This window comes from Rattus norvegicus, chromosome 1, assembly GCF_021556685.1.
Source record: "Rattus norvegicus strain SHRSP/BbbUtx chromosome 1, alternate assembly SHRSP_T2T, whole genome shotgun sequence".
Taxonomy (NCBI): domain Eukaryota; kingdom Metazoa; phylum Chordata; class Mammalia; order Rodentia; family Muridae; genus Rattus; species Rattus norvegicus.
In genome coordinates, this window is record NC_141534.1 from 55811470 (window position 1) to 55883558 (window position 72089).

The 72089-nt window shown below is 44.3% G+C and overlaps 1 long non-coding RNA gene across 4 annotated transcripts; it reads left to right on the plus strand.

The window, feature by feature from the left end:
• Positions 1 to 12965: 12965 nt before the first annotated feature.
• Positions 12966 to 41281, plus strand: LOC102551311 (afadin-like). Of its 4 annotated transcripts, none has more exons than XR_015645710.1 (6): positions 12966 to 13047; positions 16147 to 16251; positions 33548 to 33756; positions 37674 to 37774; positions 40474 to 40570; positions 41007 to 41281. It is a non-coding gene; the product is annotated as an afadin-like (long non-coding RNA). The 4 variants fall into 4 exon arrangements; XR_015645733.1 differs by having other exon boundaries at positions 12979 to 13047; positions 33709 to 33756; XR_015645721.1 differs by lacking the exon at positions 16147 to 16251 and having other exon boundaries at positions 12970 to 13047.
• Positions 41282 to 72089: the final 30808 nt, after the last annotated feature.

The following is a 72089-nucleotide window of genomic DNA, read 5'->3' on the forward strand; positions in this document are numbered from 1 at the left end:
CAAGGCTAGCTCAGGATGCAATCCCAATAGATAAGTGTCCCCCATTCATACAAAATGTGGTGAACTAGCCCTGACGAGAAGCATATTACCTTCCATTAGAAAACCTTTGGGAACAAAAACCCTAGTGTTAAGTGGAGTCTGTGCCAACTGTGGGTATCTGGCATCAGTCAGGACAGGTGTCAAGACAGGCCCACCCACACACATACATGGACACACATTGAGGTACACACATATGCACACACACACACACACAGACACACACACACACACACAGACACACACACACACACACACACACACACACACACACACACCACCTGCTACCATGGGGGTGTGTACAGCCTGCCTTGCCTTCCACCACATATGTCCCTGAAGTTTGTGAGTCAAAGGGTTCCCTATCCCTCAAGCTCAGTTTAGGTCACTCTGCTCCTTCTTGTCCTTGCCTGGCATCAAGCTTTTCACCTGACCCTGGGGGTTCACAAGTGCTCCCAAGGAAAAAAGTAGTCCATATCTCCACTTTTACATGATTGCCCATACTGCTGGCTTCTGGCAGGAGTCCAGTGTGGATAGGTACTTGGCAGGGTCTTGGTCCTTGGTTTGTCAGTCTCTCCATGACCACAGAGCTTCTGTGGAAACAAAGCACTGCAGACAGAACTTTTGAAATCCTGGGTGGCATGGTTGAGTATGCCGGTAAAGAGCAGACAGAACCAGCACGGCAACAGTACACACCTCTGGGCCTGGATGTGCCTGTCTGCCCTTTCAACCAGAGCATGGCCTGCTGTAACAGCTGCTTGTCATTATCTTGTGGAACACAGCAGTGAGAACCCTGCTGGGGCTTCTATCCTCAGGCAGGTGGCAGGAGCCTTGAGCTCACTTGTCCCCCATTATTCCCCTTGTCCAGGGATTATGTTTTTCAGTACTCCCAGAAGCAGCAGAGGCCAGCATAACTCATCCTTAGTGTGTGCAGCATGTGCATGGAGGTCAGGACCTGTGCCCTGTGTCTATAGAGAATAAAGGAGCCAAGACCTTTGACTGACCCTGAGAAGCCACGTGGGTCCCATAAAGATTCTATTTCTGCCTTTTCTCTGGGCCTATGGGGACACAAGGGGTGCAGAGCTAAATTCTTCAGAGGAACTTCCAAGTGCCAGCAGCCACTTAAAGAACTGTTCACCATCCTTGGTCTTCAGGTATATCCAAATCAAAAGCACCCTGAGATTCCAACTTATGTGCATCAGAATGGCTAAAATAAAAATCTCAAGTGACATCCAGCACATGCTGATGAGGATGTGGAAAAAAGGGAACACTCCTCCATTGCTGCTTGGATTGCAAACTTGTACATCCACTTTCTAAGTCATTTGGCAGTTCCTCAGAAAACTGGGAATCGTTTTACCTCAGGACTTAGCTAAATAATCCCTGGACATAAACCCAAAATGCCCCACCATCCCACAAAGACGCTTAATGAACTATGTTCATAGTGGTTTTATCTGCAATAGCCAAGAATTAAAAGCAACCTAGATGTCCCTCAACTGAAGATAAGATACAGAAAATATGTAATATCTGCACAAGGGAATACTCTTCAGCTATTAAAAATAAATACATTATGAATTTTGTAGGCAAATGGATGAAGTTGACAATGTCATCCTTAGGGAGGTAACCCAGAACCACAGAGAAATTTATGGTGTGTACTCACTTGTAAGTGCACATTAATCATAAAGTTCAAGATAACAGATTGATAGGAATGAAGGAAGAAGGAGGTCCTATCTGAGGAGTTGTGAATCTCACTCAGAAAGTGAAAAAAAATAGTCCCAGTCCTCAGAAGGATGAAGTGATGGAACAGGACAAGAGAAGAGACAGGAAAGGAGATGGAAACGGTGATTAGGTCTAGGGAGAAGGAGTTGGGAGAGGAAAGGGATTGATAATGCAAACTGTCTTGGCAGGAAGGGGCAGGGATCTATGGTGACTTGCCAGATGCCTGGTAAAGTAGAGGATAGGGGGAATCTTCGAGGGTGACTCTACCTTAGATTAAAACCAGAGCAAGAGAGTGAAATGGCCACCTCTTGTAGCAAGAAAGAATTTCTAGAAAAGGAAGGCAACATCAATACACTCACGAAATGTTCAACTCAAAATCTGTCTTGCCAATAAATGTGCAGGGATAAAGACAGAGCAGAAATTGAGGGAAGAACCAAAGAGTGACTGCCCCAAAATGAGATCCATCTCATGTGACAGACACAAACTCTGACAGTATTTATGTTACTCTGATTTACTTGCAGACAGAAAAGTAGCACACCTGTCTCTGGAGAGGCTTCACTCAGCGGCTGAAAGCCACAGCCAAATGTCAGGTGGAGCTCAGGAAGTCTTGAGGAAGAGTGGGGGAGAAGCAAATCAGAGGGGTCAAAGACCCTACAAGATGACCCCCAGAGTCAATTAGCCTTGGACCATGGAGAATGCTAGAGTCTGGGCAACCAACCCCAGAGCCTGATGTAGCTATCTGGAGCTGGTCTCCATGTGGGTCATTTGACAAGTAGATTTAGGGCTGTCTCATTCTCTGTTGCTGCCACTAGAACCCTATGCATTCTGGACTAACTGATTGTAAATCTGTGGGACAGGAGGTGCCTGATCCTGCTGGGACTAGATGCCCCAGGATGGGGTGGTACCCAAGGGAGTGCCAAAGAGAAGGGAGAGCATAATGGTGAAAAGGATTTGTAAGGTGGGACTGAGAAAGGAAGAGGGAGAGTGACTGGGATCAGGATGTAACCTGAATAAAGAAACCATTATTGGAATTAAAAAAAGTTAGCCTGGAAATTAGAAAGATTGCTCAGTGGTTAAGAGCACGGAATGTACTTCCAGAGGTACTGAGTTCCAATCCCAACAACCACATGGTGGCTCATAAAATCTCTAATGACATCTGATGCCCTCTCTGGTGTTTCTGAAGACAGCTACGGTGTATTTATATATAACAAACAAAAAACAAACAAATGAATTACCTGGTCTTAGTTTTATAGCAATGAATAAAATGTCCTGAGATTAAGTTCAAACCCATGTCATGGACTGCCTGGATCTTTTAGATCTGCAGGAAACTTATCAAGGAAGAACAAAAGAGGCTGGAGAAGGATGGGGAGGGGTCTGATCCCTGCAGCTCCTCAGTGTCCACTAGCACAGCACTTGCCCTTGGGAGATGACATCTTTCACTCTTCCAGACTGTTGCACCAATCAGAATTACGTGCTCTGTGGATGAACCTGTGAAAGAGGACAATTGCTCTTGGGCCAATATGGAGGTTCCTGGCCTCTCAGCAACTTACTGCTGACTTTTGTGGTCTCTAGAGGGTGAGCAAAATGAAGACACACAGAGTAGCCTCAGGTTGAGTCAGCCAGGCCCAGAGGGCTCAGTGGTGTCTCTCAGATTCCCAGGCCCTCCCTGAGATTGAACACTCTACACAGTGTAAGAGGATTAGGGGATAACCAGGAAATGAAGTTGCTGAGGTGACTGGCTCTGTAGGAGGGAAAAAAATAACATTGGGAAGCTTCAGGACAGTCAGGAGACTTGAGCCCACCACAGAGTCTACGTCCAGACTCACAGACATTCATTCTGTCCACAATTCTCCTAAACACAGTTCTTGTCTGACCGGCAGTCCAGACTATGGTATTATACAGTGTATCTTAGAGATAGGACAAACTTTCCAGGTAGGCCTCTTCTGGGTCACACTGTGACTGGGTCTGTGTTACAGCCAATACTGATAGGGACTGGCCAAAAATGGCATTCTATCCCACATCAAGCAATAAAGAAGTACAGAAAGAAAAACAAGAAGGAAAGAAGGAAGGAGAGAGAGAGAGAGAGAGAGAGAGAGAGAGAGAGAGAGAGAGAGAAACAAAGAAAGAAACAAAGATACAAAGATACAAAGGAAGAAATAACCCATCTCACGACATGCGATCTTCGTATTCACCACAAGGGGGCGCGGATGTGACCTTCTTCCTACAAATAAAAGCTGACTTCCCTCAGGGAGATTAGATAGATAGATAGATAGATAGATAGATAGATAGATAGATAGATAGATAGATAGATAGATAGATAGATAGGTGATTTGACTTAACTGATTTCTTCAGGGCCTATTATCTGAGCAAAAACACCTTGGACATGGCTGGCGCAATTGCTTCTTATTCATTTCTGCTTTCTTTGGCTGTTTATTCAAGGCAGCCCCCTTAGAATCTGCTCATCTCAATAAAGGCCCATCTGTGCAATGTATAGTTTCTCAGTTAGGAGCTATGGCGTTCTTGAAAGGAGCTCCCAAAATCCCCTCTGGGGCTGTTGCCAGTGTTCTCTACTTCAGACAGCAGCTGCATGAAGCAAACACACACCTGTATGAACATTCTAGCTCGGGAACATGTCACAGTGCACCTGCCCCAGGGTCCCTGCCAGTTACACATGCCACAGGATCACTAATACAAGGTCCCCTCCCCAGGACAACTTCCCCATTGCACCTCCCCCAGAGTCTTTGCTCCACTGAACCTCCACCAGGGTCCCTGCACTGTTGTACCTGTTCCAGTCTCCCTACCCAATTTTACCTGCCTCAGGGTTCCTGGCCCACTGCACCAGCCTCAGGGATCCTGTCCCATTGTACCCACCATTCTACACCTTCCTGAGAGTACCTACTAACTGTCCTGAGGTTGTGTTTTATAAAATCTAACTCAAAGATCTTGCCAATCAGACCCCATTGTATTTGGTGGCACCAAGTAGATATTAGCAGGGCTTCATCACCTTCCCTTTCTCAATCCCTTCTCACAGTTGGACATGTGGAAGCAAAGAAACTGGCAGCAGAACATTCAGTAGTCACCCAGAATATCACCACCCCTAGAATTCTCATGAGATGGGCTGCTGTGACTGTGATACAGGGGTGGCATGTAGGCTTTGATATTGAACAAGCCTAGGCTGGTGCCTCTGCTCACATGTGTGCCACCACCTTAGTTTAAGTCTACATGTTGTAAACTCTGAGAGGAGGAAGGAGATCTTTCTACATAGAGGCTGTTCTCTGAACCTGTGTTGGCCAAGGTCAAGCCAGAGTGTATGAACATGCCAGTTCCAGCCCCTGAGGGTTCTCTGCCCCCCTGGTGTTTATTGTGCTTAATGTCTGGTGAGGTGAAGATGTGGTCCATGCTAGGAATATCTTTGAAGACAACTGCCCTGACTTCCCATGCTAAAATTCAATTGAGGACTGACAGGGACCTAAATACCAACAAGACAGTGCCAGGACCATGAGTTTAAAAAACACAAGCCAACGGGACCTTGATTCCCTCCTGTGCTGATCTGACTAGACTCACCACACACAGTTCTCCTGCACATCCAATGCCCCTTAGTAAAATCCGCTGTCAAGGGCAGGTGATGCCTCATGAGAGTGAACTGTCAGACACTTGGGGCTACTGTCCTGAACTCACCAGTCTCAGATGAATGGGCTTTGAAAAGTTTTCAGAACACAGGATAGGGGTGTGCAGGATGTCCTTACACTCTCAGATCAAGCAGATAGCCTAGAGCCTAGGGCCATAGTCCCAAGAGAATTCTGCTCATGTGTGAAGCTTCTAAAGTCTGGAAGCTGAAGAAAGGAACGTAGACATTGTGTCAGTTAGGGGTTTACTGTTGACAAGAGACACACCAAAACCAATACAGTTCTTATAAGGATAACATTAATGAACACAGGATTGCAGGTTCAGAGACTCAGTCCAGTATCATCAAGCTGGGAGCATGGCAGCAACCAGGCAGGCATGGTGCCAGAGAGAGTGAGAGTTCCACATCTTCATCTGAAGGCTGCTTGGGGAAGATTGGCTTGCATGTGGATAGGAAAAGGGTCTTAAAGCCCATGCACAATGTGACACACCTACCTTAACAAGGCCATGCCTCCTAATAGTGCCACTCCCTGAGCTAAGTATATGCAAACCATCACAAACATCTTCCAGGAGGGTGGTACTGTTCTATCAGAGAGAAGCATCAGCTCCCATTAATATATTGAGATCAACCCTGGATAGGGCATAGAGCCCTCCACACATCCTGGGATTCAACGAGGCATCCTATGAAAAAGCTTTTTCCGAGGAGCACACATGTGTGTCAAGGCCTCCCTTCCGGCCAGGCCCTAGGGAATCTCCAGTGCTAAACTCTGTCTCTTCCTTTGCAGAAGTGAAACATAATAAAAATTCACCCTTCACAGTACAGTGAATAGCAGTAATGGCGAAAGGTGTAAATAGAACCGATTAGTTCCAGAGTATGTGGATTGATGTTATATGAAATGTGTTTGGGTGCCGTGCAGTATCCTCTTCCATGTACCTACATACTGAGCAACGACCCTGTACAATTTCTATCTAGACAGAACCATCTGGAATTCACTCACTGAGGGACTTATGCCCTGGAGTGGTAGCTACAGGTAGGACTTGTGCATCCATGTCACCTATCCCAGAGACAGAGATGCATGGATTAAATGGAGAGAAGCAGACTGGAATTGTGGAGAGGCTAACCTGCCAACAACCCCAAACCCCCAGCAGGATGACAAGGGAGAACAGCGAGCAGTTTCCCAGCCAGCCTCACTCTCCATAGACAGACTTCTTCCAGTCCTTCCTTTTTGCCAAGGGGAAAAAATCCAAAAAGCAGGGGCAGGGAAAGAAAAGCTGCTCTACTCCCAGGAGCTGAGGACAAGTCCCCTCCCACCCTCCTGTCTGAGCCCATAACCAGCCACAGCCCAGTCCTCCGCTCATCTCTAGAGGCACAGGGACCCAAGAAGATGACCCATTGTATCACAAATGGCTCCTCTACAACATTCTATGGGTGTCAGTCCTGAGTCCCTGAGCCAGAGGTGCTCTGCACAGCTATTCAGAGCACTCTCTTGATTTCTATACAAAGATCTCCGTGTTGCATTTCAGAGGAGAGTGTCCACCCAGCATCAGTCCTGGGGCTCTAGCCCTCTAATCTATTGGGTCATGTTAACTTCACCACAGAGCCACCATGTGTCTTGTACAACTCCTCCTTGAAAACCTTTTGTAGGAAGATATTTAGAGTCCTTTGCAGGTGGTAGGGAATATGACACACAACAGAAGGTGGTAGACAAACCTGGGGACACATCAAATACTGGGATGCTGTGAGGCTCCCTAAGCCAGGCTTGGGCAGGCTTGTGCCAGGGCTCCCATAGGACCCTTTGATTCGGGGGTTGGGGATTTAGCTCAGTGGTAGAGCGCTTGCCTTGCAAGCGCAAGGCCCTGGGTTCGGGCCCTAGCTCAAAAAAAAAAAAAAAGGACCCTTTGGTTCTGTCCCCTATACACAGCAAGAACCAATTACCAGGCCCACATTCTGCCCAGAGCAGCGGAAGAAGGGAACTTGGATTCCAGCTCTGTCCCAGTCCTGTAATACCTGACCTTGTAGCCCTTGCTTCCTTTGGTGCTCAGCAGTTCCCGTAAAATTCAAACAGCAAGGTGTACATGGTGTTCACAGCTCCCTTGGCCTGAAACATTGCTGTGTTTGATACTACAAATCAGGCGGCTGTGACTTGGACTTGAGATCATTGACACAGACTAGGGAGGACTCCAGGACACCTGAGCTCAGCTGTTATTTCTCCCATTAAGTGTACTCTTTTCCTTACATAAGCTCCTCAGTTTCATCAAATTTCATTTATTAATTGTGGATCTCAATGTCTGAGCACCATGGGTGTTCTATCCAGGAAGTTGTCTCCTGTACAATGGGCTCAAGCGTATTTCCCACATTCTCTTGTATCAGATTTGATGGATAAGGTTTTATGTTGCGGTTTTTGATGCAATTGGACTTGAGTTTTGCACAGGTTTATACATAAGGCTCATTGCATTCTTCCCTATGCCTATATCCAATTAGCACAGCACCATTTGTTGAAGATGCTTTCTTGTTTTTTGTCATATGATTTTGCCTACTTTGTTGACAATAAGCATCCATAGTTGTGTGGGTTTATTTCAGGGTCTTGGATTTCATTTTATCGATCAGCCTGCCTGTTCCTATACCAATACCATGTAGTTTTATTGCTATAGCTCTGTAGGACAGCGGTAAATCAGAGATGGAGATTCCTCCCGAAATTCTGTTATTGTTCAGGAATGTTTTAGCTATCCTGGGTTTGTTAAATGTTTCACTTGAAGTTTAGAATTGCTCTTTTAAGGTCTGTAAAGACTTGTTTTCAGCTCTGGCGGGTATTGCATTCACAATTTAGATTGGTTTTAGTAAGATGGTCATTTTTAAATTATTAATCCTACCTGTCCATGACCTTTCTTATGATATCTTCTTCAATTGCTTTAATCAGAGATTAAAATTTTTGTCATACAGATCTTTCATTTTCTTATAATTTCACTGAGACCTTTTTGTTATATTATTTGTCGCTATTGTAAAGAGTGGTGTTCCCCTAATTTATTTGTCAGCCCCTTTATAGTTTGTTTAAAAGAGTGATACTGAATTTTTTAATTAATGTTGTATCTATCCACTTTGTTGAAGGTATTTATCAAATGTAGGAGTTCTCTGATAGAATTTTTGTGTCTCTTCTATATTCTATGATATCATTACAAATACCAATATGATGTCTTCTTCCCTTCCAATGTATATCTCCTTGTTCACCTTTAGTTGTCTTATTGCTCTGCCTGAACTTCAAGAACCATATTGAAATGATAGGGAGAGGGCGGATAGCCTTGCCCTGCCCCTGAGCCTAGGACAATTGCTTTGTTTCTCTCTATTTAATGTGATGTTGGCTAGTGGATTGCTGTATGTTACCTTAATTGTGTTCATGTATTCTTCTGTAACCCTCTCTCTCCGTGACTTTTAACATGAGGGACTGTCACATTTGGTCAAAGGCCTTTTTCAGAATCTACTGAGATGATCATGAGATTTTTTTTAAATTAATCAATTTATTTATTTAATTTCAAATGATATCCCCCTTCTTTGTTGCCCCTCCACAACCACCAATTCCATCTTCCCCATGCCCCTCAGCTTGGCGTCTATGAGGGAGCTCCTCCACTCTCTCCCCTACTCCCGCCTGACTACTCTAACATCCCCCTAGGCTGGCACATCAAACCTCCACAGGACGAGGGTCCTCCACTCCCATTGATGTCAGTGAAGGCCATGTAACTGGAATCATGGTTTCTTCCATGTATACTCTTTAGTTTCTGTTTTGTCTATCAGAGCTCTGGGTGGTCTAGTTAGCTGATAATGTTCTTCCTATGGGGTTAAATTCCCTCAGCTACTTCAGTTTTTCACCTAGCTCTTCCTTTGTGGTCCCCAGGCTCAGGCTGATGGTTGGCTGTGAGTATCTGCAGCTGTATTGGTCAGATGCTGATATAACAGGGATCACCAATACCAAGCTACTGTCAGTAAACACATCTTGGCATTAGGAATAGTGTATAGAATTTGTATCTGCTGATGGGATGGAATCCTAGGTGGGGTAGTTTCTGTATTGCCTTTCCTTCAGTGTCTGTTCCAGTTTTTTATTTTTGTGTTTACTTTTGACAGGAATATAACTAAGCAAAAATTTTGAGATGGTCGTGTGTCCCAATCCTTCAACTTGGGGCCGTGTCTAGATTAGTGGAGATGTCTCTACAGGTTGTATGTCCCTTTGTTGCATACTTCAGATAAAGTCATCCTTTTGCGTCCTAGGAGACTCTCACTGCCCTAACACCTGGGACCTTATAGTGGCTACACCCAGTTCATCATCCCCCACTGCTACATATTTTTAATCAATTTTCTGAAACTCTAATTTGCCCATTTCCCTTCTAAAATCTGATCCTATCCTCCCCAACCCTTGCATATTTCTCTTCCCCTCCTCGCTTGCTCCCTGGTCCCTGCCTTGCTCCACCACCTGTTATTATTTTGTTCTCCCTACTATGTGGGACTGAAGCGTCCACACTTTGGTCTTCCTTCTTCTTAAGCTCCATGTGGTTTTTGAGGGTTATTGTGGGCATTTTGAGCTTTTGGGCTAATATCAACTTATCAGTGAGTACATAGCATGTGAGTCATTTTGCGTCTTGTTTACTCAGTCAGGTTAATATATTCTAGTTCTATCCATTTCCCTGCAAATTTCATGAAGTCATGAAGTCACTGTTTATAATAGTTTGGTAGTACTCCATTGTGAAAATGTATCACAATTTCTATATCCATTCTTCCATTTTCAGACATCTGGATTGGCTACAAGTTCTGGGTATTATAAATAAGACTTGTATAAACATTAGGGATCATGTGCATTCTTCTAAATGCTCACTGACATTCGAACCAGAACCTTTTGTTGAAACTGCTGTCTATTTTATACTGGATGGATTTGGTTACTTTGTCACACATTAGTGCCCATAGGTGTGTGGGGTTATTTTCTGGGTTGTACATTGTATTACCTTGATCTACCTGCCTGTCCCTGTATCAATAACTGTGTTTTTTTTAATTATTTCTCTGTAGTACAGGTTGAGGTCAGGAATGCTGATTCTCCCAGAATTTCTTTTATTGTTGAGAATATTTTTCTTTATCCTGTGTTTTTTGTCATTCTAGATGAATTTGAGAATTGCTCTAACTCTATGAAGAATTGAGTTGGAATTTTCATGGGGATTGCTTTGAATCTATAGATTGGTTTAGGTAAGATGGCCATTTTACTATGTGTATCCTGCTGATCCAAGAACATGGGACATCTTTCCATCTTCTGAGGTCTTCCACAATTTCTTTTATCAGAGTCTTGTTCTTATTGTTCAGATATTTCACTTGCTTTGTTAGAGTCACCCTGAGGTATTTTATATTATATGCGACTAATTTTAAGGGTGCTGTTTCCCTAATTTTTTTCAGCCCATTTTTCCTTTGAGTAGGGGAAGATTGCTGATTTGTTAGAGTGAATTTTTCTAACTAGCCACATTGCTTAAATTGTTTATCAGCTGAAGGAGTTCTATGGTAGAATATTTTGTGGTCACCGGTTGATACTATCATATCATCCACCAATAGTGATATCTTAACTTCCTCCTTCCCAATTTGCATTCCTTTGATCTATTTTTGTTATCTAATTGTTCTGGCTAGAACCTCCCATAATATACTGTATAGATATTGGGAGAATGAGAAGGCTTGCCTTGTCCCTGATTTTAGTAGGATTGCTTCAAATTTCTCTCCATTTTGTTTGATATTGTCTGTTTGTTGTATATGGTTATATATCTACATAAGTATATATGTAAATAGTTAAACATCCATTCTGGTTAGATGTCCTCTGCCTTTGTAAAACTGAATTACATTAATCAGGGCTGTTCTGACTCTCCGTATTAGATTGGGGAAAGTTTGTGGAAACGCTGTACTTTTAAACAACCCCCGTAGTTACGCTTGCTTAGGTGGCACAAATTGCCTGCTTACTGAAATTGAGAACACTGTCTTTGTTATTTTCTTTCTCCATTTTTAGTGTGGGTTTGTTGCATTACCATATATATCTGTGTACATAGGTGCACGTGGAGGCTTACCCTGAGGTTGACAGAAATTATCCTCAAATTACTGTCTGTTACTCATTGAAAGAGGGTCTCTCAATGGCTAAGCTGTTTGCCTTGTCTTTCTAGCATTTATGTAATCTTCGGTTGACCACTGGGCCATCTGTAATGTGCATATTTATTTTTGAAAGTTACTGTCATGAGAATATATTGTCCCTTTTCTACATGGAATTGTTTCTTGGTTTATTAGACTTTTGTTATATTTTAAGTTGTATTCATAACTTTTTGGGAGACTGGTTATAGGCCTATGTCACAAACCCTGCACTTTTCCTTGAACTTACATTTAGTTGATGAGCACAGATTGGGTTTTAAAGTTCTGCTCAGACCACAGCGTAGGTGTCGCTTGTCTCAGCCACAATACATAAAATTACTGAAATAATATGCAACAAAGAATAAGTTTCACTGAAACATGAAAATTCTGATGAAAATTTAGTTAGGCAAGTTAGTTGTATTTTTATGCATGATCTTTTGTGTTTTCTTCTTCTCCAGCCACGATGCAGACTTACCTGGCAGTTCTGCAGCCCCTGAAAACCTGACATTTAAAGAGCATCTGCCCCACTTTTCACAAGGTCCTGATGTGTCTGACAAAATGAAAGCCTCTCTTAAGTTAACAGAGCTTGAGAATGAACTGAACAGTAAGTGAGAAGAGAGAGGTCACCTGTACTCAAGCAGGTCTGACCTAGGCAGTGGATTTGTGGGAGTGGGCCTGAAGAAGAAGGAACAAATGTACTTCTAAGTGATGTTTAATTTCTTTTTCTGAAATGGTTGCAATTGAGAGATGTTCCAAATCCAAGAAACTTTGTTTTACTTTACCAAGAAAATCCCTGCCTAGTTCTTAGTGATCTGACTAAGGTGAAGTTACCCGTTCTTGTTAGCTGTGGGGAGTCTTTGCAGTAGGAGCAAAGGCGTCTGAGAGGAATGGGAGCTCGTGGGTGGCAGGCAAACACAGCTATCTCAGAACTTGGACATTTAGTAAGGAGATGTAGATACACTGTCAGGAAAGGAAGAACCGTGTTGCTGTGCCTCCTGTGACTTAAGTGCTGTAAGAACACTTTGTCGCAGTTGAGTCTGCATCTCTTTCTCAGCATAACAGAGTTATTTAATTTTAATTTAATTAACGGTGTGAGAAATGAACATAGAACCTGTGTGGTTGACTGAAGGACCCTACAAAACATTATCTGTAAGGTATGCTCGCAAGATGGTAGAGGGGAATGGGAAGGGCCTGTTCTCTGGGAAGTCTGAGGCAGGATCGCGAGTGGGCTGGGAAAGAGATGCCTCCAGGTGAGATGGGTATTCAATGCCACAGTAAATTGATTTGTATTTTACAAGCACTGTGGGGACCTTGTATTTCTTGAGAGGACAGGAGCAAAATGAACCTGTGGGTTCAATGAACCGGTTCAATGAACCGGTAAGCTAGACTGGAAAATTCCTGTGGGTAGGCATAGTGCGCATGCGCATGAGTGGCCAATGAACGATACTAGCCCCCCCTCTCTAGGATTTAGCCACGCCCTTCATTCGTTACTGTGGGGATTTTCAGAACAGAGGTTGTGGCAGTTTCAGCATCAAATACCTGTGAGTATGAAGGGAGCCCAGGGAATTTGAAACCGCCCCTATCTGCTCTCAGGAATGTGGGAAAAATAAGAGAATTGGGATTGGCTTGGTAGCGCTCTTTCGTGAGTCTTATCTTGAGTTCCCTTGGGATGGAGCCCAATTAGGTCTGCTTCTTTTCGGGAATCTTAGGGAAGTTGACCTGTTTACTCCTCACTGTCTTTATGGCTCCTTTCTCCAACTGCCACTTGGGTCCTCTCTGACCTCTCATTTGCTGCATCAGCACATCAAGGTCTCCTGACTTGGTACCTCCCTCAGCTATGCTGAACATCTACAGACTCCATACTGAGCAGGATTTGGGAGTACAGCTACTAACACCAAAAATTATGTAACCCTACGCGTTCCCTTCTTAGAGCACACAGTAGAAAAAATAGACCGATAAAGTGAACAAAAATATAAACACTATGCCAGATAATGGCTGCCAAGCAGAGAGTCTGAACATTACATGATCTAAACTCAGCCCCACCCTAAAGTTAGAGTCCTTGTCTGGGCTGCAGGGACAGAAAGCTCCTGTTCAACAGAGGAGACTGAGGGCTTAGAAGACAGAGGTCTCTGTGGAAAGTGATATGTGACCAGCCAGGGCTTGTGGTATACTGGAAACAAGGTAGAGGCTGAGGGAATGGGAGCTCAAGCCCCACCGTCCTAGCCAACATATAAAGACTATGCTGTGACCTTAACCAGAGAGAAGACGATCTGTTCTGCCTCTTAAAGGTGAGTTTGTAGCAGGTTTTCTTCCTGACCAGAGACGTGAGATGACTGCATGAGAGCTCCTTATAAGAGAAGGCTTGACTTCCCAGTAGAAGACCAGGAACTCTGTGGGCATGCTCCAAGGGAAAGTGGTGAGAGCCACAATCAGCATTTTTGATCTTTGCAAATTTGCCTAAGTGGACATTGAAAGAAGAAACCTTTGTTCCAGCAACAAGTGTTAAGTTCCCTGGGGACCGCACAGCTCTGTTTTGTTTCAAGGCCCAACTTAGCTATCCAGAAGCTTCACCCTGGGACTGTACCTTAGCACCCAACTCAGGACCACTTTATCTCACCTTGAGAAATAAATCTTAAGATCTAATGCTTAGTCCCATCTACCCCAAGATAGAACTGAGCTTACAGCAGTGAATTTCAGGCTCCAGGACACACCAAGAACGCACACTGTAATATTTTTGGGCTGCCTGCAGAACTGAGCAGAGGTTTCTGTGGGCTTGAGATTGGAAGTCTTGGGTCCAAGAATTGGCTCCAGTTCTCCTCAGTTTGTAGGTAGCTGATTCCTTTTGGTGTTCTGTGGTTTCTCCCTGCACCCTTTAAGTGTCTGTTGCTGTACGGTTCCCTTCATAAGACCCCAAAGACATTACAACAGATCCCACCTTTCAGGCTTCCTTGAATCGATGACCTTGAAGGCACTATCTTTAAGTGTCACCTGCTGAGTGTCAGGGACTTCATCCTTCACCATATGAATTGGGGTGTATCTTATCCAACCTAAGGCACTCAAGAGAGACTCATATGGTCAGGGCAAACCTGACAGAAATTTCTCACAGAGCCCCATTCTAATTGGAACAGACTTTGTAAATGTGTCCCAGGTCTTTTTGGCACTGCTATCCAGCATTGTTCTCATGGTATAACTTTGTCATTTATGGGGAGAAACTGCACAAAAGGCATCCCATGAGAAAGGAAGAACAAGGCAGTCAACTTGTAGATGGAATCCTATTATAAATGGCAGAGACCCTAAGGAATCTGCTAAAGTTTAGCATTGAACAATTAGTTATACCAGAACAATGAATATGAGCTCTGTCAACAGAAATAAAGCATTTCTATATCCTAGCAGTAAACAAAACAATAGTTGGGAAAATTTCTATGTCGTACACCATCTTTAATAAAAATCAAAAATATTTTCAAATTACTTTGAGCAAGCACATACTAAACTTTTAACTATAGCTTCTATTATTGTTTGAAATCTAGGAAGTAAGTAAATTTCATCAAAATATTACAGAAATTTTCATACTCAACAGAATACATTTAGAAATTAACAGTGTATAACTCAGAGGTTTTCAAACTCATATCGTGGGTTCTCTTTACCTATCAGAGTTTAGAAGTGCAGATAATGCTGTCTCCAGGTAGTCACACATACTCTGTGAGAAGATTTAGAGAGTTAATTCTCTAACAGGAGGGTCCGCATCCCAATCTGGAGACAGAATTCCCTTCAAGAGGGTCTAAATCACCTGCAGATATGAGTAGCCCCCTCAGAGGAAGGACTGAAGCTCCTGCAGGCGAGAATGACAAAAATGAGAGGGTCCATAGGAGGAGGGACTTAATTTCTTCTCTGATGAGACTGCAGCACCAGCAGGAATTTGACTCTGTAGTCTGAGAGATTATTTTCATCATGATGTTCTGAGTTCCCTGAATCCACAGCTGGAATACTGAGCCACCGTCGGGAACACTGAACCTGGACCAGTTGTCTTAAGGGCATTAAATACGAATTTCACTTCTTTGGCTTATAAAACCCCACCATGCTCTAGCTTCCTTCCAACATCCACCCTTCATTCCCCACCATCTCAGCTTCTCAATAAATCCTTCCTCTCCTTGATTTTCCAAACCACGTATGTCTTATGAGCCCCTACACACACACACAAACACACACACACACACACACACACACACACACACACACACACACACACACACACACCTGGCTTTGAAGGGATCAGATTATGTTTTTTAAGGCTGAACTGTTTCTATGGCTTTCTCTGGAAACTCTGCTTCCCAGCTACTTTCCATGGTACCTTCCTGACCAAAGGATAAAGAGTCCAGAGTGTAAAGCTTGCATCCCTAGTAGTCCTCAGGTCTGGAGCTGATGGGCTCAGAGCCATGAGGTGTGTGTGGGTAGCTGGCTGGGCCTTGCTGAGGCTGACTTGTCTTGTCTCTGCAGTATGTGAAGGAGTCTTCACAACCTGACAGTTGACTTTCTCCTTGCTGAGGCTGTTTCTACCATTTCTTGTTCTCTGTCCATTCATGGTGTTTCAGAGTGGGCAGGTAAGTGCTGTGTTGATGCATTTTTTGGATCCTTGGTTGCAGGTTAAAGAAGAAAAGATAGTTGAACTGGAAACAGAAAATGCTGTTCTGTCCCTGAGATTGGCAGAGATAATGAAGTAATGCTTTGCTCTGACCAATGAGCCACAGGTGAGTGTTTGCTTTGCGTAGGCTACTGTGGTTGCAAAAAGGTGGAAAGGACTGCGGCTTTCCTTAGATGGTTGGTTTCTTCCACTGAGGTGCACACTTAGTGTGTCATCCAGAAGTGGAACAGAGATTAATCCTAAATTTTTCATCCCATGCTCAGAAGTATTTAAGGAATAATTCATTAATGATACGTCCAACAGCTGGTGGTTCTTGAGAGTGGGGTTGTACAATTTGTGCATCATGAATTCATTCATATAAATTTTAATAAATCTATAGATATAGTAGTCACCTTCAACACCCAATGACTTGGTCTAAATAAGTGCAAACCCAGGTGTTCAGAAATGGTTTCTCAGACACCCCCACAGCATGCCGCACTCCAGGATAGGGATGCTGCACAGTTCAGATGCAGACATTTCCAGTGTGGCTGGTCGTTCAGTGTGCCTTTCGTCTTCTCACGGGCTCTTCTGAGGTGGCAGAACCTGCAGTGACACTCCTTTGAGTTATTTTCTTTCGATTTTTCTTTTGAAGTTTAGTGATCTTTTTCAGGTTCCTAATCTTGCATGAATTGGATCCCCTGCAGACACATAGTCTTGGCTTAAACTGCTGTGTGTGTGTGTGTGTGTGTGTGTGTGTGTGTGTGTCTTTGTGTCTGTGTGTGTTTTTCTGTGTGTGTTTCTCTGTGTGTGTGTGTGTGTGTGTGTGTGTGTGTGTCTGCCTCTGTCTCTGTCTCTGTGTGTCTGTGTGTGTCTGTGGGGGGGATGTGTCTGTGTGTCTGTATGTATGTGTGTGTTTTTCTGTGTGTGTTTTTTCTGTCAGTGTGTGTGTGTGTGTGTATTTAGAACCACAGATTTCATGATCCTACCCCATAGCTGACCCACTCAGAATACATGGAAGAGGTAAAAACATGAAATAAAAATAAAGAAAAACCAGGGTGCAAGGCAGGGCCTTGGGAGCAGAGCATCAGAGGAGGACGAATGCAGAGTGCACGGAAGCAGAGTGGGAAAGTACAGCAGCAGGCATGAAGGCCTTGCCAGTGCTTAGGGTGTGGGGTCAGGTGTGTTATGAGCTCAGGGAGAAGTTGAATGTGATGAGCTTTCAGGTTTAACTACTGTCTGATCTCTGCAGTGCCATCCCTAGAAAAGTAACCTTTACTGTTGATGATGTAAGCAATCCCTAGTGCCTTAGTCACATCACAGACACATTGATTGTCAGATCCCAGTGTGCTGGCCCCTACACTGGGAAGCCCTCAGGGGTGTAAGGAGCATGCACTGGTTTCCTTTGTGCCATACTCACCCTGAGTGAGGAAATGTTTCTGCACTTCTGCTGTTACCAGAGATAATAAACATGGGTGACATTCCTGATAGCCTGTCTGTATGATTATTTTGCTTCAGCAGTGTTAGCTCTCTGGCTTAAAAGATCCAATCTAATAAGTGCTAAGATTTCACCCACTAGGGAAATATGAAAGCAGTTAACTGAAATACATACTTGGCAATTCTGAATTTGAAACAGGCCTCAACCTGACTCTGTTCCTCCTTACCCTCCTCAGATACCGTAGTTTTGTCTACATGCATTCCTGGTGGCAGCTTTGAGGACCCAATTCTGACTTGTGACTGGGCATGGGTCATGTTCATGGGCTGGGGAAGTACCAGATGACCATTCTGTGGCCCCTGTATCCATGTAGTTAATGGAATTCCACAGACCATGACAATAACTCAGGATACAGAACCCATTGCAACAGATGCTCAGCTGAAAACATGGGACTCAGGAGGGACTAAAGACAGCTGACATGCAACATGATGCTAATCTTTCAAAGCTCCTCAACTTTTCACCAAATACCTATAAAGGTAGAGTACCCCAGCACAGCCTGAGAAGTGTGGGAGAATTTCATGTCTATGGTCCTCTGCTTATGAGAAATAGATTTCAGGACAGTAAATAGTTTTTGAGGGTAAGTTTCTCTTTTATAAACACCAGTCTCTCTCTCTTATATACTAGTTTAAAATTATTTATTTGTATTTCATTTGCATTGGTGTTTTACCTGCATGTGCATCTGTGAGTGGCTGTCAGATATCCTAGGAAGTGTGTTGTGTATGGGCAGTTCCATTTAAACAGTCAGAACAAAGAGGAAATGCAACATGAACAGTAGCAATCAGGTCCCTCTCCTTACGTCCCTGTGGATGTAGGTGCTCTTGGTGCCTACAGCGTCTTCTTTGTGAATGCATGCCATGCTCTGAACTATAGCCGTGATGGCTTGTGTCCTATGGCTACTAGAGTACCAGCATCTCGCCTTGTTTCCAAAATACCTGCATCCACCCCTGTCTCCAGGCAAGCATTCTGAGCAAGAAACAATGGCCACATGTAAAGAATGTGGGATTTGTCAGTACACAAAGAATATAATTTCCTTATCAAAGCTTCATTAGAAAGAGTGTAGTGTGAAGGAGAGAGATGCCATAGACTAGGACTCCAGTTACACAGTAGTCTCCATGTGGCTTTGTCAGACACAACTAGGAAGGGTGTTGGTGACCTGTGCAGACTTGGAAAAATATTTATCATGCTTCCCTATGATGAAAGCCAAGAAGAAAACTGGGACAGATGAGAGCTGCTTAGCTCAGGCTGACCTCTCTTCAGTGGGAAGACCAGAGTTATGTGTGGCTTCTATCTCTGTGTCTCAGGAGGAAAGTGAGGTCAGGTGTTCTTGTGCCTGCTGTTTTCACTGCTTTTAACAAGAAGGCTTCTTCCTTGAAAATGGTATGCTTGAGGGTAGCAAGGTCTGTCCCTGTCATCATTTGATTATGGATGTCCCCAAAAGGCCTTGTGCTGGAAGCTCATGTAAGAACCATTAGGACTAACCAGCTGTGACTGTGGACTATATATGCCCATAATCCTAGAACTGTGGGACAGTGTGATACCAGCCTATTCTTGTAGCTGACAGTCAGCCTGGCTGAGATGACAGACTTGTGTTTCAGTGAGTGGCTTGACTTGAACTTGTAAGGGAGAGAGTGATGAAAAAAGGACTTAATCTTTTCATTTTGTCTCTTCATGCTCACACAAGACACACACACACACAAACACACATACATGAACACACACTCATGACATATACATGCATACAGACACATATGTGCACACACAAATGCACACATGTGCACACACACATGCCCACACACATGAACATACTCACAAAACACACATGGAACACACACACACATACATACATGCATTCACACAACTCAGATGCCCACACACACGGGTGCACACACACATTCACATACACATATACCACACCATACACATCATGCCATACCACACAGAGGCACACACACAAATAAACACATGGAAATCACACACACACACAAGTGCACACGCACACAAAGACACACATATATAGATACGAACACACACAACCTACATTATACTACACATATCATAAACACACAAGCACACAGACACACACACAGGTGGTGCCTACTGCAAGATGGTTATGTCATGTCTAGAGGGAGCCTGTGTAGCAAAACCCGGTGGCTATGAAAAGATCCAAACTCTTCCCAAACCCCTCTCACTTCTCATCATGCCATGGGATCTTTCTCTCTAGCACACACTCCAACCATGATATCATATGGTACTATGACCAAAGCTGAGCCAGTGAGGTCACCCCAGCTTTCAATAACAAAACTGTCCCAAACAAACCTCTTCATGCATAAGCCAGCTTCAGTCATTTTGTTCTTGCAACAGAAAGTGGACTTGCTCAGGCACCCTTAAAACAACACTCATTTCACAGTGTGACTACTGTCATGGGGTTATGTTTTAAGAGTTCCTGTGAGAGGAGGACCAGGCTGCAGCTGTAGAGGAGGATTGAGATGGCTTTAGCTTTGAAAGACCCCCAAACTTGGGGAGACTCTCTCCAGTCACGGGTTGAGGTGCCCCCAAGAAACGCGAGTAGCCGGTCTTCATGTAACAGCAAGAGGTAGCGTTTATTAACGAGATCCCGGACTGACACGTATCTCACACAGGAGACAGAGGAATCGGCCCCGAGCCTCTTCAGGCAGGGGTTTATATAGGAGAAGCCAGGGGGTTTCGCGTGGTTATCAGCAAGGGAAATGGGCACAAGGTCTCATCTGCAAGCAGTACGTGCGGGCTGGGGTGTTCTCAATATAGGAGAATGTCTTGTCTTTATCTGTAGAGCAGGGAGTCATCCGTCCGGATGGCCCCTTCCTGGAACAATCCCTCAACCTTGTTTATAGGCTTGGCCGGGCACATCTCAGGCCAGCTCTGTCCTGTCCCCTTATCTGCTGTTCTTTTGCAGTTTTTATGAAGTTTTTATTTTAACTCTTCAGCTTCAGTTTAGTATATTCCAGAAGAGAGAAGTTGGTTTGTGCAGGAATATCTTCAGATTGGAGAGGCTCAGTGTTTGATGCTGGGAAATGGTAGTAATAACTCTATCACTTCTCAGTTGTTGTACATGTCAGAAAGTCTGCAGAAATAGTTATTTTGGGTCAGGTTTTGAATATATTTGGCTGTAATTTAATGTAGACATCACAAAATGAATTTAGAAAGCTGCTGACTGCTAATATTGGTAGTTATGGATTTAACTTCAAGTGTCAGGACACATGTTTTGGTATAGCCACTCTCCCATGTCATAAGATTTAGAATACCTGCTCTCTCTGGTCATGAAGGTTAGTTAATAGCCCCTCTTCAAGGTCATAAGAGCAAAGCTGGCCATTGTCTCATGTCACAAAAGTCAGTGTGTCCAACAGGGTATCATGAATCTGTTTGATGTCTCTGAAGGATTTATTTTCTTTTAGAGTTAGGTATTTTTATTTTGTGTATATGCATGGTCCAGATATATGTGGGTATGTGCACTGTATGTATTAGGCAGTGTCCCCAAAGTCATAAGAGGGTCAGATACCTGAGACCAGGAGTTGCAGATGGCTGTGAGCTGCCTATGGGTCCTGCAATACACGTGCAGGTCCTCTGCAAGGGCAGCCAGTGCTCTCAAACCCTGAACCATCTCTCTAGTTTCTGCTCTGTAGGTTTTCTCGTGTCCTGTTGATTACTGTCTGCTCCACTAGCCTGTTCCACAGGAATCAGTCTTATGATTGTGTAGCATCACAACATGAAAAACAGTTTAATCTCTGACTGGATGCCCTGACAGATTTTTAGAAAGAATACAAATTGACAGTACTTGTTTTTGAATATTAACAGTACCTCTGGAACTAAACTCAGATCGTCAGTAAGTTCCTTTCACCTCTGATCCATCTCACCAACGAACACAGTATATTCTATTCTGTTCTTAGTGCACCATGTATTGCCTCAAGAAGCAGCATTGTTAAGACAAGCAAAAGAAGACTTATAAAATCTTCAGAATTTGAGATTTAAAGTCACCCATAACTGGTGCTACACATCATTAATGGCACCACTTGGGAGAAAGAGGCTCTCTAAACTGTCTAAACTACTCTGGTCTACATGTTAAATATTAAGATAGCCACATTTTGTGGTGTGACCCTGCCTGAAAATAACCAACAAAAACCCAAACACACACACAGACCTCTACACAGGCACACACAGACACAAACACAGACACAGACAGACTGACAGACACACACACACACACACACACACACACACACACACACACACACACACACACAGAGCAATGTCCAGTTGCTACCTTTCTCATTCCTCAAGTGGGCTTTCAGTGTAACTATTTTAATCTCACCTACCTCAGTCCTTCCAGTCTGTAGGCTTCTGTTAAACCCTCAGGAATTGGCAACTGACATCAGACCGATTTCTGCTTGCTGGTGGGGAAATTGGGTTGTGTTGCTTTGTTATTCTGTACTCCCTTAGCCAACCACCCCAGGCCCTGAGAAGTTTCCATTTACCTCCTTCAGAGGACTCCTTCAGAGTTTTTAAGTCATACTCAACAAAGTAAGAAACCATTTGTTTTGATTGCAGCATTTAGGATCATGTTGAATAGGTACCAGCAGAATGTACGCTGTTTATAAGTAGGTCTGTGGGTTAGGACTAGGTGTAATTTTATCTGCTGAGTGAGTGAGTGTTTGCTCAATGTCCTTGCCCCTTTTGGCTTCTGTGGTATTTTTATTCCTGAAGACTAAAGGGTTTGAGTTTGCGTGGGATCCTTCTGTGATTTCCGTGTCCAGCACCTCTGGACTTATCCTATAAGTATTACCAGATTAACAGGGCTGTTGATTTTCCATGGAGATGCTTGTTTACATTTTTACTTAATCCACAACTTATGTGAAAGAGGAGGGAGAGCAGCTTGCTGGCTTTGCAGCAACACACATTGACCCAGAGTGAAGGTTCTCTCTGTTACTGATTCGAATTCCTGAATCACCATGACATTTTGAATGAGCTATCCTCCACTGTCTCGGGCATTTGAGTACTCCTTTCCCAGTTGGTGAATCTGTTTGGGAAGATTCAGGAGGTGTGCCCTTGCTGGAGAAAGAATGTCATCTGGGCTGGACTTTGAGGTTACTGTGATTTTCGTGACTCCCAGTGCACCTTCTGCTTTGTACTTGTGATTCTAGATGTGAGCCCTCACTTTTCTGCTCCTTCCACCATGCCTTGTTTTTTTGGTTTTTGTTTGTTTGTTTGTTTGTTTTTTATTAACTTGAGTATTTCTTATTTACATTTCGAGTGTTATTCCCTTTCCCTGTTTCCGGGCAAACATCCCCCTAATCCCCCCTTTTTTTATGGGTGTACCCCTCCCCCTCCCCCCCATTGCCGCCCTCCCCCCAACAATCACGTTCACTGGGGGTTCAGTTTTGGCAGGACCAAGGGCTTCCCCTACCACTGGTGCTCTTACTAGGATATTCATTGCTACCTATGAGGTCAGAGTCCAGGGTCAGTCCATGTATAGTCTTTAGGTAGTGGCTTAGTACCTGGAAGCTCTGGTTGGTTGGCATTGTTGTTCATATGGGTCTCGAACCCCTTCGAGCTCTTCCAGTTCTTTCTCTGATCCCTTCAACGGGGGTCCTATTCTCAGTTCAGTGGTTTGCTGCTGGCATTTGCCTCTGTATTTGCTGTATTCTGGCTGTGTCTCTCAGGAGCGATCTACATCCGGCTCCTGTCTGCCTGCACTTCTTTGCTTCATCCATCTTGTCTAATTGGGTGGCTGTATATGTATGGGCCACATGTGGGGCAGACTCTGAATGGGTGTTCCTTCAGTCTCTGTTTTAATCTTTGCCTCTCTCTTCCCTGCCAAGGGTATTCTTGTTCCCCTTTTAAAGAAGGAGTGAAGCATTCACATTTTCATCATCCATCTTGAGTTTCATTTGTTCTAGGTATCTGGGGTAATTCAAGCATTTGGGCTAATAGCCACTTATCAATGAGTGCATACCATGTATGTCTTTCTGTGATTGGGTTAGCTCACTCAGGATGATATTTTCCAGTTCCAACCTTTTGCCTACGAATTTCATAAAGTCATCTTTTTTGATTGCTGAGTAATATTCCATTGTGTAGATGTACCACATTTTCTGTATCCATTCCTCTGTTGAAGGGCATCTGGGTTCTTTCCACCTTCTGGCTATTATAAATAAGGCTGCGATGAACATAGTGGAGCAAGTGTCTTTTTTATATGTTGGGGCATCTTTTGGATATATGCCCAAGAGAGGTATAGCTAGATCATCAGGCAGTTCAATGTCCAATTTTCTGAGGAACCTCCACACTGATTTCCAGAATGGTTGTACCAGTCTGCAACCCCACCAACAATGGAGGAGTGTTCCTCTATCTCTGCATCCTTGCCAGCATTTGCTGTCACCTGAGCTTTTGATCTTAGCCATTCTCACTGGTGTGAGGTGAAATCTCAGGGTTGTTTTGATTTGCATTTCCCTTATGACTAAAGATGTTGAACATTTCTTATGTTTCTCAGCCATTCGGCATTCCTCAGCTGTGAATACTTTGTTTAGCTCTGAACCCCATTTTTAATAGGGTTATTTGTCTCCCTGCGGTCTAACTTCTTGAGTTCTTTGTATATTTTGGATACAAGGCCTCTATCTGTTGTAGGATTGGTAAAGATCTTTTCCCAATCTGTTGGTTGCCGTTTTGTCCTAACCACAGTGTCCTTTGCCTTACAGAAGCTTTGCAGTTTTATGAGATCCCATTTGTCGATTCTTGATCTTAGAGCATAAGCCATTGGTGTTTTGTTCAGTAAATTTTTTCCAGTGCCCATGTGTTCCAGATGCTTCCCTAGTTTTTCTTCTATTAGTTTGAGTGTGTTTGGTTTGATGTGGAGGTCCTTTATCCACTTGGACTTAAGCTTTGTACAGGGTGATAAGCATGGATCGATCTGCATTCTTCTACATGTTGACCTCCAATTGAACCACCACCATTTGCTGAAAATGCTATCTTTGTTCCATTGGATGGTTTTGGCTCCTTTGTGAAAAATCAAGTGACCATAGGTGTGTGGGTTCATTTCTGGGTCTTCAATTCTATTCCATTGGTCTATCTGTCTATCTCTGTACCAATACCATGCAGTTTTTTTCACTATTGCTCTGTAATACTGCTTGAGTTCAGGGATAGTGATTCCCCCTGAAGTCCTTTTATTGTTGAGGATACTTTAGCTATCCTGAGTTTTTTGTTATTCCAGATGAACTTGCAAATTGTTCTGTCTAATTCTTTGAAGAATTGGATTGCTATTTTGATGGGGATTGCATTGAATCTGTAGATGCTTTGGTAAAATGGCCATTTTTACTATATTAATCCTGCCAATCCATGAGCATGGGAGATCTTTCCATCTTCTGAGGTCTTCTTCAATTTCTTTCTTCAATGTCTTGAAGTTCTTATTGTACAAATCTTTTACTTGCTTGGTTAAAGTCACACCGAGGTACTTTATATTATTTGGGTCTATTATGAAGGGTGTCGTTTCCCTAATTTCTTTCTTGGCTTGTTTCTCTTTTGTGTAGAGGAAGGCTACTGATTTATTTGAGTTAATTTTATATCCAGCCACTTTCCTGAAGTTGTTTATCAGCTTTAGTAGTTCTCTGGTGGAACTATTGGGATCACTTAAATATACTATCATATCATCTGCAAATAGTGATATTTTGCCTTCTTCTTTTCCGATCTGTATCCCCTTGACCTCCTTTTGTTGTCTGATTGCTCTGGCCAGAACTTCAAGAACTATATTGAATAAGTAGGGAGACAGTGGGCAGCCTTGTCTAGTCACTGATTTTAGTGGAATTGCTTCAAGTTTCTCTTCATTTAGTATAATGTTAGCAACTGGTTTGCTGTATATGGCTTTTACTATGTTTAGGTATGGGCCTTGAATTCCTATTCTTTCCAGGACTTTTATCATGAAGGGGTGTTGAATTTTGTCAAATGCTTTCTCAGCATCTAATGAAATGATCATGTGGTTTTGTTCTTTCAGTTTGTTTATATAATGGATCACGTTGATGGTTCTCCGTATATTAAACCATCCCTGCATGCCTGGGATGAAGCCTACTTGATCATGATGGATGATTGTTTTGATGTGCTCTTGGATTCGGTTTGCCAGAATTTTATTGAGTATTTTTGCGTCGATATTCATAAGGGAAATTGGTCTGAAGTTCTCTTTCTTTGTTGGGTCTTTGTGTGGTTTAGGTATAAGAGTAATTGTGGCTTCGTAGAAGGAATTCGGTAGGGCTCCATCTGTTTCAATTTTGTGGAATAGTTTGGATAATATTGCTATGAGGTCTTCTATGAAGGTCTGATCGAATTCTGCACTAAACCCATCTGGACATGGGCTCTTTTTGGTTGGGAGACCTTTAATGACTGCTTCTATTTCCTTAGGAGTTATGGGATTGGTTAACTGGTTTATCTGTTCCTGATTTAACTTCGGTACCTGGTATCTGTCTAGGAAATTGTCCATTTCCTGCAGATTTTCAAGTTTGTTGAATATAGGCTTTTATAGTAAGATCTGATGAATTTTTGAATTTCCTCTGAACCTGTAGTTATGTCTCCCTTTTCATTTCTGATTTTGTTAATTTGGACACACTCTGTGTGTCCTCTCGTTAGTCTGGTTAAGGGTTTATCTATCTTGTTGATTTTCTCAAAGAACCAACTTTTGGTTCTGTTGTTTCTTTCTATGGTCCTTTTTGTTTCTACTTGGTTGATTTCAGCTCTGAGTTTGATTATTTCCTGCCTTCTACTCCTCCTGGGTGTATTTGTTTCTTTTGGCTGTAGAGCGTTTAGCTGTGCTGTCAAGCTGCTGACATATGCTCTTTACTGTTTCTTTCTGCAGGCACTCAGTGCTATGAGTTTTCCTCTTAGCACAGCTTACATTGTGTCCCATAAGTTTGGGTATGTTGTATCTTCATCTTCATTAAATTCTAAAAAGTTTTTAATTTCTTTCTTTATTTCTTCCTTGACCAGATTATCATTGAGTAGAGCATTGTTCAATTTCCACGTATATGTGGGCATTCTTCCCTTATTGTTATTGAAGACCAGTTTTAGGCCGTGGTGGTCTGATAGCACACATGGGATTATCTCTATCTTTCTGTACATGTTGAGGCGCGTGTTTTGACCAATTATATGGTCAATTTTGGAGAAAGTACCATGAGGAGCTGAGAAGAAGGTATATCCTTTTGCTTTAGGATAGAATGTTCTATAAATATCTGTTAAGTCCATTTGGCTCATGACTTCTCTTAGTCTGTCTACGTCTCTGTTTAATTTCTGTTTCCATGATCTGTCCATTGATGAGAGTGGGGTGTTGAAATCTCCTACTATTATTGTGTGAGGTGCAATGTGTGTTTTGAGCTTTAGTAAGGTTTCTTTTACGTATGTAGGTGCCCTTGTATTTGGGGCATAGATATTTGGGATTGAGACTTCATCTTGGTGGATTTTTCCTTTGATGAATATGAAGTTTCCTTCCTTATCTTTTTTGATGACTTTTAGTTGAAAATTGATTTTATTTGATATTAGAATGGCTACTCCAGCTTGCTTCTTCCGACCATTTGCTTGGAAATTTGTTTTCCAGCCTTTCACTCTGAGGTAGTGTCTGTCTTTGTCTCTGAGGTGTGTTTCCTGTAGGCAGCAGAATGCAGGGTCCTCATTGCGTATCCAGTTTGTTAATCTATGTCTTTTTATTGGGGAGTTGAGGCCATTGATGTTGCGAGATATTAAGGAATAGTGATTATTGCTTCCTGTAATATTCATATTTGGATATGAGGTTATGTTTGTGTGCTTTTCTTCTCTTTGTTTTGTTGCCAAGACGATTAGTTTCTTGCTTCTTCTAGGGTATAGCTTGCCTCCTTATGTTGGGCTTTACCATTTATTATCCTTTGTAGTGCTGGATTTGTAGAAATATATTGTGTAAATTTGGTTTTGTCATGGAATATCTTGGTTTCTCCATCTATGTTAATTGAGAGTTTTGCAGGATACAGTAACCTGGGCTGGCATTTGTGTTCTTTTAGGGTCTGTATGACATCTGTCCAGGATCTTCTGGCTTTCATAGTTTCTGGCGAAAAGTCTGGTGTGATTCTGATAGGTCTGCCTTTATATGTCCACCATGCCTTGTAGTCATGGAACTTAACCTCTGGTAACAAGTTGTCTCTGTAATAGGATCACTAACTCCCTACTTCTTTTATAGTTTGCTGTGCTCATGGCATTTCTGTCACAGAAATACAAATGTAACTAATGCAGATGGTGATGTAATGGAGTGGACTCTTGCTGTGTGACACCTGACCATGCCAGGTTGTGCTTGTTTGGTTCTTGTTTAGGGGAATATGGAAAACTTTGGAACTTTGAACTAGAAGTTGTTGAATGGTCTAAGAAGAGCTTAATGGTCTATACTGGCAGGAGCTTGGAATGCTCAGGAGTGCCAAGAACTATTCAGACTGGGGAAACCCAGAACAAGGGGATTGGGAAGGGAACAATGTTTATGACTGGCTAATGATATCTCCTGTGATGCTCTTACAGAAATATGGGTTCCTTCTTCCCACACCTTCCCTAACACCTTACCTGAGGCTAAATTTAAAAGTAATAAACAAAATTACTTGGTGCAGATTTGAAGAGAGCCTTGTATAACCACTGTCATGTTGTTCTTAGCAATTACTCTTAACAGGTCTATAATGAATCAAAGCAAAGGAGGCAAAAAAGAAATAAAAAATTATAGTTTGGAGTGAAAAGGACACTGGGAAGATTAATATTATAATGAATGCCCATGCCAGAAGAGAGCCTGAAATTTCTTAGAAGAATAGCACCTTAATAAGAGGCCATCTCTCCTCAAGGAACGACATCACTAAACTAAGCTTCTATTCTGTAATCAGGAGTAACTGATTTAGGGTTTTACTGCTGTGAACAGACACCATGAACAAAGGTACTCTTAACACATATTTGGGTCTGGCTTACAGATTCAGTGGTTTACTTTACTGTCATCAAGGTGGGAGCATGGCAGCATCTAGGCAGACATGGTGCAGGAGGACCTGAGAGTTCTACATCTTCATCTGAAGGCCTCTAGGAGAAAACTGATTTCCAGGCAGCTCAGACAAGAAACGTAAAGGTCACAGCCACAGTGACACATGTATTTCATCAAGGCCACACTTAGTCCACACCTCCAAATAGTCCCACTCCCTGGCCTTACTGTTTTCAAATCGCCACAGGAACATTAGACATTTTCAGTTCCTGGAATCACCTTTGATCAGAAGCTGTGGCTGCTGTGGTTCATGGGGCCCAGGTCTTTCCAGAATCAGGCATCTTCTCATGTATTCTCATTGGTCACTGGAAGTAAAGAAGCTCAGCAAAGGACTGCTGTGTGGGCTGAGACAGCTGAGAAAGTCTGCTTGGGAAGGTGTGTCAATTTTTGTCTCTATATAGAGACAGGATAGGGGTTACCTGACCTTCCCTGGCCAGTTTCCATTTGGGACCCCTGGACTGTAATCATTGTCTGGTAGGCAAGTGTCATTTGGCATTCAATGTCATGTTGTGCCTATTGTGTACCCAAATTTGATACAAGACTTGAGAATGTAGGCTTGAACGGTATCCAGTTCCTCATCTGGGGAGGAGAAGAGCAGGCCTGAGAGGAACAGGCTTCATGTGCAGAGGGAGGTCCATCTGTACATGGGTGAGAGAAATTCAGAGAATGTTAATCAAATCTGGCAATCTGGGGGAGGGTGCAAACAATCAATGACAGTAAAGTCAGCTTCAAACTTGGGAGAAGGTTTGTTGCCACTGTTTGCACACCATGCTTCAGAGATGGTGACTCACAGAGAAGCTCTGTCTTGAGTTCATGGCACTGAGCATGTGAGCTGAGCACTTGACATCTCAAGTTCTATATGTTGTCAGGGGCCTTACACAAAGGCCCTTATCTACCTGCCAGCATGTTGCTTTACTAGTAGTAGTCACATGAATTTAAATTTCCTACTTGTTTGTGTTCTTAAAAGCTCACCGATTAGTTTTAGCTGAGTCTCCGAGGAGACTTTGCTCTCACATGCTGTAAGTTTTAAAGATATGGTGATTAATATGAATAACTTTTCATAGGTCAATGCAGGGCCCACAGTGACCTCACCTTGCTATCTTGAGCTGTTAACTCCTGGGCAAAGTTTCTCAAGAGTCTCTGCCTCAGAAAGAAATGTGGTACTGTGATTTCATAATCTACCTACATTCCTTGTGTCACCCAATATATCAGCTAGAGTGAGGGGATCCTCCCCTGTTCAGGACAATTTAGATACTGCTTCCCCAGCAGGAATGGAAGGGCCACTTCCTGCCTCTGCAGGGGCAGTCCCTGGTGTTCACTGTAATGTTACTCATCACTTGCACCTTGAATCAGTTGTTCCACTGGAGCACGAAGCCTCCACTTTATTCTGGGAGATGACAAGGTGTCTCCAGCTAGGGACAGTGGTCCAAACATGAGTTTAAATGAGGGCAGTGAGGGTGGTGTACACACATTGTGGGTTTCATATTGAGTGCTACTGAAGTTCATGTACTTCCTACTAGATTCATCTGTGAGTGACATGTGATCTTTGTATTAAACTTTACCTTCAGGTTCAAGATTTCATGGTAGACCAAGGCCCTACTTTCTTTTTAAGATATCCTAGGAAGTGGATATAAAAGAGAAAATATAGTTCAGAAAACGGACCTAGGCGTACAGCACTTGCTTACATGTGCAAGTCCCTGTGCTCAACTCCAAGACCACACAATATGCCTTATAGATAGATGATGTAGGCCCTTAAGTTCTTCTGACAGCCCACATGTGGATGAGGTATACACAGGCCATAACCTGTCTTCTCAACTCTTGCATGATTATAGGGTCATATGAGACCTTTCTGACGACCGTGAAATATAAGGCTACTCCTATGTCCCATATGTCATTCTTTGGACTATTATGAAGTTTGCCTAGGCAGAGTTCAAAGGCAGCAAAGTGTAACCACCATAGTATTGGTTCAGCATTTGCCCTAGTTCAACTTGTGTACTGAAGCCAAAGTGCATAGCTGTGACTTTTCCATTCCTGTCCAACAAAACATCATCTGTTTTCAGGCACATTCACGCCCAGAGAAGGCTGTACTGTGGCTGTACTGGGCCTGTCTGCTATTCACAGGCATACTCAGCCATGCCACCCAGCACATCCCAAGCTCTATTTGGAGTGCTTTGGTACCACAGGAGACTTGTGTTGGTGGACACACTGACAAACGAAGTACCTAGACCCTACCAAGCTCCTGTCCACACTTGACTCATGACCAGAGCCAGCAGTATGAGCAGCTGGGTAAAAATGGAGACATTTGCACTTTCGTCCTTTTTTTTAATACAACAAAATGTTTAATGAGCAAATTCGTATTAGCAAATATGAAACTGCCACAAGGAGGAGCAGGACTGAGACCACTGGTTGAAGGTCAGGAAGACTAAAACGAACCAACTACTTAAGAAACCAGGGTGGAGAATGATGAGGACCAGAAGCCAGAGGACAGGAACTGTGGCCCTAAAAAAGGAGAGGGTAGGGTACTGAGGGCCAGACAACCAAATTCAAAGTAGTTTTGCCATAAAATACAAATATGCTATGTTCCTAGCATGCTGGCGGGGGGGTACTTTCTTCCTTGGTAGCACTTGTGAACCCCAGGACCAGGTGACAAGCTTGAGGCCAGGCAAGGAAAGAGGATCAGAGTGACCTTACCTGAGCTTGAGGGATAAAAACCTCAGAGAGGGGAGGGACTACCCTTGGCTCAGACTCTTCAGGGACATATGTGATGAGGGGAAGCTAAGGAAAGGCAAGGAGGACACACCCCCTTGGTACCAGGTGGTGTGTGTGTGTGTGTGTGTGTGTGTGTGTGTGTGTGTGTGTGTGTGTTTGCACATGCTCATGTGCATGTGTGCCTATATATGCACCTGCATGTGTGCCTGTGTGTGTGTCAGGGGGGCATGTCTTGACACCAGTCCTGCCCCATGCTGGTCATTCACAGTTGGCACAGTCCCCACTTAACACTAGGGTTTTTGTTCCCAAACTTTTTCTAATAGAAGCTAACATACCTCTTGGTCAGGGATAGTTAACGCACTTCATAAGAATGGGGAACACTGATCTTTTGGGATTGAAACCTGAGCTAGCTTGGGGGTCCTCCTCCTCCCATGGTTCCCAGTCTGTTTGTTATCACATTGTCCAGACAATAGAACGCTCAGCTCTGCCTGTGCCCCAGTGTGAGTCATTGCATCAACTGACATCCTGACTGGTTGTCCAAACTCCACGTTCTGGCTGAGCTCAGGACCCACAGGAGAAGGCCTAGATGAGGAGGTTCTGCCCTACCCAGCCAGGTAGACTTGAGCTCCACACTGACGAATGTTAGAAGGGATCCAGATGTGGCTCTCACACAATGCTGGCACAACTACCAAGAATCTGAGCTCAGTAGTGACATTCAAGTCTCCTCTTGCCCAAGTAAATGGACATCAAATACTTCTTTGGACCTTGGTCAGTAAAGGAATCATGAGGGCTCCATGGGTAGATAACGTACCATATACCTTCCCAGAGCCCATGAACTGCACCTGCTTACTGGCCCCTGAACCTGCTTGACTAAGGTGAGGAGAGGAGACCCCAAACAGCCCTATACCACTGCCCCAGGAACACTATCATGCCAGGTGGAGGCAGCCCCCACAGCCTGAGGAATGGGGTAAGGATTCTTTCCCATTGCATCCACTGGTGTTTTGTTTGCAAGGTTTGGGTGGAAGTGAGACATACTGCAAGGGAGGCCTTTGTGTTGCTTACTGTACTTAAAAGCAAGACATGGGAAAAGGACCTACAGAGTTTTGATCTAAGACATCCTGCAGTAGCCAGCTCTGGGTCCTTGGAGCTTAGGCAGGCTTTACAGTCATAGAGCTCCCTCTACTGCCCAAGTTTCACCATGACAACTCTTGCAGATAAGACAGGAGCCCAAGCTGCTTCAGGGCTAACATAGACACTTGTTTCTCTCAGACACGTTTGCACCTGAGAATCTTAGGAGCTTAGTTTCAGTGAAGGAAGAATAGGGCCCACCACATGCCCTAAGCTAATGACAGAACTGGCTGCCTATCTTCTAAAAGTGGGCAGGCAAAAAGACCTTTATAGTGTGCATCAGGGTTGAGGGCCAAAAACTGCCTTGCCCAGACATGGCCAAAGGCTGCTGGTTCTGGAATGTTACCAAACAACCTTAAAGGCTGGCTGGCACAGACAGGGCTGCTGTATGGCTCTTGCCTACACTACAATATCTGGCAGGGGTGGATCTTTGCCAGGCTAGCACAGAATGAACTTCATGCCATTGAGAGGAGCTAACCAGTGTGCAGTCTCAGGTTTCGCTGGGTGATCTAGTCATGAGCTGTCTGTATGACTGAGCAGACAGGCATTGTCCAGGCTGAGGACATACTGGTCACCTCTGTGGTTGTTCTCTTCCTCTTCAACCTGCAGAAAGATACAGCAACATGGTGGTAGTCCTCACCATGACTGTTGGTGCTTTCTATGCTCTTACAATCCCAGGGCTCCAGGTCTACCCAGACTGTTCTAATTCTGGCATAGACAATCTGTCCTGGGTGTGATAGGTCATCCTGTTGGTTCTCTGTCTTAGCTCTCATGGCACACTGCCCTCTATATTGCCCCATGCTGTTTCCTCCAACCTTTCCAGCATGCAACAGCTCCATGTCCTGCCCCACCTACTTTATGATCCCTGATAATTTCAGATATTTTAATGTTCTTCCAGGCTGGGCTGTGGCCTCGTGTGGGGCTCACATTCATCCTAGAGGTTCTTGGGAGCCTCCATGCCATGGCGTAGGACCTCTTTTTGTCCACACTGGGTCGAGTGATTCCATCCAGTGTAGTATTCTCTCCCTATTGTTGAATTTTAGCACTTATGTCTTTCAGGAATGGCTCTAGATGTGGTCATCGTATACTACCCTGAAAGAACCGCCAGAGTTCCAGGACGGCCACCTTTCACTTAAGCAAACTTGTCCACAGACTGTGTGGGTCCCATCAGCTGAGAGTAGCCTTCACATTGCAGTGATGTGCATATTTCTGCTTTTCAGCCACGATGGACTTTAGGATCTTCCCTGAGGACCCTACACGAACCACAGGTAGGAGATGTGTAAATGGGGCATGTTATTGGTTCAATTCTTCAGTGTGGTGCCTTAAGCTGACAGACTTTTGGGAGGGCATGTGCTTCTCTATTACATGAGTTAGTTCCATTGTTGGCCTGGATTCTGCTGTGACTGCCTCTTATGCTCTCTCCTCCCACTCTTTAACTGTTCCTAACTCTCAGTGAGTCCAGCATCGTGCTGGCTGGTCAATCAGCCTTCATGCCAGTCTAGATTCAGTCCAGAAACACAGAGCCCACACTGTCCTCTACCGGGGTTTCACAGGGCTGCTGGTTTAGTTTCTCCAGTGCCCTATGGTGGTACAAACTCAAGTTTCTTAGGTCCCTAGGGGTCTGGTAAAAACCCTTTAGTACAAGATAGAGGTAAAGAAGGGTAGAAATAAAGTCTTGCAGTTCTTCATGTACACCTCTCCAAGGCTCTACACTCTTCTGGTCCTGGTGTGCCACTCAGCAAGCCCTCCCACTAAGGCTCTGTGCCTGAAGCAGAGGACCACTGCTAAACCAGTGTTCCCAAGGAATTGGCTGTACCTGCAGCGTGACCTGTAGAGGATTCTCCACAACCCTGAGGACCCAATTTGAAAATCTTAGTTGGGCAGTGTGTGGGAGCCATCCAGGCTATATGGAGACCTTACCCAGAATTTGACCTCAAGCCCTGCACCCTGATTAGCTTGACCCACACTCCTGCAAAGGTCTCTGGGTGGCTGCTGAGATGAGTTGGAGGAGGATGAGGAAGAAAAGACAGGTAAATCAGGGCCAAGACAGGAGCACTGCCCGTACTCACTGTGGTGGCCCATCGTGTCCTGGGCTCATTCCTGCTGTAACTCTCAAGTAGGAACCACACATCCTTCCTCATGGGACTGTCCGTGATGAGGCCAGCTGAGGATCTGACCTGTCAGCAAGAAAGACAGGAGCTGTATGTGCCACAAACCAGAGCACAGTGTCCCATATAAGGCCATCTCACAAATGATGCCATGTCCTCCCCAGAGTGGCTCCAGTCAGGGTTAGGAGTGGCTCATGTATTCTGAGCTCTCTGCTACTCCTGCAGACACAGGAATGGTGCCTTCTCATGCTCATCTATCCTGAGCCCAGGGATCAGACAGAGGTCATACTCATGGGAATTCAGACTCAGTTCAATCTGCTATCCTGTAGCCCATGAGTCTGGACTCAACTTTAGTGGTCAAGGCCAGTGGTTTTTTCCTGGACAAGACTTTGAGAATGTAGCCACACACAGTGTTAGTGACACATTGCATGCCCTTGACTGGCCTTCAATGTAGTAGTCCTGAGTGACCATTCCAGCGTGCACCCAGGGATTCAGACTAGCAATGGCCAGATCAGGCTCTTTGCTACTTGGGCCTATAGCTCACCCCCAGTGTAGTTCCATGTGGCCTGGCTGCTGCAGCTCCTCCAGAAGCTACCAGATGTTTTCCCACAGAATCCTGCAGTCCCTGTGGGCTCTTCCACAGACATCTCACACTCTCTCTGAGGGGATTTAGCCTGGATGCCTGCTGTGTGGGAGCTGCCTTGGCTCGTGGAGCAGAGTGAGAGGCAGGGGAGATGTTGTCTGCTGGTCTTATTGTCCTCAGTGTCCAGGGCTTCCGTGCTCTTTGGGTCCAGGTCCAGCTCCAGTGGGTCACTAATGTAAATCCAGCCCATACAAGTTCCACACACCATGGGGTATAGGGTAGACCATGACTGAGGGGGAACCAATCAATCCAAGGACCCTGTGAGGACCAGGTCACCTCTCAGGCATGATGCAAGGCCAGGAGCTCTGTGTGCCCTGACAGAGGGGGATTGGACCCTGACTCCCACGAAATGCTTCTTCAGACCTATTACGTCATCAGCTCTGAGAGCATTAAGAACATATCACACTGCTTGCCTCTGCCATGTAACTCTATCTTCCAGGGCTGCAGGACCTCAGGAATATTAGCGTGTCTTCTATGAACATTAATATTCTGTTAAATCACTTTGATAAATAGTTCTCAGCATGATACCTGTCTCCAGAAGAAGTCATTCAGCAATTCTCATGGGCACGGGGAAGCAAAATCTTCCTACTGCTCCTCCTCTTCCTCTTCTTCTTCCTCCTCTTCTTCCTCCTCCTCCTCCTCCTCCTCCTCCTCCTGCTGCTGCTGCTGCTGCTGCTGCTGCTGCTGCTGCTGCTGCTGCTGCTGCTGCTGCTGCTGCTGCTGTTACTCCTGTTGCTGCTGTAGCTTTGTTGGAAGCATCAGCAAAGCCCATAAGCTCAGCATCCATGGAATGAGGTGGGGTTGGGAATTGCAGACAGGTGCACATACCTGTCCAGATGATGACCTCTTACAGGACATAGGTGTAGGGTTGTGCATGGACACTTAGGCACAGAAGGAGGTATGCATACACATGCAAACACTCCCTCTTACACAGAGGTTAACATGATGTACAGAAAACCAAGTCCATCCTGAATGTGGGGCTCACTTTAGTTGTTACATTCCGATGGTAGAACAGACGTGTGTGAGGACAAGAAGCTCTGTGGTCCCTGGGGCCAGAAGGAAGAGAGTGGCTATGCTGACACAGTTAAAATAAACTCTCACAGTCTATGATAGCCAGGTCACAGGACCCAGGCAGCTGTGTTATTTGTGAGCACCGAGGGCAGCCAGAAGCTAACTATTGAGCACTGACTGGACCAAGCCCAGAAAGGGTCTCTGTTTTTCAGAGTGCTGTGGGCAGTGCAGTGTGTAGCACTTTCCTTTTGAAGACTCTTCTGGGGTTTTGAGTCCCCTGTAGAGGAGCCTCATGTCTGAAGACACTAAGCCTATGAGGAAAGATCCTCATGTGCAGAGTTCATTGAAAGGCCTGAGAGCAGAAAAGCAAAGAAAGAGCAAAATGTGCCACCTCTCCTCACTGTGGTTCAGCTTCTGCCTTTGCAGCTGAGCTCAGGTGCCCTGGAGTCCTCCCTAGCCTGAGTCAGTGGTCTAAAGTTCAAGTCACTGCTTTCTGGTTTGTAGTTTCAAACGCAGCACAGTTTCAGGCAAGAAAAGCTGTGAACACTATCTAGACCTTGCTGTCTACATTTGACGGGGACTGTTGAGCCCCAAAGAAAGCAAGGTCTATAAGGTCAGGTATTACAGGACTGGGCTAGGGCTGGAATCCAAGTTCCCTTCTCCCTCTGCTGTGGGCAGATGGTGAGCCTTGTAATTAGTTCTTACTCTGTACAGGGGTAGAAACAAAGGGTCTTATGGGAGCTCTGGCACAGGCCTGCCCAGGAATGGCTTAGAGAGCCTCGCACCAGCCCAATATTTGATATGTCCCCAGCTTTGTCTAACACCTTCAGCTGTGTGCCATTTTCCCTGCCTCCTGTAAAAGACTCTAAATGTTTTCTGACAAAAGGCAATCAAGGAGGAGTTTCACAAAGACAGGTGGGGATCTGTTGGGATGTTAACATGGGCTAACACATTAGAGGGCCAGAGCCACAGGACCGATGCTTGGTGGACATTCTCCTCTGACATCCAACACAGACATCTTTGTACAGAGATCAGGAGAAGTCTTCTCTGAATAACAGTGCAGAACACCTCAGGCTCAGGGAATCAGGACTGACACCCATAGAATGCTGTAGAATGTTTGTGATACAAGGGCTCATCAACCTGGGTCCGTGTGCCTCTAGAGATGAGCACAGAACCGGGCTGTGGCTGGTTATGGTCTCAGACAGGAAGGCGGGAGGGAGCTGGTTCATGCAGTTTTTCTTTCCCTTGGCCAAAAGGAAGGACTGGAAGAAGTCTGTCTATGGAGAGTGAGGCTGGCTGGGAAACTGTATGCCGTTCTCCATTCTCACCCTGCTGGGGGCTTGGGGCTGTTGTCCAGTTAACCTCTCCACCATTCCAGTCTGCTTCTCTCCATTTAATCCATGCATCTCTGTCCCTGGGCTAGGTGACCTGGATGCAGAAGTCCTACCTGTAGCTGCCATCCAGGGCATAAGTCCCTCAGTGAGTGAATTCCAGATGGTTCTGTCTAAAGCAGCATCGAGCAGGGTAAGAACCGTGGTACATGGAAGAGGATACTGCATCCAAACGCATTTCATATAGAATCAACCCTCATGCTCAGAGACCTGATCAGTCCTATTTACCACTTTCATCATTTTTGTTATTCACTGTACTGTGAAGTGTGAATTTTTATTATATTTAACTTCGGCAAAGGGAGATAAAGAGTTTAGCACTGGAAACTCCCTAGGGCCTGGCTAGAAGGGAGGCCTGGAGACACATGTGTGCTTCTGGGGAAAAAGCTCTTTCGTAGGATGCCTCCCTGAGTCCCAGGATGTGTGGAGGGCTCTGTGCCCTATCCAGGGTTGACCTCAGTATATTAATGGGAGCTGAGGCTTCTCTCTGATAGAACAGTACCACCCTCATAGAAGATGTCTGTGATGGTTTGTATATGCTTAGCTCAGGGAGTGGCACTATTAGGAGGCATGGTCTTGTTAAAGTAGGTGTTCATATTGGGCATGGGCTTTAAGACCCTTTTCCTATCCACATGCAAGCCAATCTTCCCCAACCAGCCTTCAGATGACGATGTGGAACTCTCACTCTCTCTGGCACCATGAATGCCTGGTTGCTGCCATGCTCCCAGCTTGATGATACTGGACTGAGTCTCTGAACCTGCAATCCTGTGTTCATTAATGTTGTCCTTATAAGAGCTGCATTGGTTGTGTGTGCCTCTTCTCAACAGTAAACACTTAAATGAAACAGTGTTCATGTTCCCTTCTTCAGGTTCCAGGCTTTAGCAGCTTCAAAGATGAGCTGCATTCTCTTGGGACTATGGGACCAGAAGCCCCAGGCTGTCTGCTTGATCTGAGAGTGCTAGGACATCCTGCTCCTAAGGGAATTGTTACTGCTCCATTGCAATACTGTGAATAGCATCAGCAGGCTCCTGCTCTGTTACCCCCTGAACACAATGCTGTCTTCTCCAGGAGTGGATCCAACAGCTCTCAGAACCTCCCCAGGAACTGGGTGTTTCCCAAGGATTACCTGCACTTGGTTGCAAACCCCTATCCTGTGTTCTGAAAACTTTTCAAAGCCCATTCACCTGATACTGGTGCTTTCAGGACAGTATTCCCAAGTGTCATTTCCTACCCTGAGAGTTCACTCTCATGAGGCAACACGTGCCCTTGACAGATGATTTTCCCAAGGGGCATTGTATGTGCAGGTGAATTGTGTGTGCCAACTCTTGTCAGATCAGCACATGATGGCAGCAAGGCCCCATTTGCTCTTCGTTTTGAACTCATGATCCTGGCACTGTCTTGTTGTTATTTAGGTCCCTGTCAGTCCTGAATTGAATTTTAGCATGGGAACCCAGGGCAGTTGTCTTCAAAGATATTCCTAGTATGAACCACAACTTCACCTCACCAGACATAAAGCACAACAAACACCAGGCAGGCAGAGAATCCTCAGGGGCTGGAGCTGGCATTTTCAAACACTCTGACTTGACCTTGGCCAGCACAGATTCAGAGGGCAGCCGCTATGTAGGAAGATCTCCTTCCTCCTCTCGGAGTTTAGAACATGTAGATTTAGGCTAAGGTGCTGGCACACATATGAGCAGAGGCAGCAGCATGGGCTTGTTCAATGTCAAAGCCTACCTGCCACCCCTGCATCACATGTCAGAGCAGCCCATCTCATGAGAAGTCTAGAGGTGATGATATCCTGAGTGAATAGTCCGTGTTCTGCTGCCAGTTTCTTTGCTCCCACATGGCCAACTGGGAGAAGGGATTGAAAAAGGGAAGGTGATGAAGCCCTGCAAATATATACTTGGTGCCACCAAAGACCATGGGCTCTGACTGGCGAGATCTTTCAGTTAGATTTTAAAAAATGCCTCCTCAAGATAGGTAGTAGGTACTCTCAGGAAGGTGGACCATGGTGTGGTACAATGGGGCAGGATCCATGAGGCTGGTGCTGTGGGCCAGGGACATTGGGGCAGGTAAAACTGAGTAGGAACCCTGGGCCAGGTACAACAGGGCAGGGACCCTGGATCATTTACAACAGAGCAGGGACCCTGGGGCAGGTGCAGTGTAGCAGGAACTCTGGGGGTGGTGCAATGGGGCAGGAGTCCTGGGGAAGGGATCTTGTAGTTGTGACCCTGTGGAATGTGCAACTGGCAGGGACCCTGCTGGAGGTTCACTGAGGCATGCAGCCAAGGTGGAATGTTCGGAAAGTTGTCTGTTTGCTTCATGCAGCTGCTGTCTGAAGTAGAGAACACTGCCAACTGCCCCAGAAGGGATCTTGGGAGGGCCTTGCAAGAATGCCAGAGCTCCTAACTGAGGAGTTACACGTTCCACAGATGGGCCTTTATTGAGTTGAGCAGATTCTAAGAGAGCTGTCTTGAATGAACAGCCAAAAAAGCGGGAATGAATAACAGGCATATTGCACCAGCCATGTACAAGGTGTTTTGCTCAGAAGAGTAGGACAGGAAGAAACTGATTAAGGCAATTCACTTGTCTGTCTGTCTGTCTGTCTATCCATCTGTCTGTCTATCCATCTGACTCTCCTTCCATCCATCCATCCATCCATCCATCCATCCATCCATCCATCCATCCATCCATCCATCCATCTCTCTGAGGGAAGTCAGCTTTTATGTGTAAGAAGAAGGTCACAGAAGCACTCCCATTTGGCAACAATGAGGTTTGTAGGGAGTGAGATAGATGGGTTATTTGTATGTTTGTTTGTTTGTTTGTTTAATGCAGGTGGTGGGATAGAATGACAGTTGTGAGCAGTTCCCATTGGCATCAACTGTACCACAGACCCAGTCTCAGTGTGACACAGAAGACGACTACCTGGAAAGTATGTCCTCTCTCTAAGGGGACAGTATAATACAATACTCTGGACTGCAGGTCAGACAAGGCCTGTGTTTAGGAGACTTGTGGACAGATGAATGTCTGTGAGTCTGGACTTAGACTCTGTGGAGGCCTCAGGTCACCTGACTGTCCTGAAGCTTCCCACTGTGATTTATTTCCCTCCTACAGAGTCAGCCACCTGAGCAACTGCATTTCCTGGTTATCCCCTAATCCACTTACACTGTGTAGAGTGTCCAGTCTTAGGGAGGGCCTGGGAATCTGAGAGACACCACTGAGCCCTCTGGGCCTGGCTGACTCAACTTGAGGCTACTCTGTGTGTCTTCATTTTGCTCACCCACCAGAGACCTCAAAAGTCAGCAGTAAAGTTGCTGAGAGGCCAGGAGCCTCCATATTGACCCAAGAGCAATTGTCCTCTTTTACAGGTTCATCCACAGAGCACGTAATTCTGATTGGTGCAACAGTCTGGAAGAGTGAAAGATATCATCTCCCAAGGGCAAGTGCTGTGCTAGTGGACACTGAGGAGCTGCAGGGATCAGACCCCTCCCCATCCTTTTCCAGCCTCTCTTGTTCTTTCTTGAGATGTTTCCTGCAGACCTGAAAGATCCATGCAGTCCATGACATGGGTTTCAATTTAATCTCAGGACATTTTATTCATTGCCCAAAAACTAAGACCAGATAAAATTTATTCATTCATTCATTCATTCATTCATTCATTCATTCATTTCTTATATATAAGTACAGGGTAGTTGTCTTTAGAAACAACAGAGAGGTCATCAGATCTAATTAGAGATATTTGTGAGCTGCCATGTGGTTGCTGGGATTTGAACTCAAGACCCCTGGAAGAGCATTCAGTGCTCTTAACCATTTATCAATCTTTCCCATTTCCAAGGTAACTTTTTTACTTTCAACAAGGTATTCTTTATTCAGGTTACATCCTGATCCCAGCTACTCTCCCTCTTCCCTTCCCAGTCCCACCATACAAATCCTTTCTAACAATACTCTCCCTTCTCTTTGGAGATGGGGATACTCCCTGGGTACCACACCACCCTGGGACATCTAGTCCCAGGTGGACCGAGCACATTCTGCCCCACAGATTTACAATCAGGCAGTCCAGGTATGGGGAAGAGATCCAATGGCAGGCAACAAAGACTGAGACAGTCCTGGATCTACTTGTCAGATGACCCACATGGAGACCAACTGCAGATAGCTACACCAGGCTCTGGAGTTGGTTGCACATGCTCTAGTATACATGGTCCAAAGTATCTGACTGTAGGGAACTTCTTGTAGTGTTTTTGACCCCTCTAGTTTGCTCACAATTCTCCCTCACTCTTCCACAAGACTTCCCAAGCTCCATCTGATGTTTGGCTGTGGGTTTCAGCTTGTGGATGAAGCCTCTTCAGAGACAAGTATGTTTCTTTTCTGTCCACAAGTATATCAGAGTATCATAAATACTGTCAGATGTTATCTCTGTCACATAGATGAATCTCACTTTGGGGCAGTCATTGATTGGTTGTTCCCTCAATCTCTGCTATATCTTTATCCCTGCACATTCATTAGCAAGATAGATTTTAAGTTGGTGCTGTGAGTGCATTGATGTCCACTTCCTCGTCTAGAAGTTCTTTCTTGCAACAAGAGGTAGCCATTTCTGTCTCTTGCTCTGGTAGGATTCTAACCTAGGGTCACCCCCGTAGACTCCCCCTATGCTCTCCCTTACCAGCCATCCAGCAAGTCACCAGAGATCCCTGCTCCCTCCTGCCCAGAAAATTTGTATTCCCACTCCCATCCCTCTCCCAAACCCCTCTCCCTTGACCTGATCACTATTTCCGTCTCCTTTCCTGCCTCTTCTCTTAACCTGTTCCATCACTTCATCCTTCTGAGGACTATTTTCTTTTCCCTCTGAGTGAGATTCACACCTCCTCATTTAGGCCCTCCTTCTTTCTTCTTGTCTATCTATCTGTTATCTTACACTGTATGATAATGTCCACCTATAAGTGAGTACACACCATACGTTTTTCTGTGGTTCTGGGTTTCCTCACTCAGGATAACATTCTAAAGTTCATCCATTTGCCTAAAAAGTTCATAATGTATTTATTTTTAATAGCTGAAGAGTATTCCTTTGTATAGATATATACCATATTTTCTGTATCCATTTTTCAGTTGAGGGGTATTTAGGCTTTTTTTAGTTCTTGGCTATGACAGATAAAACCAGTATGAACAAAGTTCATCAAGCATCCTTGTGGGATGGTGGGGCATCTTTTGCGTATATGTCCAGGGGTTGTTTTGCTAAGTCCAGTGGTAAAACGATTCCCACTTTTCTGAGAAACTGCCAATATGATTTTGAAAGTGGATATACAAGTTTGCAATCCAAGCAGCAATGGAGGAGTATTCCCTTTTTTCCACATCCTCACCAGCATGTGCTGGATGTCACTTGAGATTTTTATTTTAGTCATTCTGATTCATGTAAGTTGGAATCACAGGGTGCTTTTGATTTGGATATACCTGATGACCAAGGATGGTGAACAGTTCTTCAAGTGTCTCTTGGCCCTTCGAAGTTCCGCTGATGAATTTAGCTTTGCACCCCATTATTAGATTAGGATATCTGGTTTCTTGTAGTTTAACTTGTTATTTATGTAATTTGGATATTAGTCTTTTGTGAGATATAGGCTTGGTGAAGATCCTTTTCCAACCTGTAGTCTGCCATTTCTCCTATCAAGTGTGTTCTTTTCCTTACAGAAGCTTTTCAGTTTCAAGTTTCGTTTATTGTGGATCTCAATATCTGAGCACCACTGGGGTTCTGTTCGGGAAGTTGTCTCCTGTACCAATGTGCTCAAGCCTATTTTCCAATTTCTCTTGTATCAGGTTTGACGGATAAGGTTTTATGTTGAGGTCTTTGATGCAATTGGACTTGAGTTTTGCAGAGCTTTATACATTAGGGTCATTGCATTCTTCTTTATGCCTGTATCCAATTAGACCAGCACCACCTGTTGAAGATGCTTTCTTATTTTTGTCATATGATTTTGCCTCCTTTCTTGACAATAAGCATCCATAGTTGTGTGGGTTTATTTCAGGGTCTTGGATTTCATTTTATTGATCAATCTGTCTGTTCCTATACCAATACCATATAGTTGTATTACTATAGCTCTGTAGAACAGCAGTAAATCAGAGATGGTGATTCCTCCTGAAATTCTTTTATTGTTCAGGAAAGTTTTAGCTCCCTGTGTTTGTTAAATATTTCACTTGAAGTTGAGAATTGCTCTTTTAAGGTGTGTAAAGACTTGTTTTCAGCTTTGACAGGTATTGCCTTCACAATTTAGATTGGTTTTAGTAAGATGGTAGTTTTCAAATTATTAATCCTACCTGTCCATGACCTTTCTTATGATATCTTCTTCAATTGCTTTAATCGGAGATTAAATTTTTTGTCATACAGATCTTTCCTTTTCTTATAATTGCACTGAGGCCTTTTTGTTATATTATTTGTTGCTATTGTAAATAGTAGTGTTTCCCTAATTTGTCAGTCCCTTCATTGTTTGTTTAAAAGAGTCCTACTGATTTTTTTTAGTTAAACTTGTATCCATAAACTTTGCTGATGGTGTTTATCAAATGTAGGAGTTATCTGTTCTTTTTAGCTTTGTCAGTCTTGGACCCAGAGGGCAGAATGAAGGGCTGTAAAGATGACAGGGTGTTTCCTCTATCCTATCTTCTCCTTTGTCATTCCAAGGGCAGTAAGCCTAGAAATTACCTTTCCATTCTTTCTCCAAACTCCATTTGTTTACCAGACAGTGATAGCTGAGAATTCCAGACCACTACTGTGTCATAGTGGTCCCTGTCTGCAGGATACAAGCCTCTCAGCCTAGGGCATTCTTGTGTCATGTGGACCCTGTCTGCAGGAGAATGGTCTCTTAGGGCAGGTGAAATGTTGCCTGTATGTTCTTCAATTTGCATGAGGTGGCTAGAAGGAGGTTTTTATGTAAGGCACACAACACATCATTCTTCAACAATGTGAGCCTTCAGATCTGATGTAAATATTTGAGATTGAATATCTAGTTCATGATTTAATTTCAAAAATTCTAAAGAAAGGTTTCAGATTTGATGCTAGGGATTTTATTTTTATCAATTCAAATCAACATTACACTAATCGTTGGTGGACATTATAGGTGACAGTTCTGTTAGAGAGTTAACTAATTCTTCAGAGGTTCCAAAGACTCTAGGACTCTCACAGCATTACACAGCATTCTTGCAGGTAGGAGCAAAGATGTCTGAGAAGAGTGGGAGCTCATAGGTGGCCGTCAAACATAGCTATCTGAAAAGATGTAAATTTAGTAAAGAGATGTAGATACACTGTCAGGAAAGGAAGAAGTGTGTTGCTGTACCTCCTGTGACTTAAGTGCTAGAAGAACACTTGTGTCAGTCGAGTCTGCAACTCTTTCTCAGCATAATAGAGTTATTTAATTTTAATTCCTGAATTTTGCACTGTCATTCCTTAGGTGATTTATGGAAAAAGACCTCAGTTTGCTTATTTTATGTGAAAGGGGATTTTATGATTTCATCACATTTTCTATTTTCAGAATCCCTAATGTGGGTTCAGAAGATTTTTCTGATCCATAGAAATCTGTGCATCAGTGAAATATGCACACTTTCAAATAAAACAGAAGCATTTTCAACCCAAAAATTCTTTTTAATACAAGCTATACGATCAAGTGTTGAAATACAAGCATAAGTATTTTTTTTACATTTATCGAGTTTCCTATTTGAAAGTGTGTCTTTGCTTTTTCCTCTGTAAGAGAATAGAATGTCCCAGAGAGCTGATGAAGGATTTGCACACTTGTCTTGCCTAGGAAGTGCATTCTCCTTGTTTCTGCAGCACATGGGCAGCCTTTGGTGGCATAACAATACCTCCCAAAGAAGAGCAGGTACCTGCTATCCCTAGTGCGTGGGAAGACAGATGCACTCAAGAACCTGCAAGCATCTGAAAAATCTGCATGTGTGTTTGTGAGACCTGTAGTGAAATAGACTTGGCCATCCCTGGGCAGTGAGGTCAGATGTGAATATGTGTTGTAAGAGCACATTGAATAGCATACATTACTGTGGGGAAATGTCTCCTTTCACTGCCCCATGCTAATGCCTGGACTCCCCAAACATATTCACTGATAAGCCCATTGCCTTAAAGGTCTTCTGGTCGTTCATGTTTGAAATGTAAGTGGCCACTCAGTACTGATGGAATGAAGGTATGCTTTATTATCATGGCACAAGGTACACTGATCAGTTCCAGCAGGCTGAAGGGTCAGTGAGATGTTGTGTCCCCTCACTCTCATGCATACTTTGCTTGAGCAGGGCAGCAGGACAGCATCCAAATCTCAGGGGATGGGTGAAATACAAGGAGGGAGTGAGGCGGTTGTTACTCAAAGGATGTAAAGTTCAGATGAACAGGGAATGACTGTGACTACTGTTATATGGTAAACTGTGACACTCCGCAGTGTCCTGTAAAAAATGCAAAGGAACTTTAAGAAAGGGAAGGCATGTTTGAGGGTTTAAGGAATTTGGGGGGAACATTTTTGGAAGAGCAGAATTTATATATTAGAATTAGAGTTTGTATTTCGATATTTTAATTTACAGGTTTTTTAAATCTGTGGAGATATCCATTAGAAACTAGATTTGGTACTCATCGAGGACCATGTCTTTTTATGCACCCTGTCCTGTGTGGGATTTGTGGCTCTGACCTACTGTTTTCCCTGGTCTCTGTACCACTTCATTTTCTGCCAAATCCTACATGAGTCTTCCTCTGTCCATTCCCAGGTAATAAAGTGTTTTCAGAAACACATATACTCATGAATTTATGATACAATTAAAGCAGAATAGGTTGGTTGATTGACTTGGCAGAAGAAATGTTCATCTCCTAAAGTGCCGGGTGATTATGTTTATTTACAAAATTTTTCAACTTATTCACTCAAGGCATTGGGAGGTAAGTGCCAGTCTTGAGGTTGCTTAATCATTTTTAGCAGTATACAGATAGTACTGCCATCTGCTCACCCTGTGATCCCAGGCAGTCACATACATGACAGGTTAGGGGATCAGACGAGAAACCATATGTGTGTGTAACTGTTAACACTGTGAGAAATGAACACAGAACCTGTGCAGGTTGATTGAAGGACCCTATAAGACATTATCTGTTAGGTAGGCTCTCTTGAGATAGTAGAGGGCATGGGGAAGAGTCTCCTCCATCGGAAGGCTCAGGAGGCAGGATCGCAAGTTGGCTGGGAAAGTTAGGTCTCCAGGTGATACGAGTATTCAATGCCACAGTAAATTGATTTGTACTCTACAAGCACTGTGGGGACTCTGTTTTTCTTGAGAAGGCAGAAGCAAAGTCCCATATTCAATGAGCAGGTAATCTACCCAGGAAAACTTCTGTGGGTAGGCATACAGCTTTTGCTTATGAGTGGCCAATGAACAATACCCACCGCCCCTCCCCCTACAGACTTAGCTATGCCCTGAGGGGATTTCCAGAACAGAGTTAGTGGCAGTTTCAGCATCAAATGCCAGTGAGTATGAAGGGAGCCCAGGGAGTTTGAAACCATCTCTCCATGCTCTAAGGGACGTGGAAAAAATAAGAGAACTGGGGTTGTCATCGTAGCACTGTTTTCTGAGTCTTGAGTTCCCTTGGGATGGAGATCAAATTTTCAGAATCTTAGGGAAGTTGACCTGTTTGCTCCCAACTGTCTTTATGGCTCCTTCCTCAAACTCCCACTTGGGTCCTCTCTGACCTTGCATTTGCAGCATCAGCACATCTAGGTCCCCTGACTTGGCACCTCCCTCAGCTATGCTGAACATTCACAGACTCCATACTGAGCAGGATTTGGGAGTACAGCTACTAATACCAAAAATTATGTAACCCTACTCTTTGCCCTCGTAGAGCACACAGCAGAATAAATAAATGGATAAAGTGAACAAAAATATAAACACCATGTGTGGTAATGGCTGCCAAGTAGAGAGTCTGGACCTTACCTGATATGAAATCAGCCCCACCTAAGGCTTATGGACAGGATACTGGGAAGGGGAAAAACATTTGAAATGTAAGTAAAGAAATATATCTAATAAAAAATTAAAAAAACCAACCAACCATACAAACAAACAAACAAACAAACAAAAAAGACTATACTGTGACCTTACCCAGAGAGAAGATGATCTGATCTGCCTCTTAAAAGTGAGATTTTAGCAGGTAGTGCTTGCTGACCAGAGAAGTCAGATGCTTACTGAGCAGCCCCTTAGAAGTCAAGGCTTGACTTCCAACTAGCAGACAAGGAAGTCTGTGGGCATGCTCCAAGGAAACTGGTGAGAGCCGCAGGCAGCATTTTGGATCTTTGCAAATTTGCCTAAGTGTACATTGAAGGAAGAAATCTCTGTTCCAGCAACAAGTGCTCAGGTCCTTAAGGAGAGCACAACCCTGCCTGCTTCAAGCTCCAGAAGCTACCCAGAAGCTTCATCCTGGGACTGTACCTTAGCACTAACTCAGGACCACTTTACCTCACCTTGAGAGACTAATCTTAGGATTTCCATCCATCCCAAGATACAGCTGGGCTTGTAGCATCAATTTCAGACTCCAGGGCACACCAAGAATGCACACTGTAATAATCTTTGTGGGCTGTCTCCACATTTGAGCAGAGGTTTCTGTGGGCTTGAGATTGGAAGTCTTGGGTCCAAGAGTTGGCTCCAGTTCTCCTCAGTTTGTAGGTAGCAGATTCCTCTTGATGTCCTGTGTTCTCTCTCTGTACCCTTCTAATGTCTGTGGCTCTAGGGTTCCCTTCATAAGGACCCCAAAGACATTACAACAGAGCCCACTTTTCAGGCTTCCTTGAATCGATGACCTTGAAGGCACTGTCTTTAAGTGTCACCTGCTTAGTGTCAGGGACTTCATCCTTCACCATATGAATTGGGGTGTATCTTGTCCAACCTAAAGCACTCAAGAGAGACTCATAGGGTCAGGGCAAACCTGACAGAAATTTCTCACAGAGCCCCATTCTAATTGGACCAGACTTTGTAAATGTTTGTGTCCCAGGTCTTTCTGGTACTGCTGTCCAAAATTGTTCTCATGGTATAAATCCGTCATTTATGGAGGGAAACTGAACAAAAGGAAAGTAAGGAAGAAAAAGGCAGTCGACTTGTAGATGGAATCCAATAAATAGAAGAGACCCTAAGGAATCTGCTAAAATTTAGCACTGAATAGTGAGTTATACAAGACCAATGAATATAAGATCTGTTAGCAGAAATGAAGCAGTTCTGTAGCCTATCAGTAAACAGCACAAAATTAAGGTAAAATTTCTATGTCATACAGCATGTTTAAAAAAATCAAAAGTATTTTCAAATTACTTTGACCAAACACATACTAAACTTTTAACTATAGCTTCTATTATTTTTGAAATCTAGAAAATAATAAACTTCATCAACATATTACAGAGATTTTCATAATCAAGTGAACACATTTAGAAATTGACAGTGTATAACTCAGAGGTTTTCAAACTCACACCATGGGCTCTCTTTACCAATCAGAGTTTAGAAGTGCAGATAATGCTGTCTCCAGGTAGTCACACATACTCTGTGAGAAGATTTAGAGAGTTAATTCCCTAACAGCAGGGTCCGCATCCCAATGTGGAGACAGAATTCCCTTCAAGAGGGTCTAAATCACCTGCAGGTATGAGTAGCCCCCTCAAAGGAAGGACTGAATCTCCTGCAGGCGAGAATGACAAAAATGAGAGGATCCATAGGAGGAGGGACTTAATTTCTTCTCTGATGAGACTGGAGCACCAGCAGGAATTTGACTCTGTAGTCTGAGAGATTATTTTCATCATGATGTTCTGAGTTCCCTGAATCCACAGCTGGAACACTGAGCCACCACCAGGAACACTGCACCTGGACCAGTTGTCTTAAGGGCATTAAATACGAATTTCACTTCTTTGGCTATTAAAATCCTACCATGCTCTAGCTTCCTTCCAACATCCACCCTTCATTCCCCACCATCTCAGCTTCTCAATGAATCCTTCCTCTCCTTGATTTTCCAAGCCTACCTACGTCTTATGAGCACCTACACACACACACACACACACACACACACACACACACACACACACACACACACCTGGCTTTGAAGGGATCAGATTTTTATTTTTAAGGCTGAACTGTTTCTATGGCTTTCTCTGTAAACTCTGCTTCCCAGCTACTTTCCATGGCACCTTCCTGACCAAAAGATAAAAGAGTCTCGAGTGTACAGCTTGCATCCCTGGTAGTCCTCAGGTCTGGAGCTGATGGGCTCAGAGCCATGGGGTGTGTGTGTGTAGCCGGCCAGGCCTTGCTGAGGCTGACTTGTCTTGCCTCTGCAGTATGTGAAGGACTCTTCACAACCTGACAGTTGACTTTCTCCTTGCTGAGACTCTTTCTACCATTTCTTGCACTCTGTTCAATCATGGTATTTCATGTGGGCATGTACATGCTGTGTTGGTCCATTTTTCTTTTGGATCCTGGGTTGCAGGTTAAAGAAAAAAAAGGTAGTTGAACTGGAAACAGAAAATGCTATTCTGACCCTGAGATCCGCATAGGTAATCTCTGTCCTGTAGACTGATTGACTGATGAGACACATGTGAGTGTTAGCTTTGCGGAGACTACTGTAGTTGTAAAAGATGGAAAGGACTGCGGCTTTCCTTTGACGGCTGGTCCCCTCCAGTGAGATTGCCACTTAGTGTGTCATCCAGTAGTGGAACAGAGATTAATCCTAAATCTTTCTTCCTCGAGCTCAGAAGTATTTAAGGAATAATGCTTTAATGATACATCCAACAGCTGGTCCTGGACAGCTGTGTTGTACTGTTTATGCACCATGATTCACCCACATTAATTTTAATTGATGTATAGATATAGTAGTCACCTCCAACCCCCAAATACTTGGTCTCAATAAGTGCAAACCCAGGTCATCAGATATGGTTTCTCAGACACCCCACAGCACGCTGCACTCCGAGTGGGATGCTGCACAGTTCAGATGCAGACATTTCCAGTGTGGCTGGGTGTTCAGTGTGCCCTTCATCTCCTCACAGGCTCTTCTGACACAACCTCCACTGAAACTCCAGTTGTTTCCTTTCCTTGGACTTTTGTTTTGAAGTATAGTGCTCTTTTTTCAGGTCCTGATTCTAGAAGGCATTGAATCCCCTGCAGACACACAGTCTGTCTTGTCTTAAACTGGTACGTGTGTGTGTGTGTGTGTGTGTGTGTGTGTGTGTGTGTGTGTGTGTGTGTGTGTGAGTGTGTGTGTGTGTGTATGTGTGTGGAGTTGTAGTAGTAGTAGTAGTAGTAGTAGTAGTAGTAGTAGTAGTAGTAGTAAATGAAGTTCCACAGACCAAGACAACAACTCAGGATACAGAACCCCCTGCAAGAGATCCTCAGCTGAAAACATGGAATTCAGGAGGGACTGAAGACAGCTGACGTGCAACATGATGCTAATCTTACTAAGATCGTCAACTTTTCACCCAATACCTGTGAAGCTAGAGTAGCTCAGAACACACTGAGAAGTGTAGAGAGAAAGAATTCCATGCCTATTTTCCTCTGCCTATGAGAAATAGGTTTCAGGACCGTAAATAGTTTTTGAGGGTAAGTTTCTCTTTTATAAACACCAGTCTTTTTCTCTTATATACTACTTTAAAATTATTTATTTTTATTTCACTTGCTTTTGTGTTTTACCTGGATGTGCATCTGTGTGTGGCTGTCAGATATCCTAGGAAGTTTGTTGTGTATGGGCAATTCCATGTAAAACAGAACAAAGAGGAAATGCAACATCAACAGTAGCAATCAGGTCTCTCTCCTTAGGCCCCTGTGGATGTAGCTGCCCTTGGGACTGACAGAGTCTTCTTTGTTAATGCATGCCATACACTGAGCTACAGCTGTGATGGCTCCTATCCTATGGCTACCACAGCACCTGAATCTTGCCCTATCTCCAGGATACCTGCATCCAGCCTTGTCTCCAGGCAAACATGCTGAGGAAGAAACATTAGCCACATGTAAACAATGTGGGATTTGTAAGTACACAAAGAATATATTTTCCCTATCAAATATGCATTATAAAAGGAGGATAGCATGAAGGAGAGAGATGCTATAGACTAGGACTCCAGTTACACAGTGGTTTCCATATGGATTTGTCAGACATGACTAGGAAGGGTGTTGGGAATCTGTGCAGACTTAGACAAACACAAATGCTTTTCTGTAATGGGATCCAAGAGGAAAACAGGATCAGATGAAAGATCCTTACCCAAGGATGACCTCTCTTCAGTGAGAAGGCCAGAGTTATGTGTGGCTTCCATTTCAAGATCTCGGGTGGAATGTGTGAGTCAGGTGTCCTTGTGCCTGCTGTTCTCCAGTGCTTTTAACAAGAAGGCTTCCTCCTTCAAAATGGCAAGCTTGAGTGTGGCAAGGTCTCTCCCTTCTGTGGTTGGATTATGGTTGTCCAACAAGGGTGTACATGAGTATATGTGCACTGTGTGTATTATGTAGTGCCCATAAAACCCGAAGAGGGTAAGATATTCTAGATCTTGAGTTGCACATGACTGTGAGCTGACTTGGAAGTGTTGAAAATAAGTGAAGGTCCTCTGCAAAGGCAGCCAGTGCTCTCAAACCCTGAGCGATCTCTCTAGTTCCTGCTCTGAAGGTTTTCTGATGTCCTGTTGATTACTGTCTGCTCCACCAGCCTGTTCCACAGGAATCAGTCTTATGATTGTGTAGCATCACAACACCAAAAATAGTTTAATCTCTGACTGGATGCCTTTAATGATTTTACAAATGATAAAAATTGACTATATTTGTTTTTGAATATTAACAGTGCCTCTGGAACTAAACTCAGATCATCAGCTATTCCTTTCACCTCTGAACAATCTCAAAAGCTCACACTGTATATTCTGTTCTGTCCTCAGTATACCATGTATTTCTGTAATCACCAGCATTGTTAAAGCAAGCCAAATGAGATTTCTAAAATCTTCAGATTTTGAAATTTACATTCACACATAGCTTGTGCTACACATCATTAATCCCCCCTTTCAGGAGAGAGCAGGTCTCGTTACTTCAAAACCACCCTTGTGTACAGGGTGAGTTTTAGGACACCTTCAGTTTGTGGTGACACTCTGTCTCAAATTAACCACACAACAACAACAACCCAACCACACTCACACAGAAACACATGCATGGAACACACACACACACACACACACACACACACACACACACACACACACAGAGCACTGTCCAATTGCTACCGTTCTCATTCCTAAAGTGAACTTTCAGTGTAACTGTACTTTAACCTCAACTTCCTCAGTCCTTCCAGTCTGCAGGCTTCTCTTAAACCCTGAGGAATTGGCAACTGACATCAGACCGGTTTCTACTTCCTGGTGGGGTAATTGGTTTGTGTTGTTTTGTTATTTTGTACTCCCTTAGCAGACCTCCCTAGGCTCTGAGAAGATTCCATTCACTTCCTTCAGAGGACTTTAGTGTTTTTAAGTCATACTCAACAAAGTAAGAAACCATTTGTTCTGACTGCAGCATTTAGGATCATGTTGAATAGGTACCAGCAGAATGTACGCTGTTTAAGAAGTAGGTCTGTGGGTTAGGACTAGGTGTAATTTCATCTGCTGAGTGAATGAGTGTTTGCTTCATGTCCTTGCCCCTTTTGCCTTCTGTGGTATTTTTATTCCTGAAGACTAAAGGGTTTGAGTTTGGGTTGGATCCTTCTGTGATTTCAGTGTCCAATACCTCTAGACCTATACTGTAAGTGTGACCAGATTAACAGGGCTGTTGATTTTCCATGGAGATGCTTGTTTAAATTTTTACTTAATCCACATCTTATGTGAAAGAAGAGGGAGAGCAGCTTGCTGGCTCTGCAGCAACACACAAAGACCCAGAGTGAAGGTTCTCTCTGTTACTGATTCGAATTCCTGAATCACCATGACATTTTGCATGAGCTATCCTCCACTGTCTCGGGCATTTGAGTACTCCTTTCCCAGTTGGTGACTCTGTTTGGGAAGATTCAGGAGGTGTGCCCTTGCTGGAGAAAGAATGTCAGCGGGGCTGGGCTTTGAGGTTTTAGTGCTTTTGCACCACTCCCAATGCACCATCTGCTTTGTACTTGTGATTCTAGATGTCATACCTCAGCCTCCTCCTCCTTCCACCATGCCCTGTAGTCATGGAACTTAACCTCTGCTAACACACGTTCTCTGAAATAGAATCACTAATGTCCTACTTGTTTTATAGTTTGCTGTGCTCATGGCATTTCTGTCACAGAAATGCAAATGTAACTAATGCAGAAGGTGACTTAATGGAGTGGACTCTTGCTGTGTGACACCTGACGATGCCAGGTTGTACTTGTTTCTTGTTTTGGGAAATGTGTAAGAATTCCAGTGCTCTAAGATGAGTTTAATGGGCTACACTGGCAAGAACTTGGGAGTCAGGAGTGCCAAGAGCTATTCAGACTGTGGAAGCCCAGGAGAAGGGGATTCAGAAGGAAAAAAAATGTTTGTAACTGGTCTAGGATAATTCCTATGAGGCTTTTACAAAAATGTGGCTTCCTTTCTGCCCACATCCTAAAAACTTACTTGAGGCTAAATTCAAAAGTAATAAACAAATTTCTTTGATGAAAATTTGAAGAGAGCCCAGTATGGCCTCTGTCATACTGTGCTTATACTCTTCAATGAAAAATAGCAAATGGGGCAAAAAGAAATACAAAATGTACAGTTTACAGAGAAAAAGACACTGGGAAGACTAATATTATAGCCAATGCCTATACCAGAAGAGAGCCTGAAATTGCTTGGAGATTAGCATCTTAATAAGAGGCCATGTCTCCTCAGGTGAAGACATCACTCAACTAACTTAGTAATCTGTGGTAGAAAATGACTTACTTAGAGTTTTCCTGCTATTAACAGACACCATGACCAAAGCAACTCTTATAAGAAGAACATTTATTTGGGTTTGGCTTACAAGTTCAGAAGTTTGGCTCATTATCATCAAGGTAGGGGCATGGCAGCATCTAGGCAGACATGTTGCAGGAGGAGCTGGGAGTTCTACATCTTCAACTGAAGGCTGCTACTAGAAAACTGATTTTCATGCAGCTAGGACAAGGAACATAAGGGTCACATCTACAGTGACACACTTCCTCAATCAAGGCTACACCTATCCAATGAGGGCTCATCTGCAAATAGTCCCACTCCCTGGGCTCAGCATATTCAAATCAACACATGAACATTAGGTATTTTTAGTTCCTGATATAACTTTTGATCACAAACTGCTGCTGCTATGGTTCATGGGGTCCAGGTCTTCTAGAAATCAAGCATCTTCTCATGTACTCTCATCAGTCACTGGAAGTAAGGAAGCTCAAGAAAGGACTGCTGTGTGGTCTGAGACAGCTGAGAAAGTCTGCTTGAGAAGGTGTGTCAATTTTCTTCTCTACATGGAGATAGTATGGAGGTTACCTGACCTTATCTGGCCAGTTTTCATGTTTGGAACCCCTGGACCCTATTCATTGTCAGGTAGGAAAGTGTCATTTGGCACTCAATGACAACTTGTGCCTATCGTGTACCCAATGTTGATAGATGACTTAAGAATGTAGGTTTGAAAGGTGTCCAGTTCTATCTGGGAAGGAGAACAGCAGGCCTGAGAGGAACAGGCCTCATGTGCAGAGGGAGGTACCATCTGTACGTGGGTGGGAGAAGCTCAGAGACGGTTAGTCAAACCTGTGTATCCAGGAGAGCTCAGTCAACTGTGGGAACAATAAGAGTAAAGGTAACTTCGAACTTGGAGGAAGAAAAGATTTGTTGCAACTGTTTGTGGACTGTGCTTCAGAGATGATGAGACATAGAGAAGCTCTGTCTTGGGTTCATGGCACTAAGCATGCTAGCTGAGTACTTCACATCTTAAGTTGTGTATGATTTTAGGGGTCTTACACAGAGGTTATCACCTTATCTACCAAGAGCATCTTGCTTTACTTCTAGCAGTCACATGAATTTAAATTTCCTACTTGTTTGTGTTCTTAAAAACTCACTGATTAGTTTTAGCTGAGCCTCCTGGGAGACTTTGCTCTTAAGTGCTGTAAGTTTTACATATTTGGTGATTAACATAAATAACTATACATAGGTCAATACAGGGCCCACACTGACATCACCTTGCTATCTGGAGCTGTTAGCTCCTAGGCCAAGGTTCTCAAATGTCTCTGCCTCAGAAAGAAATGTGGTAGTTTGATTTCATAATCTACTCACATTCCTTTTGTCACCCAGGATATCTGCTAGAATGAGAGGATTCTGTCCCATGCAGGACAATCTAGATACTGCTCCCCCAGCAGGAATGAAAGGGCCACTTCCTGTCTCTGAGGGGCAGTCCCTGGTGTTCACTGTAATGTCACCCAACAGTCCCACCTTGAATCTGCTGTTCCACTTGAGCCTGGAGCCTCCCTTTTATTCTGGGAGATAAACAGGTATCTCCAGCTAGGCAGAGTGGTCCAAACATGAGATTTCGTGAGGGCAGTGAGAGTGGTGTATACACACTGAGGGTTTCAGATTGAATGATACTGAACTTAATGTACTTCCTATTAGAGTCATCTGTGAGTGACATGTGAGCTTTGTATTAAAATTTACTTTTACGTCCAAGATTTCATGGTATGTCAATGCCCTACTTGCTTTTGAAGATGTCCAAGGAACTGGATATAAAAGAGAAAATACAAATCAGAAAATGTTCCTAGGTGTACAGCACTTGTTTAGATGTGCAAGTCCCAGTGCTCAACTCCAAGAGCACACATTATGCCTTAGAAATAGATGATAAGTGCTCTCTCTCTCTCTCTCTCTCTCTTTCTCTCATGAGTGTGTGTGTGTGTGTGTGTGTGTGTGTGTGTGTGTGTGTGTGTGTGTGTGTGTGCTTGTATATGTATGTGAGAACCTGAAGGTGAGCCCAGGGTCTGCATGGTCCAGTTGGTACAAGGATCCCACATTGTTTGACTCTCATGTAGACAAGTATAATGTTGTTGGGGTGACCAGCATATAAACATTGGGACACGAGAGAACTATTTACAAAGCCAACAGTTTTGACTGATTTATGTGAATTAGGGCAGATTTGAGAGCACACTTAAGAGATTTAAACTGTGTTTGAGAAAATTATATATATATATATATATATATATATATGTATACACACACACACACATCATATCCCTGTACACCCCTTGGTTGGTGGTCTATTTACTGGAAGCACTGGGTGGTCCAGCCAGCATATGTTGTTCTTCCTATATCGCAAGACCTCCTCTGTCACAGGACATCCACTGTTTAAGCACCACCACTACCTCAGGAAGTCCACTGTCTGTGTGTCAACTCCACTGTTACAGGACTTCAAGTGTCTCAGTATCTCAACTATCACAGGACTTCTACTGTGCCGGAGCTCAAGTGTCTTACAACGTCCAATGTCATAAGATCATCAATGTCACAAGAACTCCATTGTCTGAGGAACTGCACTGTCCAAACAACACTATGATTGCAGGACATCCACTGTGGAAACACCTCTACTATAGTAGGGCCTCCACTATCCATATATCAACTCGACTGTCACAGATCACCAATTGCTGCAGGACCTCCACTGTCACAGGACCTCCACTGTAGGAGCACTACAACTGTCGCAGGATCTCCAGTGTCTTATAACCTGCTCTATCCCAGGACTTCCACTGTTGTAGCACCACCATGGTCACAGCAACTACACTGTTTCAGGACATCAACTGAAGCAGGACCTCCAATGATGCTCCAACTTCTCTGTCATGTGATCTCTACAGTTACAGGAATACTCCTGTATCATCAATTCCAATAGCTGGACCTCAGTTGTCACAGGACCTCCACTGTAGCCGAACCTTCAATTTTGCAGCACCTCCACTGTAGGTAGAATGACCTCCCCTATCGCAGTGCCTCCACTTTCAAAGGACCTTCACTGTCACAGAACCTGCACAATTTCAGTGCCTCTGCTGTTGCAGGACCTACCTCTTCACAGGATCTGCACTGTTGCAGCAACTCTAATTGCACTTTTACAAAGGCATTACTGGTTATTAGATTTGAGGCTCAATGGAATGTGATGTTACTTTCGCAAACATAAGAATTTGTTCTGTGCCTCTTGTGATTAATGCCACATGTGCTAGGACCAGTAACTTATGGAAAGATTCCATGAGGTCATAGCACTCTCCACCTCACCTTGTGGAAACTGGTGTTTTCAGAGGATGATAAACTTCAGGTGAAGTGATGCAGTCAGCAAGACCACGCTCTAGAGTGGGGTACACAGCGGTCATATTGAGTCCCTGCTGGGAAGAAATCCAGAAGAGGGAGAAGGCTTGGGTTAGAGGAAGAATCGTAAAATATTTAGAGAATATAAGAAGGTAAGAATTATGGGGAACTGGAAAACAGAGACAGAGGAAGAATGAGCACAGAGCAAACTGGGATGGACAAAGCACAAATGTACCTGGGTTGTGCCTTCTGCATGTTCTCTGGACGATCGCCTTGTGCCTCATTTCTGGGAGAACACTCTCTTCTCCCCATATAAAGTTTGTTTCTTGAAAGAAAGCAGCAACACAACTTCATCAGTGAATTCCCTATTGAAATTTGTTCGTTCCTTCAAAGCCTCTGGGAAGGCCCTAGCTGGGGAAAGTCCTCTCTGCTGAGAAACAGCAGGAAAGTAGGTTGTCCTCTGTGTTCTCATTGCGACTGCTCTTCTAAGTGTGGTTGATTGTTGATTGAAGACACAGGGCACTTCCAGCATGTATGTATGCTTTATTCAGTGTGGGTGGCATTGGCTGTATCCTGAAAAGAAGGGCAGACCCTTCTGCCTCCTCTTTGACTAGGCTTAAGATCATAGTCAGACACTTAACCATTGGAAGATGAGACCAATGTGTCTACAGTGTACTCACTTCTATTCCTCTTTAGTCCTAGAGGGAAATCAGTGCCATCAGCAAGGGTGGGGAATGGGGCCCTAACTGGACAAACTTGCTGAGCCTGGGTTATGCAGCCATGCCGGTGAATAGCTTCCCCTTACATTAAGTAATAAGATGCCATGCTCTGGTTGTACCTTCCCTGATACAGTGAATCTATAATCTCTTGGCCTCAAAACCCAATATATTACATTGCTTTCACAAGTGGAGTGTCTGGCATGAGAGGGATCATTTCCTCATAGGGATTTGGGAACCACTTACAGTCTTCATTGAGCATGGGTGTGTCATCACCTATGTGACTGTTAGCCCATATCTGTGATTCACTGTCATTAGGAGGCTAAGCTGCCTCTTCTGACACCCCACAGTGGGCCGGATACACACCACTCACAACCTGTCTCCTCAGCTCTTGTATGACAAAATGTAACCCTACTCCTAAGTCCATATGTTGGGTTTATTTTGTTTTTGGAACATCCTAACGTTTTCCTAGGAAGAGATCAGGTGCACCATTAGGATAAGCACCATGCTGCCAGTTCAGCATTTGCCCAAGTTTGACTTGCCTTGAAGGCCAAAGTTGATGATTTTGACTTTTCCATTCTTCTCTAACAGAATATAATCTGGTTTCAGGTCACTGTGTACTTTTACAGTGCCCATAGCCGTAGATTAAGCCTGCTAATATTTACCCAAATATTTCCTTGACCCTGTACTCCTCTAAGGGGAAAGACTTTCAAATGTATTTGTAAAGCTGTAAAATTTCAACCAGTTTCATGATAAGTTATTAGACTTGTCTCAGACTCAATTGGAGAAGCAAGATGATGTTGGGGTGGATGAAAATCTTCATTATATTTCCCATGGTCATGTTTGGCTGGCACCATTGCTTCTTCTTTGCATGCACTTTGATAACCCCTGTAGCAGAACTTCCACTGTCCCAACACCTGCACTATCCCAAGACCTCCACAGTCAAAGGACCAATATTGTGGTAGGGTGTCTGTGGTCAGGCAACTTCACTGTCTCAGACCCTCCAAATTGCAAGACCTTTACGGGCACTGGACGTTACTGTCCCTAAACTTCCACTGTTGGAGTACCTCAACTGTAACAAGGACCTCTATCATTGCAGAACCCCCTTGTCATAGCACCTCTACAATTAAAAGAAGTCCACTGTCAAATGACCTCCAGGGTCTCAGCCCCTCCACTGTTGCAGGATCTCTACTGTCTCAGGATCACTACTGTTGCAGGACCTCCCCTCTCTCAGCAGCTCCAATTTGCAGGTGCTCTCCTATCAGAGGACATTTACATTTTCTGTACTTCCAGTGTCACAGCACCTCAACTGTTAAAAGAATTTCCATACTCACAGGACCGCCAATGTCTCAGTAACTCCACTGTCCTAGGACCTTTATGTTATAGGACCTCTGCTGACACAAGATGTCCACTGTTGCTAGACTTCCACTGTCATAACCACTCAACCATTACAAGGACCGCAATTTTGGCATGACCTCCACTGTCCCATCCCCTCCAGTGTCATAGGACCTCCACTCTCACAGGATAATGCACTGTCTCAGCAAGGCCAATTTTCAGGACCTCTACTAGGACAGGATATCCATGGTAGCTGGACGTACAATGTTGAAGTACCTCAACTGTTGCAGGACCCACAGCGTTGCAGGACATGGACCCTCTCAGCTTCTAGAATTTGCAGGACCTCTACTGGCACAGAAATCCCACTGTTGCTGGAGATCCACTGTCATTGAAAATGCATTGTCTCATGATATTCACTGTTGCTGGACCAATAGTGTGGCAGCACCTCCATTTTATCCAAACCCCTCCACTGATGCAGGATCTCCACTTTTGTCGTACCTTCACTGTCCAAGCAAACCAACTATTTCAGGATCTCCAGTGTCTCAGGGCATTCACTAATGCCCGTCCTCCAACGTTGTAGGATATCCACTTTCTCAACAGCTACACTTTGGCAGGACCTCTATTGGCAGAGAAAGTCCACTGTTGCTGGACCTCCACTGTCAGTGCAAATGCACTCATTCAGGACCTCTACTTTTCTAAGGACCTCTAATATTGCAGGACCTCTAATGTCCCAGGACCTCAAGTGATGCAGCACCTCCTTTGTCCCATCACCTTTACTGTCCCAGAACCTCCACTTTCCCAAGACCTATTCTGTTGCAGGGCCTCCAAAGTTGGAAGAACTGCACTGTATCAAGACCTCAACTATTGCAGGACCTCCATCATTTTAGGAACACAAAAGTTACACTGTCCATCACCTTCATTCTCCTAGCACCTCCACTCTCACAGGACCTACACTGTTGGCAGGAACTCCAATGTCTATGCAACTGCACTGTCTCAGGACCTCAATGTTCCAGAACCTCCAATGGTGCAGGACCTCCACTGTCATGGACCTCCACTGTCTCAGGACATCCACTCTATCACCACCTAGACTTTTGCAGGACCTCTACTGGCCCAGGATCTCCATTGTTGCTGGTCTTACATTGTCTAAAGACCTCTACTATCACAGAAATGCCACTGTTGTAGAACCTTCACTGTCACAGGGCCTCCACTGTCCAAGACCTCCACTGTTGCAGAACATCCACTCTTGCAGCATGTGCATTGTCTCCTGACCTCCACTACAGCAGTCAAATCTCCACTGTATCGTGACTTCCACTCGTGCAGGTCTTCCAATGTTGCATGACCTCCAATGTGAAAGTAACTCCACTATCTCAGTGCCTCCACTGTTACAGGACCTACACTGTCAGAGGATCTGCACTGCTGCACCAGCTCCACTGTCACATTTTTGAAAGCATTGCTTGTTGTTAGTGTTGAGGCTTCATGAAATGTGATGCTACCTCTGAAAAGTTAAGAATTTCTTCTTCAGCTCTTGTGATTAATGTCCAGATGTGCTAGATCAGTAGCGCCTAGAAAACTCAATGAGCCGATAGCCTTCGAAGCCTCACCTTGTGGGTTCTGTTGTCTTTTGGGAGTGCTAAAGTCCAGGTGAAGGCATGCGGTCAGAAGGATAACTCTAGTGTGGGGTACACATCAGTTGTGTTGAGTTCCTGCTGGGAAGGGTAGAAATCCAGAACTGAAAGAAGGCTTAGGGTGGAGTAAGAATCATACAATGCTAGAATAGGTGAAACAGAAACAATTTTGCAGAAATGGAAACCAGAGACACAGGAGGAACCAGCACAGAACAAACTGGGTAGGACAAAGCACAAAGGTACCTGCGCTGAGCCTGCCTGCTGCTTGTTCTTTGGATGTACTCTAGCCTTTATTTCTCAGGAGAGACACTGTGCTGTCCCAGGAGAGTTTTCTTGCTTGATTGAGCACAGGAATACTGCTTGATTTGGATATTCCTAATTTCTTGGTCCACCCTGTAAATCATCTGAGCATGCTCCTGCTTGGGACAGTCTTGCCCTCTCCTGAGGCCCAGAGGGATAATAGGATGTCTTCTGTGGTTTCATTGCTGCTTTCGTTCTCCCTGAGGCTGCTTGTTGACTGAAGGCAGAAGACACCCTGCCATGTATGTTTTGTCCAGTGTGCTGTCACCTGGAGTGGCCTGAAGAAAAGGCCAGTCCCAGTGGTTCTTCTGAATCTTCTATGACTAGAGTTATGGACATAGGCATAAACGAGGCCATGGGGAATGACAAGTTCAATGTGCCAATGGTGGTTTGGTTTCCACTCCTCTGAAGTCCTAGAGGGAAAGCAGCATAATCTTTAAGGGTAGGGAATGGAGCCCTAACTGGACTCAATGAGGGAGCCTGGTTGTGAAGACAGCACCTGGATAGCCTGCCCTTTCAGTAAGCCATTGGACGCCATTATCCGTTAATAATTTTTTTTTGATTTAAAGAATCTTTATTTCTTGGGCTTAGAACTGAATATATTACATCACTTCCACAATTCTAGGGTGTGGCCTGAGGTATCATTTCCTCATAGGGATTTGGGAAACCCTCCCATTATTTGAAGCAAGGTTGCATTATGAGGTTTGTGACTGTCAGCCTATATCTGGGGTTTACTGTGATTAAGAGATAATGATGATGGTTGACCATCATAAACGTTGACAAAGAGGAGTTCAGGGGCAACAGAAGTGTAAGCACCACAGTGGTGCTTCAGCATTTGCCCTGGTTCAACTCGGATACTAAGGCGAAATTCGATTATTTTGTTTTTTTCCATTAATATCCAAGATAAATACTATTTGGCTTCAGGTCCCTGTGAAATATTGTGTGCCCAGGGCAGTAGTTCATCACTGCTAATATTTGCAATATATTTTACTGACTTGTCCTGCTTTAGGTAGCCATACTTTTGGATGTATTTGTAAAACTGTTGAGCTTCAACAAGCTCCAAGACAAGATATAATATTGTTTTGGTCTCAATTATTTGAAGAAGCCACGTGATGTTGGGGTTGTCACCCATCATCATCACTGCCATGGTCATTACTGGCTGGCATTATTATTTCTCCATTACAAGGACTTTGACAGCCACTGTCACAGGACCTAATCTGTGGTAGAACCTCCACTCTCAGGGCAACTCCACTTTCTCAGGACCTCCAAATTGCAGGACCTCCCCTGGCATAGAATGTACATTTTTGCAGGACTTTCACTCTTGTAGCAACTCAACTCTTAAAAGACATCCACTTTAGCAAGATTTCCAGTGTCTTAGCACCTCCCTTCTTGAAGGACCCCCACTATTGTAGGACCTCCACTGTTGCAGCACATCCATTCTCTCAGCATCTAGAATTTTGCAGAATGTCAACTGGCATAGAAAGTCCACAGTTGCTGGTTCTTCAATGTCATGATAAATCCACCGTATCAGGACCTTCACTGTTGCAGGACCTCCAGTGTTGAAGCACATACACTGTTTCAGGGCCACCACTATCACAGGACCTTCTCTGTCACAGGATCGCCACTCTCTCAGCACTTATGCAGTCACAGGACCTTCATTGCTTTGGACCTCCACTCTTGGAGAACCTCCACTGGTCAAGCACATCCACTATCTCAGAAACTCCAGTGTCTCGGGACATTCACTGTTGCAGGATCTCCCATGTCTTAGCACACTTATTTTTGCAGGACCTCCACTCTCGCAGACTCATCTCTACTGTTTCAGGACCTACACTATAACTGTTGGACCTCTAATGTCACAGGACCTCAAATGACACTGGATCTCCACTGTCCAATCACCTTAACTGTCCCAACTCCTTCACTGTCGCAGGACCTACACTGTTGCAGGACCTCCAATATCGGACCAATTTCCTGTCTCAGGGACCTCCAATGTTGCATGACCTCCACTGTTAAAAGATATCCACAGTTGCAGAATAGCTAGTAGAGTTTTGCAGGACCTGTAGTGGCCCAGGACCTCCATTGCTGATGGTCCTCCACTGTCTCAGTACCTTAACTAACACAGGACCTCCACTGTTGCAGCACCTCCACTGTCCTAGGATGTCCACTATTGCAGACAACCTCAGTCTTAAGTACCTCCATTTTTGAAGGACCTCCATGGTGCAGGACCCCCACTCTTAGAGTGCCTCCATTGTTGTAGCACCTCCACTGTCCCAGCCTCATCTCCACTGTCTCAGGACCCATATTATTGCAGGATCTCCAATGTTGCTGGACTTCTACAGTTGCAGTACCTCCACTGTTGCAGGACCTACACCGTAGCAGGATCTGCACTGTTGCACCAATTCTACTTTCACATTTTGTTGACATTGCTGGTTATTAGATTTGAGTCTTAATGGAATGGGATATTACTTTTGAAAACACAGGAATTTTTTCTGCATCACATGTGATTGATGACCACATATTCTAGGACTGATATCCCCTGGAAGATTCCATGAGCCCTTAGTCCACCAGTCTTCACCTGGTCGGAGGTGTTGTGTTTTGGGAGAAGTTGAATCCAGGTTAAGGGATGGGATCAGCAGGACACAGTTCTGTAGAGTGGGCTACATATCAGTCATAGTGAGTCCCCTCTGGGATGAGTAGAAATCCAGAACTGAGAAAATGCTATTACAGGACCTCCATTGTCTAAACACCTCCACTATTGCAGAACCTCCACTGTCCATACATCAACCAGCTCCACTGTCCCAGAGCCTGAGATGTTGAAGAATCTCCACTGTCACAGGACCTCCATTGCTGCAGGACCTCCACTGTCACAGGACCTCCAATGACTCAGCAACTACACTTTTGTAGGACCAGCATTGGCACAGGATAAGCACTGTTGGCAGGCCCTCCACTAGCCTATAACCTCCACTGTCCCAGAACTTCCACTGTTGTAGCACTACCAGGGTCAAAGCAACTACACTGTTTCAGGACATCAACTGAAGCAGGACCTCTAATGATGCTGCAGCTTCACTGTCACAGGATCTCTACATTTACAGGAATACCACTGTGTCAGCAATTACAATTTTGCAGGACCTCAGTTGTCACAGGACCACCGCTGTAGCCAAATCTTCAATTGTGCAGCATCTCCACTGTAGGTAGAATGACCTCCCCTATCGCAGCGCCTCCACTTTCAAAGGACCTTCACTGTCCCAGAACCTGCACTATTTCAGTGCCTCCACTGTTACAGGACCTACCTCTTCACAGGATCTGCACTATTGCAGCAACTCTAATTACACTTTTTCAAAGGCATTACCAGTTATTAGATTTGAGGATGAATGGAATGTAATGTTACTTTTGAAAACATAAGAATTTGTCCTGTATCATTTGTGATTAATGGCCACATGTGCTAGGACCAGTAACCTATGGAAGATTCCCTGATCTGATAGCTCTGTAGCCCTCATCTTGTTGAAGCTGTTGTGCTTAGAGGGTCATACAGTTCGGGTGAAGGGATTGGATCAGCAAGACAACTCTGTGGAGTGGAGTACAATTAAGTCGTATTGAGTCCCAGCTGGGAAAAGGAGAAATCCACAAGACGGAGAAAGCTTGTGGTGGAGGAAGAATCGTAAAGTACTTAGAGAGTATAAGAAGGTAAGAATTGTGGGGAAATGGAAAACAGAGCCAAAGGAAGAATGACCACAAAGCAAAGTGGGAGGGGTAAAGCACAAAGGTACCTCGGTTGTGCCTTCTGCTTGTTCTCGGGGTGCTCTCGCCATGCCTCATTTCTGAGAGAACACTGTTCTGCCTCATGTAAGGTTTCTTTCTTGATGTAAAGCAGAAACACAACTTCAGGGATTCTCTCATCTTCTTGGTCCATCCTTTAAGTCCTCTGGGAAGGCCCCAGCTGGGGAAAGGCCTGCTCTCAGCTGACAAACACCTGGAGAATAGGTTGTCCTTTATGTTCTAATTGGTGCTGCTCTTGTAAGTGTGTCTGCTTGCTGAGTAAATGCAGGGAAACCTCTGTCATGCATGTATGCTTTGTCCAGTGTGGCTGTCATCGGAAGTGTCCTGGAGAGAAGTGCAGTCCAGTGACTCTTCTGCTTCCTTTTGACTAGCCTCATTATTATAGGCAGACATTAGACCCTTGGAAGATGAGGAGACCAATGTGTCTATGGTGTTCTCACTTCTACTCCTCTTCAGTCCTAGAGGGAAATCAGTGCCATCACCAGGGGTAGGGAATGTTTGCCATAACTGGACAAACTTGCTGACCTTGGGATCTGCAGCAATGCCCATAGAGAGCCTGCCCTTACAGTAAGCAATGGGATGCCACGGTCTGGTAATATTTTCTTTGATGTAATATATCTATAATATCTTAGGCTCAAAACCCAAAATATCCAATTGCTTCCACATTAGCAGTGTCTGGCATGAGGGGGATCAGTTCCTCCAAGGATTTGGGAACCACTTCCAGTCTTCATTGACCAGGGGTACATCACTACTTCTATGACTATCAACCCATATCTGGGGTTGACTGCCATTAAGATGCTACACAGATCTCCAGCTCTTCGGACATCCCACAGTGGGCAGGATACACACCGGCCACAACATGTCTTCTCACCTTTTTATAACAACTGAGTCAAATCCTACAACAGTGAAATATAAGCCTACTCCTTAACTCAAATATTGTTCTTTGTTCCATTACAATGTTTGCCTAGGATGTAATAACAGGCATCAAAATTGTAAACACCGTAGTGCCAGCTCATCGTTTTCTCAGGTTCAACTTTGCTAGGAAAGGCCAAAGTTGATGATTTTGACTTTTCCGTTCTTGTGTAACAAAATATCACTCGATTTCAAGTCTCCGTGAACTACACCATGCCCATCACAGTATATCGAGTCTGCTAATATTTGCCTAAATATTTCCCTGACCTTGTCTTCCTCGAGGTGGCAAGACTTTCAGATGAATTTGTAAAGCTATAGAATTTCAACCATGAGAAGGTATAGATGTGTCTCAGACTCAATTACTTGGTGAAGCAATATGATATTGGTGTGGATGAATATCTTCATTATATTGGCCATGCTCTTGTCTGACTGGCACCCTTGCTGCTTCTTTGCATGCACTTTGATAACCACAGTAGCAGGACTTTCACTGTCCCAGACACTGCACTATCCTAAGACCTCCCTTGTCACAGGACCTCCACTGTGGTAGTACCGCAGCTGTCAGGAAACTCCACAGTCTCATTACCTCCAAACTGCAAGATCTCTACTGGCACAGGAATTGTACTGCCCCTGGACTTCCACTGTCACAGCACTTCAACTGTTACAAGGACCTCTACTGTTGTAAGACCTCCTATATCACAGCACCTCCACGGTGACAAGGACCTGCATTGTCAAAAGACCTCCAGTGTCTCAGCCCCTCCACTGACTCAGGACTTTCAAATTGCAGGAACTCTACTAGCACAGGTCATCCACAGTTGCAGTTCCTCAACTGTTATAAGGACCTCCATTTTTGCAGAACCTTCAGTGTCCCTGCACCTTCACAGTCTCAGCAACGCCAACTTGCAGGACCTCTACTAGCACAGGATGTCCACAGTAGGTATACTTACACTGTTGCATTACCTCAATTGTTGCAGGACCTCCGATGTGGTAGGACATCCACATTTTCCGCAGCTAGACTTTTGCAGGACCTCTACTGGCCCAAAAAAATTCCTCTGTTCTGGACCTCCACTGACAGTGCAAATGTACTGTCTAGGACCTCCACTGTTGCAAGACCTCCAATGTTGAAGGATGTCCATTGTTTTAGGACATTCCCTGTCAAAGAACCTCAACTGACACACAACCTCTGCTTTTGTAGGATTTTCACTGTCCTAGAAAACCAAGTATTGCAGGAATTATAAACTTGGAGCAACTGCATTGTAATAGGACATTTACTCTTGCAGGACCTGCAGTGTGGTTGCACCTCCATTTTAGCCAGGTCTCAACTGTACCAGGCTCATCTCTGCTGAATCAGCACCTCCAATAGTGCAGGACATCCAATATTGCAGGTCTTCAAAAATCCCAGGACCCCAATTGATGAAGGACTTCCAATATTGCAGGACCACAATAGTCACAGGTCCTCCACTGTCCCATCACTTTTATTTCTCCCAGCACCTCCACTCTCACATGGCCTACAATGTTGCCTAAACTCCAATGTCTGAGCAACTACACTGTCTCAGGACCTCGATTGTTCCAGAACCTCCAATGGTGCAGGACCTCCACTGTCACCAGATCTCCACTGTCTCAGAACATCCACTCTATCACCGACTAGACTTTTGTAGAACCTCTCCTGGCATAGCATCTCCATTGTTCCCAGCCTTACATTGTCTCAAAACCTCCACTATCACAGGAGTGCCACTGTTGTAGAACCTCCACCGTAACAGACCTCCACTGTTGGAGGACCTCCCCTGTCTAAACACATCCACTATTGCAGGACCTCCACTGTCTAAGGAATTCCGCTGTTCCAGGACATCCACTCTTGCAGCACCTTCATTGTCTCTGGACTTCCACTGTACCAGTCCCATCTCCAATGTCTCAGGACCTCCACTCTTACAGGACCTCCAATGTTCACAACCTCAAATACAAAACTGCACTATCCCAGTGCCTCCACAGTTGCAGGCCCCAAACTGTCACAGGATCTGCACTGTTTCATTAATTCCCCTGTCCCTTTTTTGAAAGCATTGCTGGTTATTAGTTTTGAGGCTTAATGGAATGTGATGGTATTTTTGAAAAATTAACAATTTTTCCTGCACATCTTGTGATTAATTACCAGATGTGCTAGGATCAGTTGCCCCTAGAGGTGTGCACGAGCCCACAGCCCTCTAGACCTCACCTTGTGGCAGCTGTTTTGTTTCGGGGGTGTTACAGTCCAGGTGAGGGCATGGGGTCAGCAGGACAACTCTGTAGTCCGGGGTACACATCAGTCACATTGAGTCCTTGCTGGGAAAAGGAGAAATCCAGAATAGGGAGAAGGCATTGGGAGGAGGAAGAAACAGACAGTACTTACAGAAGTTAAATGGAAACTATTTGCAGAAATGGAAACCAGAGACACAGGACGAATCAGCACAGAGCAAACTGGGCAGGACAAGGCACAAAGGTACCTGGGCTGTGCCTGCCTGCTGCTTGTTCTTTGGATGCTGTGTCTATCCCTCATTTCTCAGGACAGACACTGTCCTGTCCCAGGGGAGTTTTCTTGCATGACGAACAAAAGAACACTGCTTCATTTGGATATTCCTAATTTCTTAGACCATCTCTTAAATCCTCTGGGCCAGGCCATGCTGGGGACAGACTTGCCTACTCCAGAGGCACAGAGAGATAAAAGCAAAGGGTAATCATCATAGTGTTGGTTCTGTATTTGCCCTATATCAACTTGGTTCATAAGGCCAAAGACCATGACTTTGACTTTTCCTTTCTTGTCCAAGAAAATATCATGTATTGTCTTCTGTGTTGTCATTACTGCTTCTGTTCTCCCTGAGACTGCTTGTTGACTGAAGGCAGCAGACACTCTAGCATGTATTCTTTGTCCTGCATGGGTGTCATCTGGAGTGCCTGGAGGAGAAGGCCAGTCTCAGTGGTTCTTAATCCTCTATGACTAGCGTTATGGACATAGGCAGAAACGAGGCCAGGGGGGATGACAAGTCCAATGTGCCAATGGTGGGTTGGTTTCCACTCTAAAGTCCTAGTGGGAAAGCAGCATAATCATAAGGGTAGGGAATGGAGCCAGTCTGAGACTGGTTGTGAAGCCAGGCACTTGGATAGCCTGCCCTTCCAGTAAGCAATTGGGGGCCATGGTCTGGTTATACTATCTTTAATATAAAGATTCTTTATATCTCGGGCTTAGAACTGAATATATTTTATTACTTTCCTCCCATTCTTTGAAGCAGGATTGCGTTATTACATCTGTGATTGTCAGCTTACATCTGGGGTTTACTGTTAGTAATAGAAAATTATGATGGTTGACCATAAACATTGACAAAGAAGAGTTCAAGGGCACCAAAATTGTAAGCACCATAGTGCCGGTTTAGCATTTGCCCTGTTCAATTGGGGTACTATGGATAAAGTTGCTGATTGTTCCTTTTCCATTGCATTCCAACATTATATTATATGGCTTCAGGTAGCTGTGAAACATTGTGTGCCCATGGCAGTAGATCATCACTGCTGTTCTTTGCAAAATATTTTCCTGACCTTGTCCTGTTCTAGGTAGCCATACTTTTGGATGAATTTGGAAAGCTGTTGACCTTCAACAAGCTCCATGATGAGACATAATTTTGTTTTGCTCACAATGACTTGAAGAAGTGAGATCATGTTGAGGTGGTTACCCATTATCATTACTGCCATGGTCATTACTGGCTGGCATCATTGCTTCTACATTAGCAGGACTTTGATGTCCACTATGCAGCAACTCCACTGTGATAGATACTCTGCTGTCTAGGCAACTCCACTTTCTAAGGACTACAAATTTTAGGACATCTACTAGCACAGGATGTACACATTTGCTGGACTTTCACTGTTGCAGCAACTCAACTCTTAAGGGATGCCCACTGTTGCAGGTTTTCCAGTGTATCAGGCTGCCACTCTTGAAGGACCTTCACTATTGTAGGACCTCCACTGTTGAAGCACATCGATTATATCACCAACTAGAATTTATAGGATGTCAATTGGCACAGAAAGTCCACTGTTGCATGACCTCCATTCTCACTGTAAATCTACTGTCTCAGGACCTCTACCTTTGTAGGACCTCCAGTGTTGAAGGATTTCCACTGTTGCATATCCACCACTGTCACAGGACCTCCTCTGTCACAGGACTTCCACTCTTCCAGGCTCATCTCCACTGTCTCAGGACGTCTACTATATCTCTAGGACCTCCAATGACGCAGGACCTCAACTGACACTGGACCTTCACTCTCCAATCACCTTAACTATCAAAGAACCTCCACTGTCTCAGGACCTTCACTGTTTCAGGGCCTCCAATGTTGGAGCAACTGTACTGCCTCAGGGGCAGGACCTCCATTGTCACAGGGCCTCCACTGTCACAGGATATCAACTCTTTTAGACTTTTGCAGGACTTCTGCTGGCACGTGACCTCCATTGTTGAGGGTTCTCCACAGTTTCATTACTTTTACATTGACAGGAATACCATTCTTGCAGAACCTCCACTGTCCCAGGACCTCCAGTATTACGGACTTCCTCAGTCCAAGTAGCTCCATTATTGAAGGACATCTCTGGTTGCAGGACATCCACTTTTACAGTGCCTCCGTTGTTATAGGACACCCACTGTTCCAGCCTAATCTCCACTCTCTCATTATCTCCAATATTTTATGATTGCCAATAATGGTGGACTTCCATTGTTACAGTAATTCCACTATCTCTGTGCCTACATTGTTTCAGGACCTACACTGACTCATGATAGGCACAGCTGCATCAAGTTCACTTTCAATTTTTATTGACATTGCTAGTTATTATATTTCACCCTTACTGGAATGTGATGTTACGTTTGAAAGCCCAAGAATTTGTTTTTTTAGCACATGTGACTGATTTCCACAGGTTCTAGGACTGTTATCCCCTGGAAGATCACAAGAGCTCATATCCCTCTATTCCTCACCTTGTGGGAGCTGTTGCCTTTCAGAAGGTAATGCAATTCAGGTGAAAGGATAGGATCAGCAAGTGATAACTTTGTAGAGTGGGGTATACATCAGTCACATTGAGTTCCTGATGGGAAGAGGAGAAATCCAGAACAGGAATAACCCTTGGCATAGAGGAAGAATCAAACAGTACTTACAGAAGGTAAGAAGGTACCAATTTTAAAGAAATGGAAATGATAGAGGAAGAACCAGCACAGAGCCAACTGAGTAGGACAAAGCACCAAGGTACCTGGGCTGTACCTGGTCCTTGTTCTTTGCATGCTATCCTTATTCGTTCTTTTTGGGGAGACTCTGTCCTGCCTCTTGTGAAGTTTCTTTCTTGATGTAAAGCCATAACAAAGGTTCATCAGGGAACTTCCCCCATTTCTTCCTCCATCTCTTAAAGCCTCTGCTCCGACACCAGCTGGTGAATATCTTGCACTCTTCTGAAGCACAGACAGAGAATATGTTGTTTTTTCTGTTCTCATTGATGCTGCTCTTCTCCCTGAAGCTGCTCATTCAGTAAATGTGGGAGACAGTGTCTTTTGTCCAGTGTTGGTGTCATCTGGAGTGGCCTGAAGAGAAGGCCAGTCC